Consider the following 72,089-nt stretch of genomic DNA (forward strand, 5'->3'; position numbering starts at 1 on the left):
GGTCCTCCAACTTTGTTCTTTTTCTGACTTGTTTAGGATACTCTAGATCCTTTGTACTTCCATGTGAATATTAGAATAAGCTTATCAATCAATGTCTACAGAGATGGCTACTAGAATTTTATTGACTTTATGAATAAAGAGATTTGACATTTGAACAATGTTGAATTCTTTAAGTTATGAACAAAATATACCTATTTATGCCTTTCAAAATTTCTGTCAGTGACGTTTTACAGTTTTCAGTGTGTAGGTCTTGCACATCTTTTGTCCAATTTATATTCCTAAGTATTTTGCATGTTTTATGCTATTGTAAATGGTTTTGCTTTTTAATTTAAATGTATTTCTGTTCATTTTTCTTTAGAAATAAAATTGGTTTTTATGCTGCTCTTCTATTCCTTAACCTTCCTGAAAGTTCACTTATTAGTTCTAGTAGCTTTTTTGCAGATTTCATTGAATTTTCTACAAAGATAATCATGTCATATACAAATAGAGAGTTTTCCTTTTTAATCTGTATACCTTTCATTTCTTGTGCTTGGGCTAGAATATACCAGTTGAATAGAATGTTGAATTTCTATTTCTATTAAGTGCAGACATTTGTTTTGTTTTTGATCTTAGGGGAAAAGGATTTAGATTTCCTCTGTAACATGTGCTGTTAGGTGTGGTTTTTGCATAGATGCATGCCTTTTATCAGGTTGAGAAAGTTAATCTTAAAATAGATTCCAATTTCATCTAAGTTTTAAAACTTAATGGTATAAAATTTTTTTATAACATTTCCTATTATCTTTGTAGTGTCTGTAGAATCCATAGTGATGTTTCCTTTTTCATTTCTGATATTATAAATTAGTATCTTCTCTTTACTTCTGATCATTCTGGCTAGTGGTTTAAAAGTTTTATTAGTTTTTCAAAAATCCAGCCTTTGACTTATTTTCTGTTTATACTTACATTGGATTGAATTCACTTTTTTTCTGTTTTCCTAAGGTCATTGATTTGAGGTCATTTATTTGAGACTTTTCTCCTTTTCTAGTATTAGTGTTTAGTGCTATAAATTTTTCTATAACTACTGCTTTAGCAGCATCTCAGAAAATTTTAAATATTTTGCTTAAAATTTTATTGAGTTCAAAATTTTTATATTTTTCATTTTGATTTCTTCTTTGACTGATGGATTATTTATAACTGTGTTATTAAATTTCCACATATTTGAGATTTTATAAGAATGCTTTTGTTATTGATTTCTAATTTAATTCCACTGAAGTCAGAGGGCATCCTTTGATGCTCTCAAAGTATGATAGAAAACTTTTTATATTCATTGAGACATTTTATGACCCAGAATATGTCTATCTTAATAAATGTTCCATATGCACTTGAAAAGAATACGTATTCTGCCACTTTGGGGTATAATATTCTATAAATATTAATTAGGTCAAATTGATTGTTAGTGTTGTTCAAGTTTTCTGTATCCTTTTTGTCAGCTCGTTCTAACAGTTACTTAAAAAGCTGCATGAAAATCTCTGACAATAATTGTAGATTTATCTATTTCTTATTGCATTTCTATCAACTTTTGCTTTATGTATTTTGAAACTCTGTTATTAAGTACATAAATAATTCGTTGTTTATTTACTTATTTATTTTTTTTGAGACAGAGTCTCGCTCTGTTGCCCAGGCTGGAGTGCAGTGGCACAATCACTGCAACCTCTGCCTCCTGGGTACAAGCAATTCTCCTGTCTCAGCCTCCCAAGTAGCTGGGATTACAGGTGCCCACCACCATGACCAGCTCATTTTTGTATTTTTAGTAGAGGGGGGATTTCACCATATTGGTCAGGGTGGTCTTGAACTCCTGACCTCAGGTAATACACCTGCCTTGGCCTCCCAAAGTGCTGGGATTACAGGTGTGAGCCACCCTGTCCAGCCAAAGATTAGAATTCTTATATCCCCTTGATGAATTGGCCTCTTTATTATTATGAAATAACCATTATTCCTGGTAACAATCTTTGCTCTTATAGCTGCTTTGCCTACTACTGACACTCCAGAAGTTTTTAAAAAATTGATGTTAGAGTATGTATATATTTTTCCATTCTTTTATGATTAACTTTTTTTTGTTTTTACATTTAAAATTGGTTTTCCATATGCAGAATTTAGTTGGTCTTGATTTTTCATCTAATGTAATGCTCACTGAGTTTTATTTGGGATATTTACATTAAATGTGAGTATTGTTATAATTAGTATTAAGTATATCATTTTGTTGTGTTCTATTTGTCTGATTTTCCCTTTATTCTATTTTTAATGGCTTCTTTCAGATTAACTAATTTTTAGGATTCCATTTTTTAAAATGTTGTGCCTTATTAGCAATAACTGATTTAATTTTAGTAATTTAATAGCATTAGTGGTATTTTAGTGGCAATTTTAGTATTTTAATAATAGTGTTATTTTTGTATTTTAGTGGTGGCCTTGGGATTTATAATATCACTCAGTTGCAACAGTCTTTATTTCTAAGGTAGACTCATTGGTGATACTCTTTTTTTCTCTCTTTTTGTTTATCTATATTATACTGTAATAGTGCTATGCTCCTTCAAGTTGAAAGGTTACCGTAAAACATGCTCCTGTTACCTCTGTAACTGGGAACTGAGTATTAATACACATGGGAAACTAGAGAGAAAGAAAAGGTCTTCTCAGCAGAAGCATGGATGATACAGCTAACATCCCAGTCAGGTCTCCACATCAGACCTTTGAATACTAGTCAGGACACAGATCTATAACTACTAATTTGTCATCTACATACAATATTAAACCAGCATTTCTTAAATCCTGCTTTCATTGATCCTGACTCTTCACCTCTGCCTAGTTCCCTGTTGCTGCAGGTTTTCTTTTGCTCCTTATCTTCCTCTTGTCTTACTCTTGCTCTCTCTGCTTTTACTTCTCCGGCTGCTGTTAACGAGAAGATTCTTTTTATGTACCTATAAAAATCCAACATTGAAAGAGAGAGGATCAGACAGGCACGGGGCTCACGTCTGTAATCCCAGCATTTTGGGAGGCCAAGGAGGGTGAATCACTTGAGTTCAGGAGTTTGGAGACCAACCTGGCCAATGTGGTAAAACCTCGTCTCTACTAAAAATACAAAAATTAGCCAGGTGTGGTGGCAGGCACCTGTAATCCCAGCTACTCAGGAGGCTGAGGCAGGAGAATTGCTTGAACCCAGGAGATGGAGGCTGCAGTGAGCTGAGATCATGCCACTGTACTCCAACCTGGGTGACAGAATGAGACTCCATCTCAAAAAGAAAGAAAGAAAGAAAGAAAGAAAGAAAGAGAAAGAAAAAAGGAAATAGAATCTGATTGGCTTCATTGACCATTATCCTAAATAGAGGGCCTCTTTTAGGCAGGTATTTCAGGCTCAGCCAGCTCATTGGCTGGTGCTATTCCTGTTCCAGTCAGCCACGACCAGTGGATAGAAACACACATTACAGAACAGCCATGGCAGTTCTGAGGAAGTACATTGGCAGCCATGCTGAGGAAGTACATTTCACCGTGTGATAGACACTCAGAGGCTGCTCTGAAAAGGTCAATGTTGTAATTAGTGAAAAAGGAAGAAAGGAAGGGAGGAAGGGAGGGAGAGAAGGAGGGAGAGAGGGAAAGAGGAAAAAGAAATGAAGGAAGAGAGGGTCAATCTATTATATATTTTCAGAGAGTTCTCATGATTAGAAGTTTTTCCTTATATTGAGGTGAATTCCACCACTATGTAACTTCCACCTCAATTTTGTTTTGTCCTTTTGTACTTCATCCTAGTTCTGTTTTCTTCAAATGTTTGAGGAGAGCTATTTACTCCATCTCTTTCAACCATGCCTCATATGATAAAGCTTTTAACTTGTCTTTAACTTGGCCACTGTCTTCTATGAGAGTGAGGAGTGAGGTCCAGTTTGATCATACACTCTTAAACACTCTTAAAACGTGGCTCCCTGAAATAAACACCATAGCCCAGATGTGATCTACCTACCTATAATTACAGATTACCTAAACCTGTTCACCAGCCAAGTCAGACTTCTGGTCTCTGTTGAAATGCTCTCCAGACAGGTCTCTCTCATCTGTTGCTCATACAATGGATGTATTGTAATGTGGATGCAAGAAATTTACATTTGCATCTATTAAATTTATCAACCATGTCTTCATAACAGTTATTAGTGTGCTCCTGTTTACAAGTACTTTCACAGACATTATCTCATTTAATTCTCCAAACATGTTGATTTTGGACCATAGCTGCTACCTGGTCTATATGATCACTCCTAGTTGAAGTCTTTCCTGTATTCACTATTAATACTGGAGTCTTCAGAATAATTAAAGTACTGAAGGAAAGTGAACTAAATGTCCTCTTTGGGCATTAAATAACAAACTCTGTGTAGACCAATGCACTAGACATGGCAGGATGCACAGTGTTGTGGAAGAGGGTCACTGCATGAACTGAAATTATTGTTGAATTGAGAAAACGCAGAATAAGAACTAATGGGAGATGTTTCTGTGCATTGCTTAACAGCATATATGTCAACAGAACAATATTTTCTACAAAATGTGTTTTAAATAATCTCTTCGTTCTCTGCCCTTAGAATGGTTGTCAAATGCAGGGGTGGGACTTTCCTCAGAGGTTTGTAAAGTCATGGATAAAATATAACAAACACATTTGAGTAATCTCTTGCACATCCGCACTTTTATACTAGTGTTTCCGAGTTCTGTTCCCACATATTGATTCTTTCTCACTATGGTAATATGAAAGCTTTGTGGTTCAAGGTGGTGCTCTCTAATCATTGGGCTGCTGCCTGGTCTGCATGACTAGCCTGAGAGTCACTCTGTCGGTAGCCTTGTTCATTCGATTACTATCATCTCCACCACATTCCATTGCCTCTACTCCCTATATAAGGAGAGTATTCTGTCTTGTTTGTTTCCCTGTCATATTTTCCCTGTCTTAGGTCATAAATGAAATGCAGGATGGATTTTTTTCCTATACAATAATCTGTACTGCCCATCTATAGAGTACAGATATCCATCTGTTATTAAAATTCATTGCCAAGTATTCAATTTTGAACAGAACTTTCTCCTGTTGACTGTCTTAGTAGCTAAAAAAAAATTACCACATTTAAATCCAGTAACTGGTGTGATACCTATGATACATCTTCTATTTGTTTAAGCAGCATAACCTAATGTCAAGTAAAAAGAAAAGTATAGCTGTTTTTTGGGAAAAATCATAAATAATTTTTAAAATTTAGTCTATACATTTTTAAATAAGTATATATATTCTTTTGGGGAAGTCGTTTAGAAATCCTTGTAGCTCCTAATAATTTAAGTGAGATTATGTGTGGGTCAAGACAGTCTGAAAAGGGCGTATGTGTGAATATATGTGTATCTATGATTGCATGTCTGTCTCTGGGGAGGAGTGTGTCTGTGTGTGTGGAGTGTGTGTCTATGTATCTGGGTGCCTGTGGATGTGGAAAGGACAGAGTATGCGGAAAAACAATAGTCCTATAAATTCTTCCCCTCCATTTGGTATCAGTTCAACACTGATAAATGTGCATATGAAAATAATATGGAGAATGTCTTGTTAATAGTAACAAAACACCTGGTTCAGGAAGAAAACATGGAGCCAAAAGCCTTTATTCCCAATTTCTCTTTTCCACAGCTGCCAGTGGGTGTGGCTTGCTAATAGTTTTAATACATTTCATGAGTGCATAACAAAGTGTAATTTTTTAAAGTTGAAAAGTAGTTGCTGGTGAGTCTGCTGAAATGGTTTATTTTACAACTATTTCTACATTCAGGAACTTATATAAATATTTAATCCAACCACTACATATTTGCTTGCTTCCTCAACCACATTCCTTTACACATGGGTGGACCCTGGCTCTGCATGCCAGTCAATAAGCATAATTTATCTCATTTGTTCTGCATAACTACTCTTTACAGTAGGTGTCTTGCCTCCATTGACCACCGTGGAAAGGAAACTTGATAGTTAAGGAATTTCCTTTAGGCCATTCAGCTAGGAAGTTGTTGAATCCGATACAGATTCATTAGCCAGCACAGCCCATAATTTCCCACTCCTGTAGTGCTTCTCCAGTCTCTCTTTGATCCTTTCTTTCCTATTCTCTTTACCCTTTGACTCATAAACTTGATGGCCTGACCTATATCTTGCTTCCTGATAACAATTTTAATATGTAGCGTTTAATGGTCAATATTTTCAAAAAAATGGAAGGATTATTAGTAAAACTTGCATTCAAATTCTTCCTCCTCTGAGCCCAGAGGAGAATGAGTGACTCTTCTTTCTATTTCAGAAGAAACTCTCAAATAGTCACTTAGCTAACTTGTCTGTTCCAACTCTATAGAAGAACAACTCCATATCTGTATTGAGTTTGTTAATCCTGTGTTAGACAGGACTCTGCCTGTTGTCTGGATATATTCCACCTTCAGATACTCCATGTTGAGGCCCATGTTTTTGCATTATCTAAATAGCATTAAGAGAAGAATCACTAAGCCCTCTCCAGAGTCCTGTCTGAGGAGAGTTGAGAAATGGTGGTACTATCTGGGTCACTATAGGTGTTCCTAATCTATGCTTTTATTTTGGCTTCTCTAGCAATCTGAAGACGATCTCTAGCTTCATTCATAGCTTGGTGATGGTATTCATGAATAGGAATGCTTGTTGCATTTAAATTTAATTTAAAACCATCATATTGTGATGCTGATAAAACGTTGAACAAGATTAGTATCCTGGATAACATTGGGTTTACTATGCTTTGGTAAATGGATAATAATTGGGTTGCTTGTTGCCATATATATATATGTATTTTTTTTTTAAGACAGTGTCTTGCTCTGTTGCCCAGACTGAAATGCAATGGTGTGATCTCGGCTTACTGCAACCTCTGTCTCCCATGTTCAATAGATTCTCCCACCTCAGCCTCCCAGGTAGCTGGGATTACAAGCATGGGCCACCACGCCTGGCTAATTTTTGTATTTTTAGCAGAGACGGAGTTACACCATGTTGGCCACGCTGGTCTCAAACTCCTGACCTCAGGTGATGTACCGTCCTCGGCCTCCCAAACTGCTGGGATTACAGGCGTGAGCCACTGAACCCAGCTGCTTCTTGCCATTTTTCTCCACCCAGGCAAGAGGTTAGGGTTGATGAATGATCGCTTCAGCTCCTTATCTCCACTTGCAGCTTTTCATGTTACCTAAGACAGCAAATTTACAGCTCGACCTAATCTCTTTGTTTGTTTTGTTTTGTTTTGAGACAGGATCTTGCTCTGTCACCCAGGCTGGAGTACAGTGGCATGATCTTGGCTTACTGAAACCTCTGCCTCCTGGCTCAAGCAATCCTCCCACCTCAGCTTCCCAAGTAGCTAGGGCTACAAGCATGAACTACCATGCCTGGCTAATTTTTTTTTTTTTTTTTTTTTTTTTTGTATTTTTAGTAGAGATGGGGTTTCACCATGTTGCTCAGGCTGGTCTTGAACTCCTGGGATCAAGCGATACTCCCACCTTGGCCTCCGAAAGTGCTGGGATTATAGGCATGAGCCACTGCACGTGGCCTTTACCTACTCTTAAACCTCTTTAGAACTATCTCTGCATCCTTGAGGTTAGCCTATAGCCTAGTCATGGCCTTTTTCATTCTCTAACTCAATAATGTTCTATTTTTATTCAAAAATAGAAATAAGTAGAACAACATTTAAGATTAAAAGAGCATTTTTTCTTGGAGGTTAAAAAAAAACAATTGCAAATTTGTTTCTTCCCCCCTCGCTTTTGCTTTGATAGAGCTTGAATCATTTCTTCTTCATTTGATTTAATAAAAACTTTTAAATGCTTTTACATTAAAACACCTTGTTTAAAAACAAAGAAAAAAATAGAATTGAAGAAACTTATTTTGTTTGTCTATAAATATTTGTAATCCTACTGGAATTTATTGAAATGTATATAAATTAGATGAGCTAGATTAGTTACAAGAAAGTACAAAACAATGAGATTTCTTTTAAAACATAGATATTACTTAGAGAACCACAGAACAAAAGCAAATCCTAGAGTATCCCTCAAGTGAAGCCATTTGAAAGAAACTTTAAGTCATCATATATAATATGTAATACTTGTACGGGGATAAAATGACCAGGCTAATTCCATTGGAAGAGTAAATACTTACATAAGAAAGTTCACTTAATATTTACTACCCCATTAAATTACAAAGCATACAATAACATGCTATTGCACACAGTATGACTATGTCAAGTGTCTATTAAACATAATTAAAACCAGCAACTCTGGCCATAATGAGATTTAGACTACATGAGAAATATTAAAAATATATTTGCCTAAGTCCTTTTAGACTGAGTAATTTATAAAGAAAAGAGATTTAATTGACTTACAGTTCTGCATGGCTGGGGAGGCCTCAGGAAACTTACAATCGTGGCAGAAGGCACCTCTTCACAGGGTGACAGGGGAGAGAATGAGTGCTGAGTAAAGGGGGAAGCCCCTTATAAAACCATTAGATCTCTTGAGAACTCACTCACTATCGTGAGAACAGCATGAGGAGACTGCCCCCATAATCTAATCACCTCCCACGAGTTCCCTCCCATGACACGTGGGGATTATGGGAACTACAAATCAAGATGAGATTTGGGTGAGGGCACAGCCAAACCATATCCCCTAAATGTTAACAAGTTCAACTTTTAACATTAACTTATCAAAGCAGTTAAATTCTTAGAAGACATTATTTTGGTTGAATTCAATTCTATGCCACACCCAAAGCAATCAAAGATAGGTTCCTAATGAACTTAAGGACCTATGGAGGCTAACCCCAAATCCACACTAAGGAAATCTCAAAGCAAATGTGTTTTCAATAAACGTTCCTTTATCTCCACACAAACTTTGGCAAAATCCACTTGTTCATCATCATTAAAAAATAGGGCTAAAAGATTCCACGGATTCCGATATAGAGATGCATTACCTCTTTCAAGGAGTTAACAAAAGAGGATGGAAACAATGAATAAGCTTTGTTTTGAAGTCCAATATCAAAAACTTATAAGTTCGTGGCCTCCTTATATTTTAAGCACTCATGTAATCCTAAAAACATCTCAAAAGTACTCTTGGTATTCTGACACTGTTTTTGTCATTTCATAGCTTATAAGAGTAAATTTAAAACCTAATTATTAGTCCTGAGTTCTAGTTTGATTGCACTGTGGTCTTGAGAGACAGTTTGTTATAATTCTGTTCTTGTACATTTGCTGAGGAGTGCTTTACTTCCAATTATGTGGTCAATTTTGGAATACGTGCGATGTGGTGCTGAGAAGAATGTATATTCTGTTGATTTGGGGTGGAGAGTTCTATAGATGTCTATTAGGTCCGCTTGGTGCAGAGATGAGTTCATTCCTGGATATCTTGTTAACTTTCTGTCTCGTTGATCTGTCTAATGTTGACAGTGGAGTGTTGAAGTCTCCCAATTATATTGTATGGGAGTCTAAGTCTCTTTGTAGGTCTCTAAGGACTGCTTTATGAATCTGGGTGCTCCTGTATTGGGTGCATATATATTTAGGAGAGTTAGCTCTTCCTGTTGAATTGATCCCTTTACCATGATGTAATGGCCTTCTTTGTCTCTTTTGATCTTTGATGGTTTAAAGTCTGTTTTATCAGAGACTAGGATTGCAACCCCTGCTTTTTTTTGTTCTCATTTGCTTGGTAGATCTTCCTCCATCCTTTATTTTGAGCCTATGTATGTCTCTGCATGTGAGATGGGTCTCCTGAATACAGCAGACTGATGGGTCTTGACTCTTGATCCAGTTTGCCAGTCTGTGTCTTTTATTGGAGCATTTAGTCCATTGACATTTAAGGTTAATATTGTTATGTGTGAACTTGATCCTGTCATTATGATGTTACTGGTTATTTTGCTCGTTAGTTGATGCAGTTTCTTCCTAGCCTCGATGGTCTTTACATTTTGGCATGTTTTTGCAATGGCTGGTACCGCTTGTTCCTTTCCATGAAACGCTCAACTACATGGAAACTGAACAACCTGCTCCTGAATGACTACTGGGTACAACTAAGAAATGAAAGCAGAAATAAAGATGTTCTTTGAAACCAATGAGAACAAAGATACAACATACCAGAATCTCTGGGACACATTTAAAGCAGTGTGTAGAGGGAAATTATAGCACTAAATGCCCACAAGAGAAAGCAGGAGAGATCTAAATTGACACTCTAACATCACAATTAAAAGAACTAGAGAGGCAAGAGCAAACACATTCAAAAGCTAGCAAAGGCAAGAAATAACTAAGATCAGAGCAGAACTGAAGGAGATAGAGACACAAAAAACCCTCCAAAAAATCAATGAATCCAGGAGTTGGTTTTTTGAAAAGATCACAAAATTGACAGACCGCTAGCTAGACTATAAAGAAGAAAAGAGAGAGGAATCAAATAGACGCAATAAAAAATGATAAGGGGATATCACCACCGACCCCACAGAATACAAACTACCATCGAGAATACTATAAACACCTCTACGCAAATCAACTAGAAAATCTAGAAGAAATGGATAATTCCTGACACTTACACTCTCCCAAGACTAAACCAGGAAGAAGTTGAATCCCTGAATAGACCAATAGCAGGCTCTGAAATTGAGGCAACAATTAATAGCCTACCCACCAAAAAAAAGTCCAGGACCAGATGGATTCACAGCTGAATTCTACCAGAGGTACAGGTGGAGCTGGTACCATTCCTTCTGAAACTATTTCAATCAATAGAAAGAGGGAATCCTCCCTAACTCTTTATGAGGCCAACATCATCCTGATACCAAAGCCTGGCAGAGACACAACAAAAAGAGAGAATTTTAGACCAATATCCCTGATGAACATCGATGCAAAAATCCTCAATAAAATACTGGCAAACCGGATTCAGCAGCACATCAAAAAGCTTATCCACCATGATCAAGTGGGCTTCATCCCTGGGATGCAAGGCTGGTTCAAATTCGCAAATCAATAAAGTAATCCAGCATATAAACAGAACCAAAGACAAGAACCACATGATTATCTCAATAGATGCAGAAAAGGCTGCCCTTCAAAAGCTCATCAACGCATTTATGCTAAAAAGCTCAAAAATTCGGATTGATGGAACGTACCTCAAAATAATAAGAGCTATTTATGACAAACCCACAGCTAATATCATACTGAATGGGCAAAAACTGGAAAAATTCCCTTTGAAAACTGGCACAAGACAGGGATGCCCTCTCTCACACTCCTATTCAACATAGTGTTGGAAGTTCTGGCTAGGGCAATCAGGCAAGAGAAAGAAATCAAGGGTATCCAGTTAGGAAAAGAAGAAGTCAATTGTCCTGTTTGCAGATGACATGATTGTATATTTAGAAAACCCCATTGTCTCAGCCCAAATCTGCTTAAGCTGATAAGCAACTTCAGCAAAGTCTCAGGATACAAAATTAATGTGCAAAAATCACAAGCATTCTTATACACCAGTAACAGACAAGCAGAGAGCCAAATCAGGAATCAACTTCCATTCACAATTGCTTCAAAGAGAATCAAATACCTAGGAATCCAGCTTACAAGGATGTAAAGGACCTCTTCAAGGAGAACTACAAACCACTGCTCAGTGAAATCAAAGAGGACACAAACAAGTGGAAGAACATACCATGCTCATGGATAGGAAGAATCAATATCGTGAAAATGGCCATACTGCCCGGGATTTATAGATTCAATGCCATCCCCATCAAGCTACCAATGAGTTTCTTCACAGAATTGGAAAAAACGGCTTTAAAGTTCATATGGAACCAAAAAAGAGCCCGCATTGCCAAGACAATCCTAAGTCAAAAGGACAAAGCTGGAGGCGTCACGCTACATGACTTCAAACTCTACTACAAGGCTACAGTAACCAAAACAGCATGGTACTGGTACCAAAACAGAGATATAGACCAATGGAACAGAACAGAGTCCTCAGAAATAATACCACACATCTACAGCCATCTGATCTTGACAAACCTGAGAGAAACAAGAAATGGGGAAAGGATTCCCTATTTAATAAATGGTGCTGGGAAAATTGGCTAGCCATAAGTAGAAAGCTGAAACTGGATCCTTTCCTTACCCCTTATACGAAAATTAATTCAAGATGGATTAGAGACTTAAATGTTAGACCTAATACCATAAAAACCCTAGAAGAAAATCTAGGTAGTACCATTCAGGACATAGGCATGGGCAAGGACTTCATGTCTAAAACCCAAAAGCAACGGCAGCAAAAGCAAAAATTGACACATGGGATCTAATTAAACTAAAGAGCTTTGCACAGCCAAAGAAACTACCATCAGAGTGAACAGGCAACCTACAGAATGGGAGAAATTTTTGCAACCTACTCATCTGACAAAGGGCTAATATCCAGAATCTACAAGAACTCAACAAATATACAAGAAAAAAGCAAAAACCCCATCAAAAAGTGGGGAAAGGATATGAACAGACATTTCTCAAAAGAAGACATCCATACAGCCAACAGACACATGAAAAAATGCTCATCATCACTGGCCATCAGAGAAATGCAAATCAAAACCACAATGAGATACCATCTCACACCAGTTAGAATGGCAATCATTAAGAAGTCAGGAAACAACAGGTGTTGGAGAGGATGTGGAGAAATAGGAACACTTTTACACTGTTGGTGGGATTGTAAACTAGTTCAACCATTATGGAAAACAGTATGGCGATTCCTCAAGGATCTAGAACTAGATGTACCATATGACCCAGCCATCCCACTACTGGGTATATACCCAAAGGATTAAAATTACTCTACTACAAGACACATGCACACGTATGTTTATTGCGGCACTATTCACAATAGCAAAGACTTGGAATCAACCCAAATGTCCATCTGTGACAGACTGGATTAAGAAAATGTGGCACATATACACCATGGAATACTATGCAGCCATCAAAAGATGAGTTTGCGTCCTTTGTAGGGACATGGATGCAGCTGGAAACCATCATTCTTAGCAAACTATCACAAGAAGAGAAAACCAAAACCGCATGTTCTCACTCATAGGTGGGAACTGAACAATGAGATCACTTGGACTCGGGAAGGGGAACATCACACACTGGGGCCTATCATGGGGAGGGGGAGGAGGGAGGGATTGCATTGGGGAGTTATACATGATATAAACGTCATGCACATGTACCCTAGACTTAAAGTATAATAAAAAAAAAAAAAAAAAGGAAAAAAAAAAAAAAAAAAAAAAACCTAATTATTTAGAGACATTTGATACTTTGCCATTTAAAAGACATGTAAGTATAATTTATCCTATAAAATTAAAGAATATTTTAAAAGACTCAGTAAACATGTTTTAACTAAATTTTGGGGAGTAACTTTTCCCCTAAGTGTTTGGAATTGATTCAGCTTTTACATTTACTAATCAAACACAAGTCAAACATGATCTTTTTGGGACAAGATCTCGATCTAAGAAACTCAAAGGAAAATGAATTTAGGGTTTTACATATTTAATAAGCAAACACCCATCTCTGTCTTGCTGGGCAACTGTCTTCCTAATACTCTTTTTAGGAAACACACACAGAGACGCACACACACACACACAAAAGAGTAGGGGTAGAAACAACTAATTACTTACTAAGACATTTCTTATTGAATACTGATTTTCTTCCTGGTCTATACCAGGCTTTGAGGATATAAAAATTATGTTTTTCCTCAAAGCATTCACACTGTAAAATAATTAATCCACTGATTTCTTCACTTATAGACTAGTCTTTATTAAGCACCTCCTAAAGGTAAGGCACTTGGCTCAGAGGTAAGGATGTATTAATGAACCAAACAGACCTGGTTCCTCCCTTCATGGAGTATACAGTCCAGTGGGGAGCATAGACACTCATCAGATTAACAACAAGTTCATGTAGAATCATCACATGGAATCCAAACATATGATGAGAAGTATATGGTTCTATATAAGTGCTGAAATATGGGATAGGATTTGGTCAAGAAAGTGAGAAAGGTACTAATTATGTTGAAATCATAAAGAATGGGTAGCTATGAGTAGGAGTATCTAGGAAAAAAGGAGAAAACGGCACATTCCTAGCAAAATAACCAGTATTGTGGATTGACTCGTGTCCTCCCGAAATATATGTTCAAGTCCTAACCCCTAGTACCATGCGATCATATTTGGAAATAAGATCATTGCAGATGTAATTAGTTAAGATGAAGTCATACTGGAGTAGGATGAGCCCTTATTCCAATATGATTAGTGTCCTTATATGTAGAGGAGAAGACACAGATGGGGAAGATTGCCTTATGAAGACTGAACCAGAGACTGGAGTTATGCTACCACAAGCCAAGGAACACCTGGGCTGCCAGAGATTAGAAGAGATAAGGAAAGATCCTTTCCCAAAGACCCAGAGTATAGCCCTGCCATCACCGTGACTTTGGATTTCTAGCCTTTAATTCTGTGAGACAACAAATTTGTATCATGTTAAACCACCAAGTTTTTGGTTCTTTGTTACAACAGCCCTAGGAAACTAATATAGCCAGCATCAGTAAAAGCCCCGTGGCAATAAAAAACATTTCAAATAGAAGGAACCAGAAGAAATCCAGGATAGCTGATACTGTATGGTAGCAGTAGGGTTGCTGATAAAATACAAGATGGTTAATTATATTTTGATTTCAGAAAACAACAAATACCGTTAGCATGTGTGTCCCATATTACATCTAGAAATCTGCTAAAAATATTTGCTTATTGAAATTTAAATTTAACTGGGCATTCTGTATTTTTATATTCTAAATCTTGCCACCCCAGAAGGAGGATACATGGTGAAAGTTGATGGCAAATAGACATCTTTTCTATGCCTCTTTAGATTGTTGGATTGAAGTGGAATAAATTTGTGGCAAGTGAGAGAATGGTGACAGCAGGCGTAGATAAGCTTGCGGAAATTTAGCTGTGAAAGGTCTAAGGAGCTGGGGATAGGAATGGAAGAATGAAGGGTTGAATGAGGTTGTTTTTGTGTTTTAAGTGGAAGAAGCACATGCATGGTTAACAGCCAGAAGATAGAATCTACTTGAGAATTTGATTATATAAAAGGAAATAAAGAAGGGATATTAAATATTTATAGCTCATAGAAAAGCGATAAATGATGGGATACAAAGGGATTGGTTTTAGATAGAAGAAGAGGCATGTCTTCCACTGTAACAAGAAGGCAGGAGGGCAGTGATGGTTCACTGTGGATTGTTGTATTTAATATTAGGGAAATATTTGATATTTGGGATTCTCATCAGATAATCACATACTCTCTGTTTCCCATATTCTGGGAAATTCTTAGCTATGATTTAATGAATAATCCTGGATGAGGGTACATGATATGCTTTGGCTGTGTTCTCCTCCAAATCTCATCTTGAATTCCCACATGTTGTGGAGGGACCTGGTGGGAGTTATTTGAATCATGGCGGCAGGCCTTCCCTGTGCTATTCTCATGATAGTGAATAAGTCTCATGAGATCTGATAGTATTATAAGGGAGAGTTTCTCTGTACAAGCTCTCTCTGTGTCTCTCACTTTTATTTTTTGACTGCTGCAATCCATGTAAGATGTGGCTTGTTCCTCCTTGCCTTCTGTCATGACTGTGAGGCCTCCCCAGCTATGTGGAACTGTAAGTCCAATAAAACCTTTTTCTTTGTTAATTTCCCAGTTTCAAGTATGTCTTTATCAGCAGCGGGAAAATGGACTAACACAGTACAGCACCCATAAAACACATTTAAGGTATACTTACAGACGTTTTGTTATGGAATTTATAAAAGTGTAAGTTTGAGTCAAAAACATTTTAATGAAATCCTGGAGACAGATTTATCTTCTAAAGACTGAGAACCCTTTAAACTTACAGGCAGGTTCATATGCTAAATACCAGAAGCAACAAAAGTGTTTCAGAGGTTTGAAGGGAGAGGAGGTGTAACTAGTTACTGTGAATTGCATTGAGCAACCCAAAGGGATGTCAGGCAGTGTGAGTGGCCCACTATCTCAACAATTTCACAATAATATAATTGCTACTTTTGTTTAATGAGAAAAATTTACATGAGGGCCATGGAGGAGGAAGTAATTAGTTGAGGGTAGAAGTGAGGAGAGTCCAGGCAGGTGTAAAAGAGGAGAAAAAGCAATGGGGCTGATCTGGCCATGAGGAATGAGTAGGATTTTTTCCGGTACATAGAAGGTGGGAATGGAAATATCTTGCCAAGTGTACTGGAAAATGGAAGGAGGAAGGAAAAAAGGTCTATTATTTAGTTCTCCTTGTGTCTGTAATAAGCTTAAATTCTTAATTTAGGGGAGCAGAGAAGAGATAATAAAAGTTGCATCAATTTGGAGGACGGACAAATCACTGAAGGCTGAGATAGTTAAAAAGGCTTTAGAGAAGGACAAGTTGAACCTGAAAGGAAGAAAGACAAAGCCGTCCTAAGTGGAGCCATGGTGGAAGCGTGGCTGATGAAAAGACATGGTGCCTGGAAGGCCTGGTTTTTGCTCCCAGACTTTCTTTTTAGATGCCTCAATTTTTTTTAATTAGATGTACATGTTTATAAATTTTCTATATTCATCCTACTTACGTAGGTATTTGTGATTCCTAATCTTACTACAGAGGCTACTATATTTATTTTTCAGTTTCAAATTTCCCTAGAGACTTTCTTGGCCTTGGACAGGGAAGTAACCCAGAAATTCTCCTCATCCAGAAAATATGTATGGGATGCCTCTTTTACACTCACAGCATTCTATAGGTGTGATAAGTGCTGTGAGCCATCCATATCAGAAATGGTACTGAGTGCTGTGGAATCCAATGCCAGGTAGTACGGTTAATCATGGCTCCATAGGTGAGAGTTCAGAGAGAGGAGTGAGCATGTGCTGGCGGGATCAAGGATAGCACCCCGAGGGAGCTGGGGCTCTGCAGTGTGCTCAGCCTTTAGAAGATAAATCTGTCTCCAGGATTTCATTAAAATGTTTTCACCCAAACTTACACTTTTATGAATTCCGTAACAACATTTTTATATGTATACTTTAAATGTGTTTTATGGATGCAGTACCATCATCCCAGGATCATTCATTGAATCATAGGTAACGACACTCTAGGGTTTCGAGATTTCCAATTTTGTAAGGGTAATTAGAACACTTGTTTTGTTTGTTTTTGGTATAGTACTACATTGGTATTTTAAAAGACTATCTTTTATTATATTGTTATAATCTTCTTACTTTTTTGTTGTTAAAATGTCCTTGTTTTATGAAGTAACGATGACCAGTCAAGAGGTTTTTGAAATTTGTCTTCTCATTTTTAATGTCCATGCTCACCAGAAATTGCCTTTCACTTCATTTGATGTGTGAACGTTGGAAATCTGGGGAACTCCACTTGTTTTTAAAGAGTTGCATATTGTTCTCCTGAGGACCGAAGTCAAGGCTGCTTCTGGCTGTCATCAGTACACATTATATTAAGGGTCATGTATGGGGACTCTGGGTTGGGGAAGCCTCCTCTTTGCTTGTGATTTGGATGCCTGACTATCCAGATGAATAAAATCCCCTTGAAAGCAACTAAGTCCTTTGCTGGCAGGAGTCAGAAGCCCTCCCCTGGATGAGGGCTGGATGCCAGATGTAATGCCAAAACATGCGTACACCTCCTCCTGCAGAGAAACAAAACAAAAGGGAACAATGACAGCCTCCTTGGACCACTCGGCATCAGTGGCTCTGCCAGAAAACACATTATATCTCATGTTTCCATTCTCAGGAACTCAGTGGTAAGATTTTAATCAGGGTAATTCCATCATCACATGGGCATGGACACCTTCCTGGGCTTGTCACCAGTGAGATGGTAAGAGTCCTGGGCACTCACTCACTGCTGCTCCTTCATAAGCTCTGAAACAGAGGTCTGGCCTTCCTCTGTTCCTGGCCACTTGGTCTTAAACTGGCTCGGAAAAAATGAGCGCTCTGCTTGAATTAGGAAATAAAGCCATTTTAAACAAATGAGAAAATCAGTTCAGGCTAGCCTTGATGAAATTAGGGGGTAAGAAGAAGTCTTTCATTGTAACTAGAATTGACTCTATTTTTGCTTTGGAGAAGAAAAAATAGAATATTCCATCACTAAAGAAATATCCTCATGCTACTCTAACTTAAGGCTGTGATGTAGCTGGATTTTAACACTGAGTTAGTGAGGGTGGGGTGGGGCCTTCACTGTTGGCTGGTGCAATGAGCAAGTGCATACAAATGGGCTGTTTCTTGATTACCATCTCTCGGTGGCTCATGGTCTTGTTTTCACCCTTCTTCTTTTAATGTTGCTTCATTATAGCCTTAACAACTATCATGCCAGTACCTTAACATACTACCTTTAAAACATCATCGAAATGTGCCTCTTTTGGAGATTATGCTGAGTAGGACCACAGGTGTACTTCTGGAATGGACCCATGTCCTCTTCCCAGTTATCGATCAACCATCTGGTTTTATTAAAAACATGGCTGGATTCTGGCTTAATCCATAACCTTTTAAAAATCATCTTTCCTGAATAAATATGAGGTACATTTTTCCTTGCTTTAGTGTTTTATTTCTTTATTTTTGGCCTGAAAATATCCATGGGTTACTAAGAACACTTGCATTACTTAATCATCATCTTCTAATCGATTGCTAATGATCTAATTGTAATAATCATTAACTAACATTTATTTAGCATTTACTACGGACTATTCATGGGGCTGAGCCTGTCCTCATATGTGTTATCCATTGGCCTATGGCTTACATACATACAGTGTGACATAACATTAATAGCAATATGGGTGATGTGGCGTAGAGGCTGTCGAGTTAGACACACCTGGTTCCAATCTTCACCCCCTCACTTGTTATCTTAAGAAGTTTAATCTTTCTCAGGCTAGATTTATTTTTCTCTAAATGAGGGACAACACTACGTGTATTGGATAGTTACAGTGAGAATCTGAGGGCATTTATACAGCTTTTGGCACAAAGTAAGCCTCAAAAACCTGGTTACTGCTATGCGCAGTGGCACTTTCGGAGGCCGAGGTGGGCCGATCACACGGTCAGGAGATCGAGACCATCCTGGCTAACACGGTGAAACCCTGTCTCTACTTAAAAAAACGCAAAAGAAATTAGCCGGGCATGGTGGCGGGCACCTGTAGTCCTGAGGCGGGAGGCTGAGGCGGGAGAATGGCGGAGCTTGCAGTGAGCCAAGATGGCGCCACTGCACTCCTGCCTGGGCGACAGAGTGAGACTCTGTCTCAAACAAACAAACAAACAAAAACAAAAACAAAACCTTGTTACCGGGTTTTCAGTTACCTGGTTACCAATGCCCTGGTTACCATTAAAAGGAAGACCAGGAGAAGTAGTGTAGGAAGAGTCCACCAAGCATGAGGGGACAAAGAAAAATCACAGAATTGGGGCAAGTCAGCTTCTGAGTGAAGAATGAGATTTCCATGAGAGTAGAGATGGAGGAAGTCACATTGAATGAAATCTATTTAAGACTGGGGAGACTATTGTTTGTTGAAGGCCAATTATGAGTCAGGCACTATCAGAAAGTGCTTTATGCACATTATCTTACTTAATTCTCACTGCAAGTCAACAACAGGGGAAATAATAGCTCTATTTTTTCAAGTAAGAAGTTGAGGCTGAGAAACTTTAAGTCAGTTTCCAAAATAACACTGGTAGTAAGAGGTGGAGCCTGGATTGGAACCCATTCTCTCTGGCTCCCGGGGTCATGTGCTTTCTTTCAGCTGAGGCAAGATAGTGCTGTGGTCATTACCTCACATGATGGAGCCCCGCTTTTGAGTGCATGCAGCTTTTTCTAGTTTTAGTCCTAACCTTCTGGAGGTTGTTTTCATTCCCTAGTGTAAGGGGTGGAACTCTGCTTCTCTGGAAGGTGTTTCAGCTGAATGTTATTCCAGCCATTGTCAGTCTGTGGGGGAAGGAGCCTGGAGCAAAGGTACACAGACTCTCCTCTCTGCAGGGGCCTGACAGTTCCAGGCTGGGGCTTGCCCATGCATGACCCACAGCACTCTGGAGTCTACAGGCAAACCTGGAAGACAGCATCTATGCCTGTCACTTGTCCCTTTACTTGTCCTGGGTCCCACAACAGAAGATGGTGACATTCATATTTAAAAAATGAGATCTGAAAAACAAACAAACAAAACATATGTCAATGGAGGAAAAAAAGCAAAACATTTATCTGGCACTGTGCACCGGATTTGGGATTTCACATACATGGTCTCATTGAATCCTCACTATAAGCTTCTAAGGTGCATCTTGTTTTTGTTGCAAAAATGTTAAACAGAGGCTTCCTTCAGGTCACACAGGCAAGAAGTTTCAAAACTGCAAATGACACGTAGGATGACTTAACACCAAAGATTTGACAGACACAAAAATATTAGGAGTTAAGCAAAAAGTGTATATGTTGAGAAACTGCAAATATTCTGAATAAATTAAGATAAATTGTGTTTTTCATTTTCTATCCACAAAATGCTGCTCTTTTATTTTCTTTTTTGGTGTTTCTGCAATAAAACAAAATTATAAAGGACTATAAAATCAAACAATATCAAACAGAATTTCATAATAAAACTTTTGGTCAAGTGAGATCATACTTTGTATATCAGACTTGGTTTCTCACAGTGGCTCAATCAGATATCTGTTGACCAATGGCAAATTATATCTATGAATGAGCCACGACCTATAAAGCCTCCAAAACTCTTTGGAAAAGAAGAAACAGGAAGCACTCCATCTTCTATTGTGAAAGCTGGAATGAATATGCAAGCTCAAGGATGTAAAGACAATCTACGTCTTATGTGTGTGCCTAGCTGCTTTCTATAGCTGTTAACAATATATATAAGGAAATGCTACTAGAATATTGTCATGTTGTCTGTAATTCACTTTGAGATACTTCAGCATTAACATTGTGAGATGTGTGTGTTTCAGGTGGGGGTTGGGGGTGGTTTTTTCATACTATTCCCTGGGGTAATTAATTGCCCTAGATGGAAATACATTTCCATGGCATATTGGTTTCCTAGGGCTGTTGTAACAAATTCACACAGACTATGTGACTTAAAACAACTGAACTTATTTTCTCACAGTTTTGGAGGCTGGAAGTCCAAAATCAAGGTGTTGGCAGGGTTGGTTCCTTGTGGAGGATCTGAGGGAGAATCTGTTCCATGCCCCTCTCCTAGCTTCAGATGATTGCCAACAATCCCTAATGTTCCTTGTCTTGTAGATGCATCACTTCAATCTCTACCTCCATTTTCACAGGGTAGTCTCCTCTGTATGTTTCTATGTCCAAACTTTCCTCTTATAAGACCACTAGTCATTGGATTAGGGCCCACTCTAACTCAGTATGACCCTATCTTGTTTACATCTGCAAAAATCCTATTTCCAAACTGGGTCATGTTCACAAGTTCCTGGTGGATATGAATTTTTGGGGCACACACTTCACCCCAGTTAGCATCTAATTAAAAGGTCGTGTTACAGAGTTAGCGATTGCAAGAAATTTAGCTGCCTGATGAAGTCAAAGTTTGTAAAGTGGCATAGCAAATATTAGAAATATGTTTTCATTCATCAAATTAGTGTCTTTAGATATGTGCACTGACTGGAAATATTAAAAACATGATCCTCCCCCTTTGCCAGATGAGGCATAAAAGTGTGGGGAGCTCTGTGGTCAGTACACTTCAGCATGGTGCCAAAGACCTGATGCTGACAATCTCCCATTGGTCTGCTGACTCGAAGTGCTGGTTTGCCTGGATTTGGCTACACCTTGCCTCTGAAATACTTTTGCATCTGCTTTGAGAGAACTTTTAATGCAGAATGCAGTCCAAGCACCTAAAATATCAGAGAGGGAGCCAGAGAACATGCAGGTACCAGTTGTGTGTTGTGATGCTTTCTCTGCCTGCTTGGTAATCAATGTTTGTAGTTGTAGCAGAATTCAGTTTGAGACTTGATGTCATACTTGAGAGCAAGGCTGTAGAAAGGTGACCAAGAACACTCACATCTCTCTTACAATCGGACATGTCTACCCCAAAGAACTTAATAATTACAAACAGCAAAATTGGCTTATGTCAATTCATAGCACATATCCGTGGACATTTTCTCAAAATGCAAATATTCTATTCTCCTTTGGGAATAGAATATTTTCCTTTTTTGAGGTTTGATTCATATAAAACAGTAAAACTGAGCATTCAGATAATTATCCCATGGTTACAAAACTTATGTCATTGAAGGTTTTTAATAAGAAAGTGGATTCAGCAAACTTTGAACTCTTCACCTGGGACTTTTCCCATGTCCCTCCCCATGCCTGGCAGTATTAAAATGGCTTCCAGGCTGACTCAGTGTCTCTGGAATTCCCTCCCTCTTGCATTCCAACAGAGCCTCCTTTTCTGTCATTTAGTACCTGGTGCCAGGCATCTGCTGATTTGGCTTGTGTTTAATCTGAGTTGCTGCTATTTGACTGGGTTTTGTATTTCAGAGGGACTGTTAATCATAAGTCACCAGCAGAGCAGCATGTGTGGTTGTTGGGACAGAGTTCAACTTGTCGTTACTATTGGAAACATAATTTTAAAAAAATTCTTCACAAGTGCATGTCATCTGAATTGTTGAGAAGCAACTGTTTTAGAAAAGAAAAGCTCTGTCTCATCCCCTTGTGTTGTTCTCCCTTCATGCATTTCAACAAATAAGCAAGGTCTGGGTGTGGTGGCTTACGCCTGTAATCCCAGCACCGTAGGAGGCTGAGGCAAGTGGATCACTTGAGGCCAGGAGTTCCTGATAGCTGGCCAACATGGTGGAACCCCGTCTCTATTGATTAAAAAAAAAAAAAAAAAAAACAAATAGCCAGGCATGGTGGTATGCGCCTATCACCCCAGCTACTCCAGAGGGTGAGGCATGAGAATCGCTTGAACCTGGGAGGTGGAGGTTGCAGTGAGCTAGGATCATGCCACTGCAATCTAGCCTGGGTGCAGAGACTAGAGAGAGATTCTATCTCAAAACAAACAAACAAGCAAGCAAACAAAGTGATAGACCTGCATTGTTTCTTCCTTGGTTTAGGTCCAGACTATGGATTCAGTGAAGGAGTTGTGGTCATGGCAGGCAGGAGGTCACTAAATAAATGAACCAGCAGAGCAGACTAATGGAGGAAATAGAACTTATCCATGTGGCTCTGTTTCTCTCTTCCTACCCTAATCTCTTTATACTCATTAATCCTAATGAAAGGAGGCTGGAGGAGAGAGCTGGAAGAGACGAAAATTGTGGAGAACAGAATCTCTCTGGACAGAATAATAAATACAAAACCAAAATGTGAAATTTGTTATTGAAAGTGATACTTGCTTGTTCATGCTCTGTGAAGTCTGAGTGTGTGTTTGTGCTGAGGTGTGCTACACTCCCCAAGAGTAAATATGCCTAGAGTCAGGGGTCTCGTTTCCTGATCAATACATATAATACATCAATCACCACCATGCTGGTGGAAGTGGGGAGGGTGTAGAGAAACGTGAACACATGTAATGCTGGTGACGGCAAAGGTCATTTTTTTTTTTTTTTTTTTTTTTTTTGAGACGGGGTCTCGCTCTGTCGCCCAGGCTAGAGTGCTGTGGCCGGATCTCAGCTCACTGCAAGCTCCGCCTCCCGGGTTCACGCCATTCTCCTGCCTCAGCCTCCCGAGTAGCTGGGACTACAGGCGCCCGCCACCTCGCCCGGCTAATTTTTTATATTTTTTAGTAGAGACGGGGTTTCACCGTGTTAGCCAGGCAAAGGTCATTTTAAGAGTTGATTCTGTCAGATTAATTTACCTGTCATGTTTAGGTAGCTAATAGTATTTTAAGGGAGTTTTTAAAGTTGCACATAATTCTCATATTTCACAGGACACACCTTTGGAACAATTACTTGATTTTGTATTTATAGCAGCTTCTCTGCGTCCCTCCCATAAAAAATGCCAAAAAGACTGACCATAAATTGGTCAAAACTTTATTCATGGGCGACAGTCCCATTATAAAATAGAAGGCAATAAACATGTCTCTTCTTTTTTTCTCTTCTGATGACCAATCTGTAAACCTTGATAAGTTATTCACTTAGTCATTTAGCAAACATTTCATGAGAACCTGCAGCGTAATAAACATGAATATAAATAAATATGTGGGGAAAATAATAATGAACAGGAATTAAAGGGAGCTACTGTTGATGTTTATTGACTGCCTTCTATAGCCCAACATTCATTTTAAAAAATAGTTTTTATAATTAAAAATATACATGTATATCAAACTCAAATCCTCTTCAAGGCTTATAATATAAAACATCAACTTCTGTCTTCCATAGCCCTTCTCACCTCTCATCACCTAGAGGAAAACACTTTTAATCCTTTTACCCTTTTCTTCTGGTATTTGCCTTCAGGGTTACATAACATGCTATTCTGCTATTTATTCATTTGTTGATTTTAAATATTGCCTATAAACATCCTACAATGGAAGACACTGGTTTAGCAATACCTCCTCTCACCCTAGCACATACTTCCAATTCTCTGTTTCCCAAGATCATGAACATTATAATTTTTATCAGATCACTATTCAGCCTATACATTGCTATGTTTATATGAATATTATGCATAGTTAAGCCATGTAGACATTCTGTTGTGCAGGAAGGGAAGAGATCCCAGGTTTTCACTTCTCCTTACAAAGACTTTCAGTTGGCCTTCATCTTTTTATCACCATCATCAACACCCTACTTTCAAGGCACCTCCTGCCTGAACCCCTGAGCCTTCTGAGATTCGGAAGTGCAAATAAGCCTTCTTCATGATTCATTCACTGCAGAGACTCCATGTTTGCCAAATCAGTTCCTTCAAGTCAGTCCATTGCTTTCCATATATGTATACATAATCTTGTTTTCTCTTTTATCTTTTCCTTTGCTTTCTTTGTCCTATAGGTTTAAAATGTTTTAATTTATTTACTGAAATTTTAATGTGTTGCTGGAGTAAAGCACATATGTTTCAGTCTTCCATGTTTAATCCAAGTCCCAAATACTCTTTTGAAATTCTAGCTAATAATACTATATACTGTTATGAATCTTTTTTTTTATAGAGGAATAAATCAAGACTAGGAGAAGTTAACTTGCCCAAGGTTGTGCAAAGAGTAAGTGGCAATTCCACTTACTAATAAAAGTTTTGTTAGTTTCTTTCCAGCACACTGCCTTTTACTGTAAGGCACAGTTTCCATTTTAAAGAGTTTATAGTTTTTGTGGGGAGGTAAAACTTGTGCACAGACGTAAGAATACAATACATTAAATGTCAAGAAAAAGAAAAATGGCCCAATGTGCAATGGGAATTCAGAGAAAACATAAATGTTTTCCTACCCATTTCTTTGTGTCTGAAATGCCATTTGGCATGAACTACACATCTTTCAATTCTGTAGGAACATTTCTTCATACTGAAATCTTATTTTAAGGGATAGAACCTCTATTCTTCAGCCAGTTGCAATTTGACAGTATTCCACGAAGTAACTGGAGATGAATGGGCAATAATATGAATTTTCAAATGACAATGACCGTTAAAGTGATATTTTAGAAAAAAAAAAGGTGTAAGATTTTTCAATACATATGAGGATATTTGACTTTAAAGACATTCAAGAGAAAATTTTTGCCCGTATTTATTTTTGCCACTGATAATACATAGTCCTTGATCTTGTTACATACGAAGTGTATGCCTGTATCTCTCTGTCAAAGATGGTTTATGAACATATCCACATCTGTCCAGACTTGAGTTTTTTGTGTTTTTTTTAATGACTAGTTAGGACTACTATCACTCATGCCACTTATATTCTGTGAATCCAAAGCACTATCTCAGTTTGCATCCCAGAAGGCAGAATCACATCATGGATTGGGGAACAGTCTCTAGAGCCAATTGGACTGTGCTCCACTCCAGGGTTTCCCTTTACCTTCTTGCCATGTGATGTTGAGATATTTCACTAAACTTCTCCCTTTATGTCTTATATTTCTTATCTGTAAAATGGGGAAGATGGTGGAATCTAGGTCATAGTGTTTTATGAAGGTTAATAGATAAAATCAATGTGATGCAGTTAGAATAGTGTCTGGTACATAGAAAATACTATATGATCATCATTTCTTCTTCTAGGAATGTCAGGCAGAAGCAATCTCTAAGGACCACTTATGCATCAGGTGCTATTTTGTTTGCCCTAGCAGAAGTTTTTTCAATCATATATTCATTATTTTATCTTGAAACCATTTATTGAGTGCCTGCAGATACAATGGATAGCACAATTAGACATGTCACTGCCTTCCTAGAATCCTGAGCATAGTGAAGAGACAGTCATGGCTCAGCTAATTATACAAATAACCGTAAGATTACAACCATGGTAACTGCTAGGAAAGACAGGCTTCATGACTCCTTATTACATTTGAATACACAGAGTTTAGTGTCTAACAGAGCAAAACTGTGTGGTTCTTGAAGAATCCAAGTGCTTTAATGCCACAGAAGGGAAGGGCTGCTCAGTGCAGAAACTAAGAACATCCTGAGAAACTAATTAAAACCTTCCTTTTTGATGACACCCAAAGGATGGGAATCGCTTCCTCTCTCGCCTTTCTTTGACACAACTTGCTCAGGAGGAATGCAAAGGATGGGTGGGATCTTCCCCAACATGAGAGTGAAAGGAAGCCACATACCAAAGAGATGACGGTGGCACAAGAAATGCTGCAGCTGCTAATTCCACCTCCACCCTGTGGGACAACTGCTTAGCGAGATTTCAAAGGCAAAAGCAACGTACAGGAAAAAAGAAAAAAAATGGATTTAACAACTTCCTTGACTGGAGGTCTGGATAAGAGTTGAGCACATTTTAAAGTTGCCTTTATGGCAGAAATATATGTGGCTTTTCAGACATCTGTGCCTGGGATTCACAGAGCCCAAGTGTACATTTGTACATGAAGCACAATGAGCTATTGAAGGCATTTGGCAAGAAACTGGAATATTGATGCCATTTCAATATAATACGTGTTCATCTCCTGTGCATCACTAATGCCAGTTTTACCAGAAAGCTGTAGCTGAGAATTACATCCAGAATTCTTTCTGCCAATCTTCATTACCAGTGCTTGAAAGGGCAGTGTCCTCCTGCTGAACTTTTAAATTGTTAATTTCAGAAAAATGTATTCCCTTTCAGTATTATGTAACACGTGAAGAGAAACTGAGTTTAAATAAGAGCGGAGACAGAGTGTCATATATCAATGGCTGGGAAACAAAATTTAAAGAAGAATGAATTCAAGAGATCTACAGCATAAAGACTATAGTTAATAACAATGTCTTACATACTTGAAAATTAATGAGAATCAATTTTAAGTGTGCTCACCACACAAAAAATGATAGGTAGGTGAGGTAATGCATATATTGATTAGCTTGATATAGCCATTCCACAATGTATATGTATTTCCAAATATCATGTTGTACATATAAATATATATAGTTTTTATTTTTCAATTTAAAAAATTGTTCTCATTTGACCTTTGTACTTCCCTGACTATATTTCTGTATCTCTATATTCATTTACCTGCTTATCTGTCTATCTGTACCTCATTCACTTTCTCTTCCTTTAAGCTTTCACGTTGCATGTCATTGTTTGATGGCTCTGCGGTCAGGATGGACAGCAACAGTTTAGGACTGTTTCCCAAACATCCACTATGAGTTGGGTAGTAATGTCTTTGAACTCATGAAAATTGCCATCTGGAAGTGAAGACAAATATGAGACATACTTAAAAGTGTGATGAATGTCAAGAAAAGAAATACATAGGATACTCTGGAATCAAACAGCAATAGTAAGAGTAATAACCACTAAGGTTAATTCCATGCTCACTATGTACCCAGGCACTCTTCTCAGTGATTTATATGTATTATTAATTTTACTGTACATATCATATCCATAAGGTAACGTACTATCACTTTCCATTTTATAGATGCGAAAATTAAAACCCAGAGGGATTAAATACTTAAGTATTTTTCCAAGGCTGCCCAGATAGAAAGCAGTGGACTGTGATTTGAACCATGTGGTTTGGCTACTGTGCCTCTGTGTACTCTAAGTACACTCTCATACACAAGAGAATTTAGCCTGATCTGCCTGGAGAAAGTGTACTACAGTTTAAAATAATATTAATACATTTTGGGGGTTTGTTTGGGTACTCCTTTAATAAAATAAATGTGAGCAAACATTTGTCTCTTTAAAAATTAAGGTAGATTGAAAATAAACATAAAATGCCTCTAAATGTAACGTAATGGGATCCTGGGGAAAAAATGGCTATGAAGGAAACACTAGTGCAATTCACATAAAGTGAGCATAATGCATCAATATCGGTTTCTCAGTTGTGACAAATGTACAATTTTAAGATGTTAACAACAGCGGAAAGTGGGTAAGGAATATACAGGGGTTCTCTGCATTGTAATATCTTTGTGACTTTTCTGTAAATTTAAAGCTATTCTGAAATTAAAAATTTGCTTAATCAAAAAAGAAACGAAAAGAAAATACCTGCTAGACCGATCAACCTCCATTAAGCACTTATTAGTTGCAAACTAAACAGTTCTCTGGAAAAGGTAACTCCTCTTTGGCATGTTCTCTCTGCTGCTCAGGCAGACAACACGGCAGCATCTTCAGCATCTCACAGGGTATCGGTGCCCATTTGTTTCTAGGCCTCTTACCTGGTCAGGCCCCGCAGATCACACATTTATGCAACACCACCCTCTTTAACCTGTATATCTATGTGCTCAGCATCATTTGCTTGCCCTTTTCCTGGTCAGTAGAAACTGGTAGCTCTTGTCCTGATTCCACCCAATAAAATAATATCTTAACAATTTGCTCCTTTGGATCTTCAAGGTGTGTTCTTAATCCAGTACTGATACCTGGGCTGTCAGATTCGGCCCTGTCCTGCAAGGTTCTCGCTCATTCTGTGGAAGCTGCCAGTCTGAAGCCTGGGAGACCTAGACCGTGAATGGTTCCTGTGGAAATCAAGCACCCACAGAGACTTATCTGCCTCACACAGGTGGCGTCCTATTGTTTTTGATCTTTTAGTATTTTTAAAAAGAATTTAAGAACTGACAAACTCTCCAATATGGCAAATAACTTCCTATGGAAGAGGGAGAAGCCAGGTAGATGAGGAATCAATACAACACACTTCAGTTCGATAATATACAAAAGAGTGAGGCCAACTTTGATTAGGGAGTGAGGTTTTATCTCCACAAAGTTCCAATGACTCTGCCTTCTAATAGAGTCATTCTAATATTTCTCAAATGCATCCCCTTTTGTATCAGTCAGGGTTCAACAAGGAAAAGAAAAATCTTTTCAAATATTTTAAAAGAGAGAATTTATAGAACAGATTGGTTGTACAGGTGATGGAAAAGGTGAGAAGCCAAATAGGAGACAATGAGACAACTCAATGTTAGTAACAGCAGGAAGCTACAATCAACTCTGGGCTGGAGAAACAAAAGGAGGAAGTGGGGTTCCCAGAGCCCATGGGCGGGGTCCTTGGGTAGAAGCCAGAACTGTGGCTTGTGTGCAGGGAGGCAGCTAGAGGCAAGAAGAAAATACAATGGCTGCTGGAGGTGTCACCTGAGGCCTAGACAGAAGATGAAATACATTGATTTTTTTCTTTCTTCTTTCTTCCCAATCTCCTTCCAGTAAATACCACTGGCCAAATCTAATAAAAAACTAGCTGACATGGAAACCCAGTAAAGACAGTCAAGTCTCTGCTTAAACCTTTATATGACCCCCTGCTAACTACAGGCTAATTCCAAGTTTTTAGCATGGTGAAAAAGCTCTTGTCTCTGGTCCCTGCCCTCCTCTCTGGCTCCTTTCTCACAGCTCACTGCATGATTCAGCTTCAGTGCTTGCAAGACTTCAGGGGACACAGAATGGTGTTGGCTATTTAAGTGTTTGTACTTTGTAGGCTTCAGAAGGAGGCACCCAGGCATAAGGGTTTTCATGGGGGGCATGGCAGGGGCACCAAATGTGTCACTCTAAAGAGGCTTCTGGATGCCACCATGAGCAGGTCTGGGGAATGAGAGAGTACTCAGTGAGAGCGTAGAGGACAACTGGGAGGAGAAATGGAAGAGCCTTGAAAGGACATCAACTCATGACGATGTGAGATTAAGGACATGACTAAGTGAGATTTGAATGATTCTTAATGAAATCCATCAGGTTGGTTAACTTTGAGGAAACAGAGATTACATTTGGTTGAGAATATAAGTCAATGTCCAAAGATGCTGCTGAGGCTATTGTTACTAAAGTTAATCCGCCAGTAAACAGATCTCTATCAGAATAAACGAATATGAAGGGCTCATTTCTGATAAGCACTAGAGGCTATTTATTTGTGATCCTGGGGCTTAATTAAAATGAAAGAAATTAACATACATGAGCCTCTTAGGGAATAATCAAGTCCCAGAAGCTATGATGAGGAAGATAGAAAGCGTGCATTTGAGAAGTCAGAGAAAGTTTTGATGAAGTTTCCATAACTTCTATACATACATATGAATTTTCTTGAATTTACCTGGAGTCTTACTGGAATGTGAACCTCCCTTATGGTAAGGTTAAAAGATAACACGACTCTTCAACCTCAGAAGAAAACCAAAAATTTATTGGGCTAACGAAATGTGCCAAACATTGAGCTGGGCAGATTCCATAATGTGTTTCACTTTGTTATCATATTTTTTATTTAACAGACAGGGTCAACAAGGCTCAAAGATGTTAAGTGACTCGCTGAAGGCTGCACAGCAAGAGAAGGGAGTTGGTATTTCATCCTAGGTGTCCTTCTACTCCATGTTGGCTTTCATCTGTCAACAGGCAATCCTCATGATGGAGTACAAATAAGAATCACTTAGTATTGAATTCAGCTTTCTCACTGAGAACATTAAAATAATATTTGAATGTATTTCTAAATAGAATCATTTTAAAATCCTATATAAAAGATTTCTGAAAACTGTGGAATTCATTTTGAAGGTTTATTTTCCTACTGATTTATAAAAACCATTCACCCTACATTTCTCAAACTCCAGGCTGACCCATGGTATCTTTGATCTGCCCAGCCTTTGAATATATTTATTATCTTATTTTCAGTCTTTAGGAAGAGATACTAATTACTATAACTGTGATGTGTTGGCAGAAGTCCCCAGAAAGCAGACTCTGAGATGGGAATAAGCATGCAGAGTATTTTTAAAAAGCGTTCTTGAAAATCAATCCTGTGGAAGAGAGGGCAAGGAAGCAGAATTTGTAGTAGAAAAAAGTTGAGCCATGCTGCAATACCCACAAGGGACTGGCCCACCTTGCTGGGAGCCCTGGAGCTGGGATGGCCCTTCTGAGTTTTTCCGAGTTGGATAAAGAGAGTTCCTCATGTTGATCAGTAACTGGAAGGAAACGTATCTTTGCCTGAGATGTTTTTACTTAGGTGAGAGAATTCCAAAGCAGGACTAAGAGAGAGGACTACTTCCTGATAGCTGGGGACATAAGCCCTTCATTTCTTAAGGGAGCTCTGAATGGCATGTTACACCATTCATCACAATGACAAACATAATTCTTAATAAATCTCTGTACATAAAATAATTGTATCTATCTATTAAATATATAACACATGGTAAGATATATAAATATATCTGATATACAAACATTTACTTTATATAATTATAAAATAATGCTTCTTTTATAACCAAATGACAAATGCAGCAACTGCCTGTATCAGTAGTGCCTACGAATTAAACATGCAGGGTGCCCATCTCCGGTTCAAGAGAGAGCAGAAACACAGAACTTCTTAAGGTTGTCTCGCTTGTGTACCGTTGCTGTGCTGATAATAAAAATGCAAAGGTCTGTCTGTCATGGGATTGTGTTTATTTTACTATGTACAGAGGAGGGTGCTAAGCTTATTGACTTTGTTTTTGTATGTTTTCTGGTTCTAAAGACTAATAATAGACGACAACTGAAAAAATATGAAGTCAACATGTGGTAAAAACTGTTTTTAAAAAAACAAACATTCATTTCTCAGAAATTGCATTGGCCTTCCTCTATTTACTTGGTCCACTTCTTCCCATTTGACCCATTTTCATCAATTTAGCTGTACTTTAGAAGTTTGAGAAGCCAAATATGTAACCACAAACAATAAATGTAGAGAATCCCGACATGTCCAAGGTGAAAAGAAAGAGGCCTAACATATTCTTTCCTTTTGGGTTAACTGCGAGGCTGCTGAGACTCTGCCTGCTGTCTCCTTTGCTGTGCCCATCCTGCTTCTGACTCAGCCATCTAAATCAAGGGTACATAAGATCTCTGTGACTCCTTAAGGTACAGTCCCTAATATCTAGTATCCAAAGGGCATGTGTAACATGATCACAGTGATTGAAAGGATGAGTGACTTAAATTTGTTCAGATGATGGCATGGTAGTGTATGGAGTGTGTGAAAGGAAAATATCTTGTGTCCCCCAAATCACTAAGAAGAACTCAAGCTGGGAACTGATAAGGGCAAACCTGCCTCCCATTGTATTCAAAGTCACTCCTCTGCTCACTGATATAGATTGATGCATATCTGATTTGTCTCTTTTTGAAACGCTAATCAGAAACTCAAAAGAATGTAACCATTTGTGTATCACCTAGTTGTGACCTGGAAGCTCCCTCCCCACTTGGAGTCTTCCTGCCTTTGCTTCAAGTGGTCCTGCCTTCCCAAATTGAACCAATGTACTTCTTACGTATATAGATTGATGCCTTATGTCTCCCTAAATATATAAAACCAAGCTGTGCCCTGACCACCTTGGGCACATGTTGCCAGGACTTCCTGAGGTTGTGTCACAGGCATGCCCTCAACCTTGACAAAATAAACTTTCTAAATTAACTGAAAACTCTCTCAAATTTTCGGGTTTCACAATGCATGCCTAGAATGAACTGAGCTGTGCTTCAAATTAGGAAACACAGGTGCCCAAGGAAATCTGTAGAACATTGGCCCTTCTAAAATGACAATTGCCATCATCGTTACATTTTTCTTCTGTTAGTTCTTTCTTGTGTTCTGTGATTTGAATGTTTGTTCTCTCCAAAACCCATGATGAAATTTAATTGCCATGTTGATTGTATTGGGAGGTAATACCCTTATGAGGTGTTTAGGTGTTTAAGGGTCCATGCTTATGAATGGAGTCATGCCCGTGTTTGCAGGAGTGGTTTGTTATTATTATCACTGAAGTGGGTTTGCCCTATCTTCCTCTCTTTCTCTCCCTTTTTGCCCTTCCACTATGTGCCTTCTGCCATGTTATGTCATAGCCAGAAAGTCCTTGCAAGATGCCAGCACCTTGATATTGGACTTCCAGCCTCCAGAACTGTGAGCCAATACATTTCTGTTCATTACAAATTAACCAATCTGTGGTATTCTATTATAGGAGCAAACAAAGACGCTGTCCTTTTGTACAATGTTAGATCTGCTTTGGCTACTATTTATACAAGAAAGCCTTAGTCATGCCCCAAAAGATGTGGATGGGCCAAATATACTTCTTTACTTTATTTCTTAAAAGTTTATTTTATCCATTCATTCATTTATTAATTCATTCAATCATTTTCACATTTATTTAAAGTTAAGTAATAATTTCGTTTTGTGGCCAGATAGTGCAGGTGCTTGCTCTAAAGCCAACATATATAACTAGTATCATGTGCATTGAATATTGCTTGAAAATTTGAACCTGAATGTTTAGGATAGTAGAATTCCAGTTACTATGATTATCACTGTAATGAGACAGCAGACAACTAATTATCTGCTATTTATTTATTTTACTTAATTTTCTCAAAATACTGCCACATACTTTACTTCAGAAGCTCTTGTTTTTCTTTTCATCCTTTTCAAAGCCATGCTTTGAGAGAGTACCCTAATTCATTTTCTCCCAATAGTTTTTTGTTTGTTTGTTTTCGAGATGGAGTTTTGTTCTTGTTGCCCAAGCTGGAGTGCAGTGCAATGGCACAACCTCGACTGACTGCAACCTCCGCCTCCTGGGTTCAAGCAATTCTCCTGCCTCAGCCTCCTGAGTGGCTGGGATTACAGGTGCCTGCCATCAAGCCCGGCTAATTTTTGTATTTTTGGTAGAGATGGGGTTTCACCATGTTGGCCAGGCTAGTCTCCAACTCCTGACCTCAGATGACCCACCCTCCTCGGCCTCCCAAAGTGCTTGGATCACAGACATGAGCCACCGTGCCAGCTTTTTTTTTTTTTTTTTTTTTTTTTTTTGAGCTAGAGTTTCACTCTTGTCACCCAGATTGGAGTGCAGTGGAGTGATCTCGACTGACTGCAACCTCCGCCTCCTGGGTTCAAACCATTCTCCTGCCTCAGCCTCCTGAGTAGCTGGGATTATAGGTGTGCTTGTTTTGTTTACTTGTTTTGTGGCCATAGGCAAGTCAAACTCAACGAACCATAATTTCTCCACTTGCAAAATGGGATAATAATACTTGCCTCCTACACACCTTGAGTGTTGTGAGAATTAAAAAGATAAAGTTTGCGAAGTACTTAGTAAAAACACAGACCCTTTCATCTAAGGAAGGAGACAGAGTGTTATTATTTTTGTTGTTATTGATAGCCGTGTTCCCACACAGCTTTATTTTTATAGTGTGCTTAACTGCATAGGGATGAATCACAGAAATAAAAGGTGGCAAACATTTAACGGGTCATCCAGTTCAAACTCATTGTAGAATTCTTCTCCTGCAACATGCTGTTATATCTTAGTCCTATTTTAAAGTCTTAAAGCATCAAACAAGAAATGGTTCATTTCTTTCTGCTTGACAGTGGAACTGTTATAAAGAACAATTCCAATGGCGACTTTTGATCTCAGCATTTTCCTAATGGCCCAATTGGAACAACCGTTTGAATCTCTGCCAGGAGGTTATTTTTGCCCAATGTGAGTGTAATTATTTTTGGGACCCTTTTACTACTTTCCTGGGGGAAATGGAGTCACAATCCATTAGCTCTTTTTTTGCTGATGCTCTTTAAAATGTTCAGTTTAAATGTTCCATTTAGGAATTTCCTAATCATTGGTCCATGGAGTAGACCAAATCTTATTCAGAGATATCTGATTTCAAACACAGTTAAACTGCTTTAAATTCAACCCCAGGAGACTAATTTAAAAGCATGTACTAATCTCAGCCTTGTGGAGTGCATATATTTTGTATTTGGCAGTTATATAATCTATCACTGAAGATCGAGAGATTCTAACGTGTCATAGTACATACATATTTATGGAATAAATGAATTATTTATATTATCATACATGTCTCTAACTCATTGTTGCTTAATTCAGTGGGACAATAATACTTCCTTTGTCTTTTTGGATTAGTATTTATCTGTCTATCCATAAATAAATTGTTTTGAAGCATCATACTTCTGATGCAAATACCAGTTAGAAGGTCTAAATACCGGCTAGAATGATATTTAGACTTTCAAAATTCTGAAGCATTTACTATGTATTAGTAAATGACAATAGGTTGGTAAGCCAAACAAACTTGTTTCTGTCGCAGTGCTTACTGTGTACTTCAGTCAATGAGAATTGGTTTTGAAGGTACGATGATTCCATTTTTTTCTCCAGAGAGTTTATTTTGTCATTCTTTTGTTAAAGTAAAGCAAAAATTAAATCAATATCTCAAGTGATTTTTTTCCCTTCTACTAATGGTGGTTTAATTAATAACTCCATCAAATTAATATCTTAATTAAAATTACATTTTTAAGTGCTTATGATGACTATTTTTAATGTAAATGTGATGTCCAATTAGAACAAAGTTCATTGGCTTAAGTGAAAAGATTTTGTTTTTCATTCACCTGTAAATTCCCCAAATCTAAGGATTATGAGCAATGGTTAGACTTAATACAAAATAGAAGGACGTGGCTTCTAAGAGAGAACTACATTCTAATCTCAATTAGTCAAAACACTAAAATAAATCTTTTAAAAAAAATCATTAAAATAATAAGGTTCTCCTTTGTGAGGTGTGTGAGGAATCTAGAAATATAATTTCATTCAAAACTGCTCAAGTTATTATCTATTGAAATTGGATCACAGAGCTTTTGATATTTAAAATATTTTTATGTGGCATATTTTCAGATAGTGAAATTATTGGTGGTCAACTTTTTGCATGCTTTGCTCTTAAATTTGTTTTGCCTTCATCTTAGTAACTGGGTAGTGAGATAGGTGGTGGTAATTAGCTATCTGAGTCAGTGGGGAGGAGCCTGTAATACCGAATACAGTATTACAGTGTCTTTGGTGTGTGGTATGGTTAGCACACATAAGATACTTAAGACAAGCCGGGTGCCAGATCTGGGAAAAGGAAGTAAAATCACTTTAATAGACTCTGTAGAATACAAGATAGCAAATCTCAGACTTCACACTTTGCCATTCTTTTACTTAACTGTTTTGTTTTCTCAAACTTTATACCAATTAGTTTAGGCACTTAATTTGTAAATTCCTGGCCTAGAAAAATGAAACAAAATAATATCATGGTAAGTCTGTGGATTACTTTATCTGCTTTAATCTTTGTTTCAGTAATTGTAGAACGAAAGTCTGGACAAAAATATAAAGGGATGATGACACTACCGTTTTGGAAAGAAATGTATTTTAGTGTCCTTAGACCTATAACTCTATTCTGTCAATTTAATGGTTTTAATTAAGTGCATAGTGAGTATTTCCTGACAGTCATCTTATTTCCATAAGAGATACTACTGTTAGGTCAAGCCTTGGGGGTTTCTAAGGGAGACTATAGAACCTGGAGTTGAAAATCATTAATTTTGTTATCTCTGTAACCATCAATGTATTACAATGAACTTTTGTGCAATGGAAAATTATTGTCTCCTTACGGATATCAACAGTTTAAAATGGGAGGAATTTTGTTGGAGCACTTGAGGATTTCACACTATGCATCTCTTTCCTTCTCTCTAGCTGCCTTCTTCCAGGTTTTGTAGCCTCTCATTCCCGAGAGAACAGCAGAAAGCTGAGATGTGAAGAGGTTATGAGGTCCTCTGGTTTTTGAGCCTCATTTGTAGTTGTGGCAGTAGATCGATAAGAAGAAGCATGAATTGAAGTGAGCAGCAATGGCAAAGATTCATACTGTTAAGTGAAAATTACTAAACAGTAGAATGATACCGACCTGCAGAAAATGTAATTCATTACATGGATTTTGTGCCTCTTATGTAAGAATAACTGGTTGGATTCAAATTCATGTTAAGGCACGTATTTCCCATCTTTACTACTTGACACCTCTGCTTAAATTTTGGTTTTGACAAAAATAGCCAATAGCTTTACATGACTCTTTCCAAAGACAGCCGAATGGCATTTCCTTGTCCATCACTAGGACTTTGCATCAATTGCAATGGCTAAGTGCAATTGACTTGCACCAAGGAAGGTTTCCATGTTGTATTTTTGTTGAAGTAAATTCAACAGGTGGATAGACGAACAGCAGCTCTTGTCTTTTGCGGACAGGTCTCATTCTCCTGACTTGACTAATATTTATCTGGGCTTATTTAATCTCTTCCTCCTTTCTCAGAGTTTTGTTTTTATTTTTTTTTTTCAACCTACATGCTTTCACCTACAATTCAACTTCCTCAGAATTGTTGTTGCCCCACCTTGTGCAATTTTCATTTCCATAGTTATTATTTTTCCTAATGAGTGCCTCTCTTTGTTCTATGACATGGCGTTCAACACTGCTTTCCTGCTCTCCCCAGAGTGCTCACTGCTTATTAGTGTGCTTCCCACCTGCACAGCTATGCAACATGTTTCTTCAGCTAATCTCTTGGCTCATCTTCCCTTTTATATTTCCCTAACATGCTGTGTAGTTCAGCCTTATTTGATTTATCACCAATGTATCAACTCCCTTATAACTTTGCCTTTCTGTTTGCTTCTGCGGATGTGAAGGTCTTTCAGGAGAAGCTGATTTTTTTTTATTAATAACAGAAACACTATCAGAAAACTTTTATAAAAGACCCTTTCAGCATCTCACAAACATCACCATCTTCATCTTTCATGTTGTCCTTTTATTAAAAACATAGGTAGAGGATAATCATTCAATTTTCAGATAAAAAAAATTGAAGTGAAAGCCAATTGCTTACATCTAGTGAGTAGATAGAAATTCTGAGAACCGGTTCAAATCTTATTTTGAAATGAAGGATAATACTGTAACCAGCCAAAATAATAATGAGGTGTGATAAAAAGAGAGCAAAATTTTATTATCCACATCAACAAAAGAAAGAACAGGAAGCAATTCAACTCTTCAATTTGTGGAGGGAATGCTGGAGTTTTTAAAGAGAAAGTTTGGAGTGCAGAAGAGACAGTGGGGCTAGGAGGTGTCAGGTAGCGTGACCAGCTCCAATGACTTGTCTTGAAGTATTGTTTCAGCTGGTGAAGGGGACGGCACCGTCATAGCTGGAGGTGTCTAGCCCATATCAGAACCCAGACTCTGGAGTCTCTAAGGAAATATATGACCAGATGAGTGGGTATGGTGTGTGCTTAACATGCAACTTGGTAAATTAACGTGCACAGACATGGGAGCATAGAATGGTAAAAGAAAGTGATTGGAGGTTTACATCACATTCTGAGACTGTATTTTAAGAAAAAAGAAAACATATATGCAGTTTGTCTCAAAATTATATCTTGAGATTGGGGAGAAAGGAGGAAAGAAAACAAAGTTTTTAAATGGGGATTTGAAGCCTAGCTGCTCAGTTACAATATGTTTACACTTCTCTCTTTTGGAAGAACTATTCCTATAACACAATTGTATAATTTTTATTCCTTTCAACAATACTTATACAATAGGTAGTATACACAAGGCATTCTAATTAAGTCTAAAATACATAATCCATAGAAGTCATGGCCCTTGTCCCTGAGAAGATGGCGAGATGAACTTGAATGGGTTAGTCTAGGTAAGGTAGGCCATGTCACAGGATACATGATCAACACACAAAAATTAATCACAGTTCCAGAAAGTAACATTTAACACATGGAAATCAAAATTAAAAACAAAATACTGTTTATAATAACTTAAAGTATAGCGCTTTGATATATATTTAACAAAACATATAGATGATCTGTATATCAAAAATTATAAAATGCAGATAAAAAATTAAAAACCACAACAAATGTAGAGATCTACCATTTTCATAGTGTTAGCGGTGGAAGAGATCTTAGTTACCCCGTGTTACTGGCAGCATATCTGTATGCGTCTGCAGCAACTTTAGTCCTTGCCTTCTCAGAAGAAAGAATTGGACTGAGGGGCATAAAGCAGAAGAAAAGGGAGACTGAGGTAACTTTCAGAGCAGGAGTGGAAGTTTATTTAAAAAGACTTTAGAACAGGAAAGAAAGGAAGGTGGGCTTAGAAGAGACTCAAGCAGGCACGTGAAGGTCAAAGAGAGAAAACAAAGGGGTGTTTAATGTTGATCCTCAGGCTTTATAGGTTCACCTCTTTCCTATGATTCTTCCCATAGGGTGGGCTTCCCACATTCGCAGTGCCTTCCTAACCCTTGGGAACTGAGCCCATGCAGTGTGTTTAGGAAGCTGTACACGTGCCCATCCGAGGCTTTCCACTCTCTTCCGGTGGAGTGTACCGGGAAGGTCATAGTTCACATTTTGCTTCTTAGTGCGCATGCCCAGGAAGTTTCTTCTCCCTGGAATCTGCATTCAATAACACTTTCAATGTAAGTAGCTCTGGATCATCAGGAAGTTGTCTCTCCCTGCAACTGCCAAATTATCATTTTTAGAGAGACAGTGTGATAATTGTCAAACCATCACCTGACATTCCTAGTGGGTCGGGGGAGAGCTTTGTAACACTACATTGGAGTCATCCTAATTCACCGCAAACTGAACTAGAGGTCACACCTTGTATAAAAACTTTCTCAATCTGACTGGGCTGATGTGTAATATTTCATGGGGGAGGCAGCAGTGGATTGGAATCATACTGGAATGGGGCTGGGCAGAAATGGAATCACTGCCTCCAGAGGAAACACCCTAAACTGTTTTGTATCGTTCCCCTGCTCACAATTTCAGGCTCCCATTTCATTACTAATATAGCTTACTAATATAGCTAATGGGATCTAAAGATCCCATTTTGCAAGTCAGGAATTCTCCTTTTCTAAGAGCCACCTGAGTATAGATATCTCTGTGTATTATATCACACAAAGTGAATGTAATTTTGGTCCTCAAATAAATGAGTTTAAAGATTATAATAACAAATTAGTAGAAATTCTGCGTGTCTGAACATAGTGATGAAAATAAATGACAATAAGAGAATTTAGAAAAACATTTTCCAGGTTTTGAAGCTGTATATGTGCTTAACTGAGACACATATTATAAAAATTCTTCCCAATCTAGTTTCCCAATCTTGTAATTATACTTCTGAGACACTCACATCGGCCCATTTCCTGTAAATCAGTATTAGAGAAGGATACTTCAGGCAGACCACCTTGAAGTAATGATTGTCTTTCTCAGGAGATGGTCACATGTGTAGCCCTCTGGGAGGAAATGAATGAATTGCCCATTGTGCCTTGAAGCACAGACAAGAAATTTTAAAGGTGAAAATTTCCAAAGTGTTAATGCTCAGAGTAATCACCGGAGTGTGGCAGCTAGCCCTCGAAAGGCCCACCCTTCCTAGAATCAGTAAACTCTTTCCCCATAGAAAAATTACATAAACATTTGAAGATTTCCTTTTGTCCTAAGAATTCTATTTGTCTGCCAAGATGATAATTATTTGGGCTGGAAATTTGGCCAGTTGCAATCTCTATTAAGGCATTGGTGGCTGTATTCTTTCCTGCTCTTTTTCATTTGTGATCCTGTGATTTGCTGGGCCTCTGGGGCCTCTTGAGTCAAGAGCTGCCTCTGAGAGCTGTCAGCAAGGAGGAGGGGACATGCCTATGTCTTTTCTCTCTAAATAGCAAGCCTCACTCTGGAGCTGCCCCATGGTAGTGTCCTCATCTCTTCTCTATGCCAAGCAAAAGGCTTTTGGCAAGTCTGGATTGGGCAGAAACCCAGAGATGCTGTACGGCATTGCTCTCACGAGGACAACCAATAGATCTGCACAATGTCCATGACCAGTCACAAGGCCACTTTTTTCATGTTCTTCTTACATGCCAATCCCCATCCTCCACATCTTGACAAAATTACTAGAGAGGAATACAAAGCTTGGGCAACTTTACTCCCTCCTCATTTCCATTAAATAACTTCACTCTTGGCCCCCTAACACCCTACTACCATACTGCTTTAGGAAACAAAAAGTGTATTCTTCCTCCAAAAGGTAAATGACCTGGAATTTGCTATTTCTCTCTCCAGATATTCTCTTTTATTGCAGTTTGGGTTATATTGAGAAACTCTGTGTTGGAGTTTAAGGTACAGAATTTTTTTTAATGGAATATCCTTGGGACCAATGTCTCTGGAGGGTGGAAAAAGAAACAGGATTAGGAGGAGAAGGTATTGAGTTGAGACACAGACTCAACATCCTTGGTCAATTCCACAGGGATCTCTGGAACAAGAATGGCCCCTCAGAACTGTTCTCAGTTGGTCCAAGATGGCCAGTCCTTTACGTTCCTGCATCATTTGGTGATCACATGTGAGTATTCCTAGCAAATACATAATCTTGGGCTAGAGGACACTTATGCCACTGAGGCAATCCCTGAAAGGGCTGACAGATGATGGCAGCCTTCTGACAGCATTCTATGGTAAAGTAGCTGGGACGATAACTCTTTTATTAAAGAGAAATCTGTGTGGTGTACTACTGTGTCTACCATAGGCTACCCTTTGCTCCATTCAGATTCTCTTATTAATAAACATTTAGGAAGCAGTTATTTGGAATTCTGCTGGACTCCTCATGAGATAAACTGAGAATAGGCAGATATTAGGACAAACTATAGCCCCAATACTGCAGCTGATCTCAGAGTCACAACTTAAACTCATTGTTCCCCTCTACTATTGCGTCTAGATTTTCTTTCTCTCTCTCTCTCTTTCTGTCTCTCTCTTTCTTCCAACAAGAATGAGCTTGGGATCTTTTCTTCTATTTTCTTTTTTGTTGAGATGAAATCCTGCTGTGTTTCCCAGGCTAGTCGTGAACTTCCGGCTCAAGTGACCTTCCCACCTCAGCCCCCAGAGTAGTTGACATTACAGGCATGCACACTGTGCCTGGCCTGCTTTTCTTTATTTTCACCTTGCATCTCTTTTGGTTTCAGTGCTTACCTGGGCACTACCCATACTCTCAGCCTTGAGTAGTCTTAGTTTCTGGTCACCATGCCATTCTCAAAACCAGGATTGCTGAACTTGTCCATTTGCCATCATAATTGGCAAAGAGAATATCAAAAGCTACCCAAGTGGGTTACCTGGGTTGCTAGACTTATTCTTCCTTGTTCCATTGTGTAATAGCAGCCCTACTTCTACTGATAGTTTGGTTAATTACCTTGCCAAAGTGAAGACTTCTCCTCTTGCCATCTGGTTCCTTGGCACAAGAAGCCTAAATGCCTAGGCTACATTCAAAGCTTCTAAGACAATGGGATTGTTACTGTATCTTTTGGCAGAAGTGTTCTCCTTTTGAGAACCAGGACCTCAAAATCCATAGGATCCAGAGTGGCAGAGAAATGAATTATTCAATCAAGTCACTGGGAGAGAAGGGAGGTGAGACCACTTTTTCTCCTATGCCTTAGTTCTTAGAACCATGTATTTTTCCTGTTGGGAAAATAGCACGATCTGAAGGTCTTTGAATCAAAGTGTATACTAGTCCTAGAAGCTGACACCCTATCATTGTAAAGCATTGGCCATTGGCCCTGAGCTGAGATTTTAGTTGTGTCTTCAGAAGACTGTTTCAATGCTCTTTCAGGCTACTAACTTTCATATAAGGAGATAAAAAATATGCCCAGAGGATCTCATGATTCGGGGCCAACTCCATCTCTGTTCTGCTATAGTTCTTCTGATGCAATGTTATGTGAGATCCCATACCAATGGATCCAGCACTTTATAAACATTTTTTTTTTTTTTCAGATGGAGTCTCACTCTGTTGCACAGGCTGGAGTGCAGTGGCGTGATCTTGACTTACTGTAACCTTCACCTCCCTGGTTCAAGTGATTTCCTTGCCTCAACTTCCTGAGTAGCTGGGATTCCAGGCACACACCACCATGCCCAGCTAATTTTTTTTGTATTTTTAGTAAAGACAGGGCTTTCACCATGTTAGCCAGACTGGTCTCAAACTCCTCACCTCAGGCAATCTGCCGGTTTCAGCCTCCCAAAGTGCTGGGATTACAGGCATGAGCCACCGTGCCCAGCCATATAAACACTTGGATAGTGGTAATGACTAAGTGCCTGCTTGCAAGAAGGCAAATCAAGTGGCAAGTTGGTTTCCTCAAGGAGTAGTGCCATAATTGAGAGTTAATATTGGTCTCTGTTGCTGGCAGGTTGAATATTTAGCAGAAGTAATAGCTAAATTACTTCTTGTTAAGTTAGGAACCCATGCTCTTGGAGACCTCTATTTTTATCAACTTAGCTACTCTGTTCGTGTGCCCATTGTATCAGTTTTGGGGTAGATAATGACAGAGGCAGGCTGATGTTATCTGGCTGAATCATTTTGGTTTCATGGTTGTTTAGTAACTCTACTGTGTTGATTGCTATCTGGTGGGTGTAATCTTGTGATACAAAGATTTTATCATTTGAGCCCCCTCTCATAGGTTTATCCACATGTCTCTACCCCTGATCTTTTCGTCGCTGATCTTTCCATTTTCTCTCTCCAGGCCCCAATTTACCTACCAAGCCACTTGCCACTGCTGATTAGTCCATACGTGTAGTCTTACCTACATATGTGTAGTCTAATCCACTTCTCTTTCCACACAAAGTAGATGGTCAAGGTGCAGAGAAGTGAGCTGTCACTATTTCCTGGGGCCTTTGCCAAGATTCTAAATCCTGTATACTGAGAGAGTGCTCTCCAAATGACAAACTCTCCCTTATCCAACCTTACGGTATAACCTCCTTGATCAAGCACCCTCAACATGCAATCACATGTATACTTTTCCAATTCCTGCTGGTACATTCCGGTTCTTGTAGCTCCTTTGGGTTATAGTACCTTTCTTCCCTAATTAGGCCCAGCATGTCCCTGGTTTGCTTTTGCTGCAGCTTAACCATAGCTATCATAGCCAAAAAGAAGTAGGGGCATATCCTGAGGGAGACAGCATTGTCTTGCAGGGGGCAGGCCTCTGAATTTTCTTCCTATAAGAGAGGAGGGAGGTTAACTCTTGACTGGGGAAGGAGAGCCCTTCTGCAATCTCAGAGGATTTCAGGAAATCTAAGGATTCAGGACTTGTTTGGACATCCATATAGATACCTATCCAATGCATCAGGGGCCTATTATTTTTTCCAAGCCAGGGTCCTAATCTTTGCATAGAATATATGTCTTGATAAGGAGTTTAACCTTCTTCAGAGCTTGGCAACTCCGATTATTAAATCCTATTCCTGGTCCTATGGTTTCTAGGCCCTCCTGCTGCAGAAAATTAGATCCTTTATGTATGTTATCCAGAAAGCTCTTTATTTTCACACCTGCTTTCAATTACCTGTAAATTTCTCTCAGTTTTTTCTGTCTTTCTTTCAGAAAAGGGAGCTTAGAAAATAGCCACATGGGCTGGGTGCAGTGACTCATGCCTGTAATCCCAGCACTTTGGGAGGCTGAGGCTGGCAGATCACGAAGTCAGGAATTGGAGATCAGCCTGGCCAACATAGTGAAACCCTGTCTCTACTAAAAATACAAAAAATTAGCCAGGCTTGGTGGCAGGTGCCTGTAATCCCAGCTACTCAGGAGGCTGAGGCAGGAGAATCCTGTGAACCCAGGAGACAGAGGTTGCAGTGAGCCAAGATTGTGCCACTGCACTCCAGGCTGAGTGACAGTACGAGACTCTGTCTTAAGAAGAAAAAGATAAAATAGCCACATGATAGTATTGTTCTTATAGTTTCTATTGCTGGCTTATTTTTCAAATATCTGATATATAGCACTATCTAGAGCATCCCATTCACCTTTATATCATCCCAATTCACCAATGAATTTTTGAACAATAGGAACCCCACCTAGTATCAGGATTGCCTGTGCCCTACCACCAGTGAGGTGGTTCTCATTGCCAGCAAAGCCACAAGTGATCCGGCTCCAAACTCCATCTTCTTTCCTACAATTCTTGGAGTACTCCTGGTACCAACTGTCACAGGTTACAGTTTCCCAGGAAGCAGACTTTGAGATGGGGATTAGAACATGCTACATATTTATTAAAGAGCACCCTATGGATAGACACATATGGAAAGGAATATAGGAAAACAGGATTAGGCAAAAGGAGAAGTTGAGCTGAAATTCAGACTTGACAGCAGCCTCAGTCAACACTGCAGGGACACTTGGTGCTAAAATGGCCCTTCAGAGGTATCCCGAGCAAGATCAAGATCATTAGGTCTTTATTCTTCTGCACTGATCAGTTATTGGATGTGTGTGTCCCTGGGAAAGAGCATGACCTTGGACAAGAGGGTTCTGCAGCTGAGGCAATCCTTGAAGGGGCTGATAGCTAACAGCTGCCTGCTGACATCTCTCCAAACAGCTGGGTCAACAAGCCCTTCACTGAGGAAGGATCTGGACACTAGAACTAATCCTTTTGGGGAAGAAGCAATTTGAGGAAGCTTGAAAGTACTTTCAGAAAGACTGTGCCTTCTTTCTGTATGACCTTGTGCCTTTGCATATTCTTCTGTTTCTACACCAAATGATTTTTCCCCACTCTTCATTCCTTTCTTTGCTAACTAGAGCATGTCCTTCAAGCATTGCCTTCCCAAAGAAACCACTGCAGAATAGATTCCTTTTCAACCCCACTCCCAAGTCTCCTTGCCACACAAACTCCCTGACTGGGTGAAATGTTCCTATGAGGCTTTTAAGATGCCTATATATTCATGCTTATCACCCTGAGGTTTTTTTTATTTTTATTTTTATTTTCTGAGATGCAGTCTCACTCTGTCATTCAAGCTGGAGTGCATTGGCGCGATCTCCGCTCACTGCAACTTCCGCCTCCAGGGTTCAAGCAATTCTAGTGCCTCAGCCTCGGAGTAGCTGGGATTGCAGGCATGAGCCACCACACCTGACTAATTTTTGTATTTTTAGTAGAGACGGGATTTTACCATGTTGGCCGGGCTGATCTTGAATTCCTGACCTCAGGTGATCTGCCCGCCTTGGCCTCCCTAATTGCTGGGATTACAGGTATGAGCCACCATGTCTGGCCCACCTTGAGTTTTAATTATGTAGTCATCTGCTATGATTTTCACTGGGCTGTGAATCTCTTGGGGGTTTTATCTTTTCTTTTACTGGTATATATCTAAGGAGCAGAATCAGTATGGTGCCTTTCATGTATCATGTATGTTAAATGGATGAATCCATCAAAAAATTATTATTCATGTCATAGTAGAAGGACATAGAACTAGAGTTAAGAAATACAATTCGAGTCCTTACTTGGTCACAAACAGACTATAGATAAGTCACTCAGTCTCGTCATATCAGTTTCACCTTGCATCAGATATAAATAAGTTCTCTCCTTACTTTATATCATTTTTATAAAGACAAAGAAAATGAGATGTGTGAATGTTGGGTAATAAAAGTGTTATACAATGCCAGAAATTATTATTGTTTATCTATCACTTATTCTTCATCAGTGATCACTGTTTGCCTACCTTGCTGCCTATAAATGTTTCATTTACTGTTGTAAGTCTCTGGGTTAATCACAGATGCAAACTTTTACTGTTGCTAAGGTGTGTCTGCTCTGTACTCTTCAATTCTGGACAACTAATCCATATGTGTATTTGAAAACTGGAAAATAAATGAGCCACTGAAAACTATCACCTCTAAAAGAAAACCCTGGATTAGTGAAAGGCCTAATCAGTGGGTAAAAAGGAGATTACAATATTGTCTCTGACTTTAAGAAAGTTATAGTCTGCTAGAGGGAGACAAATATATGATAATATAAATGAAATATTATAGATATTTTCTAGATATGAGATGGGATTTATTGCAGGTACAAAGGAAGGAGTGATTAGATAGAGACTGAGGAGATGAAACTTGCCCTGTCTGAAACACAGAAGTACATTTGATTCAGGCAGGCAAGGAACTGAAGGGCATGCAGGATACGCAGAGGCACAAAGGGATAATAAGATGGAGGATTCCAAAGAGTTCTGTGTGACCAGAATGTACGGCAGAGGGGATGAGGGAAAATAAGGCAGTCACATGTGTCTGCCACCTTGGCATCAGGAAGGTTTCAATGGACATACTGTATATGTGGTCCTCTTCTGCTGCGGTTCTGAGATTCTCTGACTTATCTCAATTACTAATTTATTATTTGGTGTGGGAGATCCATTCCATTATGATGGTGGTCTTATGCAATAAGTTTTACTTCATCATTGTAAATATATTTAATTCTGAAAATGCAAGGCTTTGGGGATAGGATATAATAATATCTATCAGAAGTTTAAAGGATTCAGATAGCCATTGTTTCACGGTACCAATGATAAATTTAATATCAGTTTAAAGAATGCTTTGAAAGGAAAGTTAGGTGGTCTTTAATTGTTTGTTATTGAGGCCAAGGTAGAGGTGGGGGAGATTTCCTTTGCTTTTCCTTTAGTATAGAACCTTTTGTGTTTTGTATTTTTTAATTTTTTTCATGAGCACAGAACACAGCAAGACACATCAAGGCACTTTAGGGTTGGTAAGGACTAACAATTATCTTTCCAGCTCCCTTCAGGGCAACCCCCACCCCCCACGCCCAACAAAAACCATAATTGCTTCTATAGGTCCATGATACCTTAAAGATCTTGAAAGGACTGGAGTGGTAGGGAATTACAATACTGTTTAGTCATTTACCAGTGATGGCATCATATACATTTCTACATATGTCTGGAATATCAGAGATATTCTGGGTACTTTGAAAAGTCACGACAGAACTCAGTGGTTTGGAAAGATTGGAACGAATATGCATTTCTCCTGCTGAAGGCAGCATATAGATCCATAAGCACCATTTTTGCTCCACCACTGGCTTTGTAGATCATACATTTCCCAAAGGTAGATAATAATAAGAAAATATGAGAAAATATAATTCTCTAGTTCTTCTAGTAAAGTAGAGTAGCAAAATCATTTTAAAATGATAGTCCAATGGTTGTGACATAACCAGATAAGTCAGGTTGGAAGGGTTCCTAAAATAATTCAGCTGAATCCTTTAATGATGAGGAAACTGAAGTCCAGAAAGGTCAAGTGGTTTGCCCAAGGCCACAAAGCTCTCTGATCATCTAAAGTGGTCCCCAATGAAGTAAAGTTTGTAGGTTTTCAGACTTATTGTTTCATAGAATAGAGTTCCTTCTCATCAAAACGGGTTTTATAGAACATGGCATCCTCCTCAAATGCCGTAAGGAAGCTACTCCCTTCTGAGAGCTATTGCTTGTCCTTCATTATTCAAAAGATCAATTATCTTGGGCTCCTCCCATTCATTGTTGGTTTACTTCCCTGTCCATTAATTAGTTCTGAGAGGAGAGAAAAGTAAAGGAGGTAAAACTCATAGCCATTCTTTTACTTACAGGTAGGTGCTAGGGGAAAGAGGGAGGTTTGGTGGAAAAAATGAAATTAAAGATTTTTAAGATGATTACCTGTGAATTTCATTTGTTCCAAGGTATTAATGACATAAAAAAATCGAGAACTTCACAAAAACACATTGACAGTCTTATCTTGCAATATCTCCAACGTTTCACAATCCAAAACTCATATTTTAAACATTATTCAGTCACCTACATCACTAGTCTTTAATCTATGGATTTCTCATGATTTGTATTTCTGTTAGAAGCATGATGGGTTTTACTTATGAGTGTGTGAGTGAGGAAATGAAGGTAAGTTCCCAGGCTTTTCTCAGCTGAGACTATCACCATATGTGTGAACAAATGCCTTGCAGCCGATACTGGGTGTAAACCACTTGAAATATTGGAGAAAGGCCAACATTTCATCATCTTGGCCCATCTCTTTGCACAGTGTAATGCTCTCATGTGCCGTTCCAGAGCAGTGAAACGCCGAAGGCTTGTCTAAAATGCCAATGATAATACACCTATTTTTATCTAGCAGAGTCACTGTGGTTCACATAGTTACTTTCCCAACTGAAAAATGCTGGTGAACCAGCACAACAAGGCCAAGATAAGTAGCTTCTTAGAGTTACTGGCAAACAGCAAAGACAATTAAACTTCAGTATTGAGTCACTTGTCAACTGGGCAAGCTGACTTCAACTCCTACCACTGAGTTTTCAAGCTGCGTAGGATTTTGCCATATTGAGCTTAGTTTACATTAAGCCATTTGTGCTGCAAAATTCTTTAAAAGCCAAATTATTTGATAAGAGGCTGTATGCTTGTATTTTGGAGCACGTGTGATACTTACTGTCCTAGTTTCTAAGCTGAAATTGTTGATGCCAAGAGGGGAGATTATTACATGTGTTGATGCGCTGTAAGCAGACCAAATGTGACTCCTTTTTGCAAAAGAACCTATGTGAATACCAAGTCAGCCTCCCACACACATGAGTCTTCTTTGTCACTTCAGTGGGAGTTTTATGTGGGAATTAAGAAGAGAAAAATGTCAGAGTGTGTCTGATCATGATTTAATATCTGAGCCAAGATATCTTCAGAGAGTGAAAGCTCCTACCCACATAACATTAAATTATAAACATATGCAGCAGTGGGCCTTTGAATACGCCTTTGCAATGCTTTGGATGGAATGAGCCATAAGCTATGTTATTTGATAAATTGAATTGACATTCACAGGAAACTCTCATATTAGGATATTTAGTTGAATGTAAATGACAGAATGGTCAGCATTTTGGTTCAACCCTTTGGGGGAGGACCATAAAAGTCCCAATGTCTGCTGAGAGAAGAAAGCCTAAAAACAACTTACATGCCTTCGTGGCCTAAAACAGGGTGTGGTAGGAAGTGGGGGAGGCAAGAGAGGCAGAGTGTGTGTGGGAACCAAAGGCTTCCTCTAACAAACTAATTAATTATACCTTTATGTATGATTAAGATATACTCATTAAAAATTAGAGGCCATATAATTTTGATTACTGTTAAAACAAATGCATACACCAAACAAGCACAACCATGTTTTATTAAAATAAATAAAGGAGCTCATGGAATCAGTCCACGGCATTTAAATGCAGTTCCATCCTGTGTTTCCCATGGGGTAATTACATGACTCAGTCCACTGGACACCCAGCTCAGCCAAAGCAGATTTACAGGCAGTAAGGAGAGATCATCCTGGGATTTCTTTTGCTTGACTTCAGAGTTCCTGAATTAGTGTAGAGTTGGGTGTGAGCTACAGGCTGCACCATTAAGCAGCTTCCTCAACCACAGAAGCACTTATAAAGAAAGAGGCAGGCATCGTATAGTTCTGGTCCTATTCATGTTTGAAAGCTCAAGAAATGGGAGAAACACTAAGATATTTATATAGATTTTTCCTGGAGACCTAGGTTGGCCATATGGAATCTAAAAGGATTAGAGTTGAGTGTGTCCCTGTGTAAGGGCGTGCTGCTGTTCAATCACAGTGTTATCTGGCCGTTGTTCCTTGATGCAAACAGATTCTATCTATGGCTCCTCACACTACACAATATGGTAGGTTTTCATTACCTTCAAGGAAAGAAGTCTCTACTCAAAACTTTTAAATACTTTAGCTGCAGGCCCCAGAAGCAGTCCACACGGCAGTTTGCAGGTAGAGTGGATCATGAATAGGGCTTTGTATGAGGACCGTTAGAATTATGTTGGAACACCTGTAGCCCATTTATAGACTAAACATCAGTAACTCTTTAAGGCAAGTAAATAAAACAGAGCATCATGTTTCAGGTAGGATTTTATTATATCTTATCAGTGGCATCATTATTCCCCTTGAGCTGAACCTCCTGCTGAGTTAGAATGAGCATTTTTAGACTTCTTTTTTTTTTTTTGAGGCGGAGTCTCGCTCTGTCGCCCGGACTGGAGTGCAGTGGCCAGATCTCAGCTCACTGCAAGCTCTGCCTCCCGGGTTCCCGCCATTCTCCTGCCTCAGCCTCCCGAGTAGCTGGGACTACAGGCGCCCGCCACCACGCCCGGCTAGTTTTTGTATTTTTAGTAGAGACGGGGTTTCACCGTGTTAGCCAGGATGGTCTCGATCTCCTGACCTCGTGATCCACCCGTCTCGGCCTCCCAAAGTGCTGGGATTACAGGCTTGAGCCACCGCGCCCGGCCGCATTTTTACACTTCTTATAATCATAAATATAAAATGAGTTCTGCCTTTATAATAAATGCTTCTCTCATCTACTGGATTCTCCAACTCAACTTCAACACGGTAAGTTGTGTTTTCTAATTGATCTCTCCACAGGTATTGGCTCCTCTTCTGCAGATCCAGGTACTTAGCACCGCTGCCCCCCACACCACTCCAACTGGTACAGATACTGTTGTAGAAAATCCAAAGAAATGCCGATTACAAGATTCTGAGTGTTTAGCAATTAATACAATGTATCCTTTTGGCTTGGAAAATTTACTCACAGAGAAATTTTTAAAAAGCCTACCATGTAATACCCTTTCAAGATTCCTAAATAGTATTGGGAAAATCCAAGTCATACAAGTCGCTTTCTTCTCAACCCCAGGTAAATCAAGCTACTAGATTATTAACTCTGGGTTATATCATCACTACATTTTTATCTCATATTAACACTATGTATACTATTAAGTTATATATAGGTATAAATTATATATAATATATGTAAGTTTTTTAAAAAGTTGTGTGTGTATCATAGGAATATGTATATATATATTTATGGGGTACGTGAGATAGTTTAATAGAGGCACACAATGTGTAATAATCACATCAGGGTAAATGGGATATCTATCCCCTCAAGCACTTATTCTTTGTGTTATAAACAATCCCATTATACTCTTTTAGTTATTAAATAATTATTGAGTAAAATCACTTGTTGTGCTATCAAATACTGGGTCTTATTCATTCTTTCCAACTACTTTTTGTACCTATTAACCTTCACTACATCTGCCCCAGACCCCTACTAACCTTCCCAGCCTCTGGTAACCATTCTTCTTCTCTGTATCTCCATGAGTTCAACTGTTTTAACTTTTAGCCCCCGCAAGTAAATGAGAACATGAGAAGCTTGTCTTTCTGTGTCTTGCTTATTTCACTTAGCAAAATGACCTCCAGTCCCATCTGTGTTGTTGCAAATGACAGGATCTCATTCCTTTTTATGGCTGAATAGTACTCCATTGTGTATAAGTACCACATTTTCTTTATCCATTTGTATGTTAATGGACCCTTAGGTTGCTTCCAGATCTTGGCTATTGTGAGGAGTGCTGCGACAAACATAGGAGTGCAGGTATCTCTTCAATATACTGATTTCCTTTCCTTTAGGTATATACCCGGTAGTTGGATTGCTGGATCATATGGTAACTCTACTTTTAGTTTTTTTGAGGAAACTCCAGACTGTTTTCCATAGTGGTTGTACTAATTTACATTCTCACATGCAGTGTACAATGGTTCCCATTTCTTCACATCCTTGCCAGCATTTGTTACTGCCTATATGTTGGATAAAAGCCATTGTAACTGGGGCTTATCACTACACTTTTCGATGATGTGTCTGGGTTTTAGAGGACTAACCATTGCAGGCTAGCCTGGGTGTTGGTTATTTTGAAACTGAGTTTCTTTCCAAAGAACTCTTTACTAGTTGTTGTATGTTACGTTGTTTGGCCCAGAGAGTTGATACAGGTCTTGGAACTGGAGATCATGTAATAAATAATGCAAAGTAGAAACTTACCCCACTGATTAATCACAGTCCTGTGAACCTGAATGGAGTGAGTCGTGGTCTGTCAACTAAGTAGAATTGGTCTTCTACTCTTCTCGAGATGAAAGACAACCACCATTCTGAATCTTCAGGTTATACAAAAAAAAAAAAAAAAAAAGAAAGAAATAGAAAAAGAAAAAAATGATTAAAAAGTTTAGAACTGATTCCTGATTTAAAACATTGTGACTCAACACAATCTTATTTATAAATTCATTCAATAATAAACACCTGTTAAATCATAAAGAATTAAACAGAAAGAATTCTAGGAGTTATTATTTGTAACAACTTGCAAGTGTATAAACACATCCGTAGTGTAACAATTTGTTAGACCTTATGAAATCCCTCATCAATTTACCTTTTCTCAAACAGGTGTTTGGTCTTAACAGGGAGGTTTTCTATATGTAGTTTTTTGCAGTGAGTTTTTAGTAGGTTATCACCTTCTACTGCTCCATCTTTGCTTTTTATCTTTTGTCTTTGTATTTTACTTATTTTCTGAGTCTCTATATGAAATAATTATTTAAAATTTACAGTATGTCTTTTTCTTTAAAGAGAGAAGAGAAAGAGAATTCCTTGAACCTGAAAACAGACCATCAATGGTGAATACTTGCCCAATATTCAAAAATATCATCAAAGTGTGTTATCTCATGATGGATCCTAACCATATAAAATATTTCCACTAATGCCTCAGTCAAATTAACATAAAAACTGGGAATGGCGTTTTTGGCAGCTTTTGACAGTTGACTAGTCTCAAATATTGCAAGACACCTGAAGTTTAATATCAGTGAGATCTTTCTCACATTCTATATCTTGGAAGTTTGGGTGAGAATTGTATGAAGGATGCTTATGAAGTCAAAAAAGTAGACATATGTGGAAAGAGTTTTAAGGTCTAATTTATCCCAGATGAATACATACTAATACTTCCTGAGACTTAGGTGAGAATCAAAATTTTTTTAAAATCCTGATATGGAACAATGATCTACTGAACATGTTCTCAGGAGGCCTCCACACGAGGCTAAACTTTTCCCCAGTGATATGAAGTGTTCCTTAGAAAACTTCTTTTAAATCTTCATAATCACTGATGGAAATAGAAATTGTAGCAACAAAAACACTGGAATAAGAAACATGCTTTCCCAGGCACTGTTAATCTAGAGGAGACCTGCTCAACCTCACTGAAAGCCTCTAAGTGTTAATGGAACGTTTACTTAGATAGTGAAGAGGATTCTTTTGTATTAGGTGGGTGCAAAAGTAATTGCGATTTTTGCAATTAAAAGTAATGGCAAAATGCTAGTAAAAGTAATGGCAAAAATCACAATTACTTTTGCAGCAATATAATAAAATGCCTTTATCCTCAGACTGTACTCATTTGTTTGAAGAGAGGTAGCGTCACTTAGTTATTAGATACAATACATCTGATTTCCAGTCCCAATCCTACCTCTAGCAAACTTTTTGACCTTGTCTGGAAAATGACAGCCTAAACCTTGTTGCTAGCAATGGACTCTGTGATCTTGGGCAAATCACTTAGTCACTATGTCTCTATTAATCTCTCTCTAAAGTGGACTCCTCTTTGCTCTCTTCCTTATGGGGATGTTATGAGCATCAGGGAGATAATATTGGTAAATTACTTTGAGTTCCTAAGAAGAAAAGCACACTTCAAATAGAAGCACCATTATATTGTTGTGCAATCACGTTATATCTCCTTTTCCTTCAATTATCCCTTCTGCTGTTATGTTTACTTCAACAGTAAGGTGTGTCTATTTTAACTGGGCAAACCAATACTTACCTGTTATGCTTTTCCCTATTCCTGTTACTTATCCTATTTTGCATATTTTCCCAAGTTAATTTTTTGGGAGAATAATCTATAAATGAGTTAATCATCCTGATCATGAGAATACACTTTTCGGAAAGACAACTGCACTATGATATATAGATTCGGTGACAACAGAACAACACCCAGCAGCTTCTAGTATTTTCAAATTACTATGTCCAATAAAAATAATAATTAATGATGTACATTTAAAGTGTACCTTTCATCTGATCATCTCAAAGTATTTTAGAAACTCTAATTAAACTCTGGAACACCCCTTTACTAAACATATTATTATTTCCATGCTGCCAATGAAGAAACTGAGGTTCAACAAGGTTATGGGACTAGCACAGGGACACAAAATGAGTCAGTGTCAGGAATGGGACTTCATGTTTTCAAGGCCTGGCCAAAAGTTTTCCATCTTGAGCTAATTAGTGCTCTATAATTTCAAGGATAGAAGATATCAGGTTACCAAGTAACAACCACTGACTCCCAAAATTCAGATGTAGCATTGCAGTGCTTAGGTGATCTGATGCTCCCCTTTTTCCAACCTATTTCTGTTCTTAATTCTTGGAAGGTTTTCTGGTTTCTCAAGCTCATCCACCAGTGGATGAGTAGAGCTAGGCATATATAGGCTATAAAGCTCCCATCAGTTGTTATAATAACTCTAGTCTAGCACAAGCACAGAGTGAGAACAAATGCTGAAAGTCAGCACCAAGCTGATGCTAATGAATTACCTGTAGATTTTCATATCCTGCTCTGCCCCATGCTATATTGTAGTAGGAAACTTTACTACACTAATAGCATCTTATCGCTAGAAAAATAGCAGTCTGTAATGCTGATTTAATTTGCTTTGAATAAGAAGAATTAGAAATTGACTCCCTGCCACTAATAACCTAAATCCTATGAACTGGCTCCAAGGATTGAGATATAGTCCACAGTCTTAGGTAAGCCACACCTCTTTTTCAGTTTAAGTGGGTCAGCCTCACTTCACACCTGCGTCTTCGGGTTAATTTGAGGAATTTCGAAGATTCTAGCTCAAATGACTTTGTCTACAATATTTTTCTCCTTATGGATAAGTTTACAAAATTTTTCTTGTCTAATCTATGGAATCATTTCATAAAATCCTTTTTAGGGAGTGAAAAGTATTAACCTAAGGATAGGAACTTATCTTTGTGTCAGAACTGTGGCATAAATACAAAATCCTAGTGATTGTCCAGGTGTGGAAGGCAAAATGGCTCGATAGTGAAGAGCTCTAGTTTGGAGTCAGATTTAATCTGGTTAAGTTTCTTATTAGCTGCAAGAAGATCACTTAAGATCTTTGAGTTTGTTTTATTATTTGGTAAATGGAAATAATATTCCTATAGCCTGCACTTGTTGTGCAGGTGAATTGAGTTGGTTGTAGGAAAATTTTGAACATGACACCTGGCATGTGGTAGGTATTCAGTAAATGGTAGCTCTTAGTATTAATATTAATTTTAATTATTCTCTGAATTTGCCAAGGAAAAGAGCCTAATAAGTATGGAAGCTTGAAAAGGGTAAAAAGACAGAATACGTCCAAAATAAAATGGTTACTAAGCTGAATCCTTTGCTATTTGTGACTAGGGAAACAAAGTAAAAAAGGATCAAGTGTGTGACCAGATGGCTCTTGGTAACTGAAGCAGGAATGGACAGCATATTAATTATAGGAAAAAGCAGGATATACAGACTGGCACAGAGTATTAACACGTTCTTTCTCTAACAAAAAATGTGATCGTCACATTCATGTATTACAATGGAAAATGTTCTTTCAAGTCCGACTTTTCTTGTGATGTTTTCCAGGGAATTGCATTTGACTAATGCCCTAAAGCATTTAACACCATTTTCAAAGAAGTTTTCAAAATGTTTGTGAAAATAATAAGACTAAACTTAAAGTTAATGTAAAATAAAATAAACCATTCCAGATGTGGCTGAGAGGAAAATATAAGTAACTTTTTGCTTAAAAAAAAGACTGATTCGGCCAGGCGCAGTGGCTCACTCCTGTAATCCCAGCACTTTGGGAGGCCGAGGCGGGCGAATCACGAGGTCAGGAGATTCAGACCATCCTGGCTAACACGGTGAAACCCCATCTCTACTGAAAATACAAAAAATTAGCCGGGTGTGGTGGCGGGCGCCTGTAGTCCCAGCTACTCGGGAGGCTGAGGCAGGAGAATGGCATGAATCTGGGAGGTGCAGCTTGCAGTGAGCCGAGATCGGGCCACTGCAGTCCAGCCTGGGCAACAGAGCGAGACTCTGTCTCAAAAAAAAAAAAAAAAAGTCTGATTCATAAAACATCCATTTGCCATTTAGATGTAAGAAGTATTTGGGAGGGAGAGGGAAGATAGTTTCCTTTTGGTCAAAGGAGAGCAGATGCTTAGGAGACGTGAAGTTATTTTCTCTTTTCCTAACTTTGCATGAAGATCCATATAGCCTGAATGAAATCCACAAGACAGGAAATCTCATTGAAATTCATAATCTGGGACTCTAGGATAATTCATAAAAATAAAATTTATGATAGTCCAAAGACCCAGAGTACTAACTTATCAATATATAGTCTGTAGCTCAGATAAAAATCTTTATTTATTTTCAGATGATTATTCATCTTGATTTATTAGTCTGTTTTTTCAGTGTTTGCCTGCTTACTGCAGTTTAGTACTACTACTGCTACCTTTAGATGGGTCATTGGAGAATTTTAACTTTTTTCATTAATTTTATAGGTGATTTATCCCAGGGTTACCTCTTAATTAATTTTCCTATCTCTAATTTATTTCTGATTCAATCTATTCTCCATATTTGCTGACAAACTGATCAAAAACAAAAACTCCCAAATATGACTGTGTCACTGCTAAGATTAAAATCTTCAGTATCTCCTTATATCTTCAAAAAAAAAAAAAAAAGACAAAATCCCAAAGGTTTAAACTGATTAGAATGACATTCCTCTCACTTCAAAATAAGGACCGAACATGGTTTTCAAATTTTATGATGGATTACTCCCTCACTTAAAAACATTTTCTTCTTCATGCCATTCAAACAGTCAACATTAATATCAATGTGGCAAAAACAAACCAATCTGGAGGTTATGAAAGAGAAAAATCTTTGTGGCACCCCAGCTTCTAGAATATAACAAGAAAAGAGCCACTAAGGACAAAAATGAAACCCATATTCTATACAGGTTGATGATAATAGGCAAAAAGATGAGGAAGATTAAAAATTTACATGAACTTATTATTATTATTTTATTTTTTAGAGATGAGGTCTTGCTCTGTCAGCTAGGCTGGAATGCAGCAGTGCATTCAAGTGAGGGTTCAAGCAACCCTCTCACTTCAGCCTCCCAAGTAGTTGAGACTACAGATGCACACCACCATGCCTGGCTAATTGATTTTTATTCATATTTTTTGTAGAGACAGGGTCTCACTATGTTGCCCAGGCTGGTCTTGAACTCCTGGATTCAAGCAATCTTCCTGTCATGGCCTTCCAAAGTGCTAGGATTACAGATGTGGGTTACCATGCCCCTTTATTGTTATTACTATGATACCCATTGATTTTTGTTCTATTAGCTGATCTCAGTAGGATACAAACTTGAAAGCAACTTTATGTTTTCTCACCACTCGTAAAACCATTTTTTCCCACCCCAGGGTAAAATAGCTTTTCCAGTCACTCATTTTTTCTTTTTCTTTTTTTTTTTTTGAGACAGTCTTGATCTGTCGCCCAGACTGGAGTGCAGTGGCGAGATCTTGGCTCTCTGCAACCTCTGCCTCCCGGGTTCACGCAATTCTCCCGCTTCAGCCTCCGCAGTAGCTGGGACTACAGGGGCTCACCACCATGCCCAACTAATTTGTTGCATTTTTAGTAGAGACAGGGTTTCATCGTGTTAGCCAGGATGGTCTTGATCTCCTGACCTCGTGATCCACCCTCCTCGGCCTCCCAAAGTGCTGGGATTACAGGCCTGAGCCACCGCACCCGGCCCCCAGTCACTCTTAAGTAATGAAAAGACTCCCATTACTTTCAAGAATTAAAGAATTGAGACCAGTTTGAAAGCAATTCTTTGCCATGGAGCTGTCCTCTCTTCTAATATTATAAAAATGATCTGGCGGGGCACGGTGGCTCACGCCTGTAATCCCAGCACTTTGGGAGGCCAAGGTGGACGGATCACGAGGTCGGGAAATCGAGACCATCCTAGCTAACAAGGTGAAACCCCGTCTCTACTAAAAATACAAAAACAAAATTAGCTGGGCGTGGTTGTGGGCACCTGTAGTCCCAGCTACTGGGGAGGCTGAGGCAGGACAATGGCGTGAACCCGGAGGCGGAGCTTGCAGTGAGCTGAGATCGCGACCCGCACTCCAGCCTGGGCGACAGAGCGAGACTTCGTCTCAAACAACAACAACAACAACAACAACAACAACACCAAAACAAACAAACAAAAAAACGGTCTATCTGCTCAATGTAGACTTTGTGAATACATCGTATCTGCTGTTTTTGTTCTTGTTTTTTTTTTTAATCTTGGTTTTTGCATCTGTGCCAAAATGGAGGCATGGAGGCATCAGAAAGAGCAATGAGCTCATAGGGAGAAGGTAACCGAGGCAAGTGCAGTTGTCATCTATCTTTCTGCCCCATGGATGACAAACTCATTATTGTTGGCTCCTCCTCTTGGGGAATGCGACTTTGGGATTTTTGGAGTTCCTCTGCTGAGATATCAGACTGCAGTAAACTTATAAAGGAGGACTCGTTCTCACTTGCTGGTCACTTACAACTGTCTACCTCATTCCTGAGGCTTCTTAAGGGGCACTTCGCTATGGAACACCGTGTAACCCATATGTTCCTCTTTGGAATGGTCCTATTTGAATGAGCTGTAGTAGGTTTTTATTTTTATTTTTATTTATTTATTTATTTTTATTTTCCCCACAGGATCCACATTTAGAACCAGGGAAATAAACTCCTTTACCACTTCCTTAGTGGAGAAATATTTCACTTTCTACACAGCTCCTTTCTTTGTTCTACCAGCTCCATCCAGACTTTCACCTTTCAACTTTTTGCAACATCTGTCAAACACCAGTCCCTTTCACCCCCAGATTTCTGAAGATGCATGTCAAGCTCTCTCATTAATCTCTTTTAAACCTGTTATTTGAGGTTTGAAGTCAGACTAAGGCTCCTCCCTACCTTTATTTGAGAAGTAAAATACTCAACAACTTTTTCCACAGACATTTTCTCATTTGATTTTTTTTCAACCTCAGTCTTTTATGTGGGTGGAGTGGTGATCACCTAATTCTCGTAGACCTAGCTGGGGGCGTCTTCTCTTCTAATCTTACAAAAATGGTCTAGCAGTTCAGTCTAGACTTTGTGAATACATGATATCTACTGTTTTTTTCTTGGTTTTTGCATCTGTGCCAAAATTCCAGAGCAACAGAAAGAGTTTTCTTTTTCTTTTCTTTTCTTTTTTTTTTTTTTCTTTTGAGATAGGGTCTTACTGTGTTGCCCAGGCTGGAGTACAATGGTGTGATCTTGGCTCACTGCAACCTCAACCTCCAGAGCTCAGGTAATCCTCCCACCACCGCTTCTCAAGTATCTAGGATTACAGGCACATCCCATCATGCCTGGTTCATTTTTTTTTTTTTTTTTTTGTATTTTTTCTAGAGATGGGGTTTCACCATGTTGCCTAGGCTGGTCTCAAATTTCTGGGCTCAAGTAATCCTCCTGCCTCAGCCTCCCAAAGTGCTAGGATTACAGGCATGAACCACCACATCCAGCTAAGAAAGAGTTCTTTTTGAAATCCCGTGACACTGGTGCATGCTGCAGCACCTCTGAAGGCCTATGTCTCTGCTCCCTCTCATAGGCCCTGACTTCCATGCCTGTCACAAGCTAGGTATGCTATGTATTTTCAGGCCTGTGTTAGCTGTTTAAGCCATTCTTTCTGTCTAGAACGCCCTTCCCATCCTCGAAAAAGCTTCTTTCTAAGACTTAGCTCAAATATTATCTTTTTTGTACATGCTTTCTAAACTCCCTTGGGTAGAAGAAATACTTATCCCAGCTGTGCTTACCCAATGTTTAAGAATTACATAATGAAAATCTCAGGTTTCAGAGTAAGATAGACCTTTTAGGTTTCAATTTGAGTTCAGCATGTTAGTAGCTCCATGTGACCTCAAAAAAGTTCCTTAATTTCTCATGCTATTCATTTTTAAAAAATGAAGGAAAACTAACCTCTTATTATTTGAGGTTGTATACATATTAAATGAAGTAATTTCTATAAAGTACACAGTACAATATCTTAATATAGTCACTACTCAGTATGATAGGTAAGTACTTAATATGATAGTTGCCTATTACTACTACTAACAGTGCTTGTACTACCACTAATTTTAGTTCTTGTGTTCTATTGCTATCACCTAAGAAGTAATTAAACACAAATGCAACAAAAGGAAGTCTATTTCTACTCATCTTTGACTTTTTATTCATTGCCACTTGCCAGCCACTAGCCTACATTCTTTATATATGCTATGCAATTTCATTCTCTCAACTTCCCTATAAGGTAAGTATAATTATCTCTTTTTGACAGATGAGGAAATTAAAGTTCAGAGAAATGAAGTAACTTGTCCGAGTTCCCACAGCTAGCAAGGTGCAGAACCGGAAATGAAAATCTAGGTCTGCCTCCTGTCAAAGCTCATGCTGGTAACAACCACACTGCACAGGACAGTCCATAGGCTCTTACTGCATATTTGCTCGATGTCCAGCTTTCACAAAATAGCATCGCCTACTCTAGTATTTCTGTGCCTGTTAATTCCAGCACAACTGTAACTCCAATGTGCTTTTATTCAACACAAATTCCCTGATGTAAATATCATTCAAAATTCCCATGAGTTTCCTTTAAGTGTGGAGTAGGATAATCTTTGCCAGCCTTTCTGGTTTTAGGCTGAGAATTCCCTGAAAAAGCATCTTTATTTTCCTCTTCCTGAAAGTTTTTATATTAACCACCTGGTCATCCATCAAATCAACGATTCCTCACAGTACCTGAAATTTCAAATGAACAGCTTGGGCCCAGCCAAGCTATTGCTGTGAAATTGTGTCATGCTTAATATGTATGGTGCATCCTCCCAGGAAGCCTGAAGTGCAAAGTGCTATTAATTTTCAGTCAGTGTCCCAGTTTTGTCACTGGTATTTTCTCCTTCTCTGTGAAAGGTACTAAATTTCAAGTGCAAAGGCTGAGCGGGAATGTGTGAGGCAGATGACACCAGATGATCCATTTCCCCATTCCTGGAATCGTACAATCCTGCTACCTGTTTGCCTCCCACTGAGGCTCCAAACTCATCAGCATTCTTCTAAGTGATGTAGCAAACAGGAGACTCTGCTTTTAATCAGAAGCTCCTGTTTCTGTTTCCGTTTCTTTTCTTTTCTTTTCTTTTTCTTTCATTCTTTCTTTTTATTTTTTGAGACAGAGTCTCGCTTAGTCACCCAGGCTGGAGTACAGTGGCACAATTTCGGCTCACTGCAACCTCTGCTTCCTGGGTTCAAGCAATTCTTCCACCTCTGTCTCCTGAGTCACTGGGACTACTGATCTACTGGTGCCTGGCACCACACCCTGCTAATTATTCTATTTTTGTAGAGACACGGTTTCACCACGTTGCCCAGGTTGGTCTCAAACTCCCGGGCTCAAGCGATCTACCCACCTCGGCTTCCCAGCTGCTGTTTCTTCACAGACCTGCAAGTTGCACTTTGATGCAAATCTTTTCTTTAGCCAGAACGCCGCTTACTACCAGCTTGAAGTGGCCCTCAAGTCCCAAAGGTTGCAATTCATTTAATTTCAGGTAGAGAATAAACAAAACAAAACAAGAACATCTCTCTCCATCAAGTGGATCAATTTAGAGACTCAGGGAAATAATAAGTGGTTCAGCCTGACTTCCCACCAGAATTTTTGTTAATATGTCTTGGCCAGTTTCAAAATAAACAAGGTGCAGGGACTGGCTTATTGGTTGATAACTCAGAGATGTACCAACTTAAAAGCCACAGAAGCTGTATGTTTCCTGAAAATAGTATTTGTATGCAATACCTCCATGACTAAAAACCCTAGTGATAGTTTATTTTTCTTTCCATTCGGGGTGGGATAGGTCTGGGTGTAGGGTATAGGTTGTTGCATGTTGTCCCCCATTCATCCTTTAGGAAAGACACAGGTGAGACAGTGCCTTTACCTTACAGCTTCTTCAGTTCTCCAGGAAATCCTCTTCATTTTCTACTTCATGTACTTCTGCACAGGCAGATGCTTCTTTAGCTTGTTACATAGTAATTATCCATTTACTGCTCTATGTCCTCACCCTACCTGTGTCTCCTTAAGGGCAGGGACTGTGTCCTACACTTAGCCTTCTCAACACCCGATAGGTGTTCATTATCATATTTTTGTTTGTTTGTTTTTTGAGATGGAGTCTCGCTTTGTCGCCCAGGCTGGAGTGCAGTGGCACAATCTCAGCTCACTGCAACCTCCACCTCCCTGGTTTAAGCAATTCCCCTGCCTCAGCCTCCCGAGTAGCTTGGATTATAGGTGCACACCACCATGCCCAGCTAATTTTTTTTTTTTTTTTTTTTTGAGGCGGAGTCTCGCTCTGTCGCCCGGACTGGAGTGCAGTGGCCAGATCTCAGCTCACTGCAATCTCCGCCTCCCGGGTTTACGCCATTCTCCTGCCTCAGCCTCCCAAGTAGCTGGGACTACAGGCGCCCGCCACCTCGCCCGGCTAGTTTTTGTATTTTTAGTAGAGACGGGGTTTCACCGTGTTAGCCAGGATGGTCTCGATCTCCTGACCTAGCGATCCGCCCGTCTCGGCCTCCCAAAGTGCTGGGATTACAGGTTTTTTTGTATTTTTAGTAGAGATGGGGTTTCACCATGTTGGTCAGACTGGTCTCGAACCCCTGACCTCAGGCAATCGGCCCACCTCGGCCTGTGAAAGTGCTGGGATTACAGCGTGAAACACCATGCCCATCCTAGTATCATATTAATATATCCCTTCATAAAGTAATTTGAACTTTACAGTGGTATCATTATCAATATTATGTTGCAACAGTTTATAGTGTCATACAGTTTAGTGTATTTCAGTTACTAAAATGTTTGGGCTAAAAAATAAATAAAATGTCAACATAAAAATAAAGTGTGATCTGCAGTTTATTCATTTGTTATTACTGATATTGAATAGTAAAGATAATCGTACATGCAAATGTTATCTTTGTTTTGCCTCTCCCGTTTTACCCTATGAATTTGGAATAGCAAAACTAATCAATACACTTATTCCTCAAAATTTTGGTAGTGAATAATGAGTGAAATTATATTAAATTCTTTGACTTCTTAATCTGGCATTGAGTTTTTTACATTCTGCAAGCCATCACGCATGCTCATCATGGAAAGGAGTGAGAGGTCTCAGTAAGTGGGGTCCTCAAGTGGGAAGGCAGGGTAATTAACTGTTATGAAGGCAGAGGCCACATCACCTTTGTTCAAGAGGCGATGTGGCAATAGCAATAGCTCTTTACCTAGAAAAACATTCCTTGCATGATTTAGCTCCAAATATTCTTTCAGGAATTCTATAACCTTTCTTCTGAGGATTAGTTTAGTTTATTGTCAGAGCTATTCAGGTAGCCTTTTCAAATCCACAGCTTAGACTTCCCTGCCACATGTACACACATATACACACATGCACACACACAAATGCAGACACATATATGCAAATGTTTATATGCACACACATGCGCATACATACATACTCAAACACATAAACCACTTTCACTAATACATGCCTATATATACACACACGTACATATGCACATACATATATAATTACTCAAAAGCACGAAATATGCAAATATGAACATACACAGCACACACACACATGTATCTACATTATTATGGACTGTATGTTTATATCCCCTCAAAACATGTATATTGAAGCCTAATCCCTAGTATGATGGTATTTGGAGGTGGGGTCTTTGGGAGGTGACGAGGTCATGAGGGTGGAGCTCTCATGAATGGGACTAGCGTCCTTATAAAAGCAGCCCCAGGGAGCTCTCTTGCTCTCTTTCTGCCATGTGAGGATACAGTGTGAGGTCAGCAGTATGCAGTCCAGAAGAGGGCCCTCTCCAGACATCTTACTTGAGCTTTCCAGCTGCCAGAACTATGAGAAATACATTTCTGTTGTTATAAACCACTCAATCTAAGTTATGCTAGTAATTATAGCAGCCCACGCAGATTAAGACACATATGAACACACACACACATTTACATAAGTACATGCACACATGCATACACACCCACACAAATCACTGTAGGAGCTTTGCCTCAGTGCCTAGATTTTCTCCCATTCTTCTCCTAAGATTCCTAGGAAAGTCTAGCATATGAAGAAGTAAACAGGATAGTGTTACTTACTCTCTACCTTAGGAAATCTAAGAAAGATTTGCAGGCATTTCCATTCCCATTTGGGGTGAGTTACCTGAAATCTCCAGACTAGCAGCTGTCAGGAATGCTGTTCCTCCCTAGCATTGTGTGGTCAGGACTAATGTACCTCCTGGTAGCTTTGCTAGGCTAGCATGAAGATAAGCTAAGACCCAAGCTCATTCATCTGCAGCACCAGAATGAAGCCACTGGGGACCGGGTCCCTGATGTAGCCTCAGTGAGCACCCTAAAAGCCCAAACTCATTTACGTGTCACCAGCAGAATGTGTGCTTTTACATGCCACTGGTCTCCTTGCCCAAATATGTGGAAAACAGCTTAGATTGGAGTTTTAGTGACTTGAGCTTAATATAAATACAGATTTTCTTCATAGCGAAGGCTGTTAAGCATTAAAATTGCTTCCCAAGGGAGACTGTCAAATTTTACATAAAAGTATTTGAAAATAGGGCATTTCTATTTACCTGGGATAGTGTCTGAGTGGATAAATGACCCAAATAGCCACTTGGTGACTTTCTAAGCACTAATATTGTCTGAAGCTTCCTAGAAAATCCTTCTCTCTAGCACGTGGCAAAGTATTTTATGATTTCAATCACCAAACCTATAGAAATAAAAACCTTGATTTAAAGTGATTTTTCTCATGGTCTTTGATTAGATACTTTGATCATTCTAGATACATCTTTGATCTATCATGGCACAGTGCTAAGGCCACTGATGGATTTCAAAGTTATTTTCAGAGAGAGGCACAGACAATGAGTTTACAACTCAGAGTCAGCTGAAACCTAACTTCTAATGACAGCTACAGTATGGATGTTTTTGGCAGGTCTCTCCCTCTTTACTTATTCTTACTGTCTTTGTTTCTCAGCAGGGAAACCTGATATCTTAAAGGCATTATTTGCAAAATTCATTAAATCTTATTTTTGTAGAGCTTCAAAGGTTGATATATGTTGTATGCTTTCAAAAGACGAGTATAATTTTCTATTTTTGAGACTTGTCTGGAAGAAGAGTCATCCCGGAGAACAGAAAAGTGTTTAGAGCTTTCCTCACACTCAGCAGTCTGAGATGCAGCCATTCTATGTCCTTCTTGGGAGAGGTGCCCTCAGGACTGAGGCCACGTTACCAGACTTTTCTCCTCTTCTAAGAGGAAGCTGAGCTATCACATGCATACCCTCCTATATCTTGGGGCTGGAAATTGCCATTCCTAAGAAACAGGTGTGGATTGGTTCAGAAGCAATGTGGCTCGTTTTACTGTTTATGGGCAAACATGGAGTCTACGAGATGGATCCAGTCAAATGTACAGTGGTTTAAAGGGTAATTCCCTTAGAAAGCCTGAATCTGCAAGAAAGAAACAAATTATCCCACAGAAGTTTCTGCAAAGAACACACCTCTCAAGCTCCTGCCTCATTTGAACTGTGTCAGAAACTTCAGCCCCTGGGAAGGTTGCTCCTTGCCTGCTACAACCACCAGAGGCATAGAGATAGAAGACATCCTTTGTGCCTGCTTTTCTTGACTTTGGAGAGGAAAGATGACCAATTCTTCTGTGCTCTACCCACCCATTCAACTGGCATTTCTGAACACTATTAGGTGCTAGGCGCTGCTTGAAGCATGTGCCTAATGAAATAGATACAAATGTCTGGCCTTATGGAGCTTACATTCAAGTAAGGGAGAGAGACAATGATCAAGATAAAAAAAAAATTATGTTAGGTAGTGATAAGAGCTAAGGAGAAAACAATAAACAAGGTAGGAGGTTATTAAATACAGAGTTGGAGAATGAAGCAGGGGGTGTGTGTGTGAGTGTGTGTGTGTGTGTGTGTGTGTGTATGAAATTTTAGATAGGATCTCCAAGCCAGAGACCTATTGGAAGTGAGGGGTTAACCAAGTGAATATTTAGATAAAAATATGTGATCTATAAACAAACTTCTAAAAGTAGTGAGGAGGCCAGTGTGACTGGAGAAGATTGAATGTGGAGAAAGTGGAAGGAGATGAGAGCAGAGGGCCAACTGGGAGCGGGCTTTTGTAAGGCCCTATAGTAGCTAGACTAGGCTATGTTCGGAGAGAGCTGTGAAGCATCTGGAAGATTCTGAGCACAAAATGGCCTGCAGTTATCTATGGAAATGTCTTTCCTAGAGGGACAGGTCTGCCTTCGAAGAGCACCAAGGTATACATTTGTAATTATTTTCATGTTTTAACAGGTGTTTATTAATTTTGAAATTAGAATCACTGGTGACTGAGATTCAGTGGAACCAACAGCTGGTGGTCCCTTAAATAATGGCACAGATTTCCACTGCTTTCTGAGCTACAGCTAGGGTTAATCTTGTCTTGAAGTAAGTCTTGGATAGTTGCTTTCTCTTACACATTCCACTCTGCATTGCACTTTGCTCTCTTTTTGGTTCTCCTATTTCTTCCTTATTCCATATGACCTTTTCCCAAACTTCCATCCCAAACTATACTTCCTTGTTAGAAAGTATTTTATCAGATTTAAACTACCCCTTCTCCCTCCTTAAAAAGAGCCCAGTGATTTTATCTGTTGTTTGAGTCACATGAATTAAAATCCTGTCCTTGCTTCTTAAAATCCCTTAACATTTCCCCTCCTCTTCTGTAAAATGGGTGTAGCATCTGCCTCAGAGAGTTGTTAGGAGAAACAAATGAGATTTGGCCATTAAAAGAGTAAGGAAATTTCATGAAACTTAAAAAGAAATTACTTTCTTTTTTGAATTTTATTTTTCCCTTTACTAAGTATTTTAAGTATAACCCATTTTTTGTTTCTTTGTTTGTTTCTAGCTTTATGGTCTGCCAATACAAGAACATCATCAATCTAATATAAACAGTTTGGTCAAATTTCTTTGGGACCTATCTCTTGGGACCTATTACTTGGGACCTATTCATTGCTACTGTAATTAATAGTATTCTTTTGGAAAATATGTCACTGTACTACATTCATGTGTTAATTATGAATGCAATTCACAAATATGTGGTAAAAGTTACACTGCACCAGACGCTCCAGACACAGGGCTAAAGAGGACTGATATTGCCACACATAAAGAAGTATTTATTACAACAGGAATAGAGTCATGTAACAAGCAAGTGCAAGCACAAATACAGAACCACACACTATTACAGAGGTGCCTTGCCTAAGGTGGGGGCCTCAAGAGAATCTGAACATTCTGATGTTGAGAAACAATGCTTAGAGGTATTTGTTGTTGCTGTTGCTATACAAATCCTCCCCTTTAATGAACATTTTTTCTTTACTTATTTTATGGGTTTGTTTGATTCCCTAATTTAGGCTTTAAAATGTGTTGAGTTTGTAGTCATAATTATGGTACACTTTTCAAAATTGTCAATGCGGGTGACCAAAACCAATCCCTACCCTTTCACAGGCCTGCCACAATCCTATTGATAGCGGCAACTGTCAGCAAGGTTTTGGATCTTGTGATTGCAACGGAAACTGGCAAGATCAATCCACGTATTTACTAAATTACCTGAGCTTCCTCTACTGTAATTTTTTGTTTTATTATACCTTAAGTTCTAGGGTACATGTGCACAATGTGCAGGTTTTTTACATGTGTATACATGTGCTATGTTGGTGTGCTGCACCCATTAACTCATCATTTACATTAGGTATATCTCTAATGCTATCCCTCCACACTCCTTTCACCCCACAACAGGCCCCAGTGTGTGATGCTCCCCACCCTGTGTCCAAGTGTCCTCATTGATCAATTCCCACCTATAAGTGAGAACATGTGGTGTTTGGTTTTCTGTCCTTGCGATAGTGTGCTCAGAATGATGGTTTCCAGCTTCATTCATGTCCCTACAAAGGACATGAACTCATCCTTTTTTATGACTGCATAGTATTCCATGCTGTATATGTGCCACATTTTCTTAATCCAGTCTGTCATTGATGGACATTTGGGTTGGTTCCAAGTCTTTGCTATTGTGAATAGTGCCAAAATAAACATATGTGCGCATGTGTCTTTATAGCAGCATGATTTATAATCCTTTGGGTATATATCCAGTAATGGGATGGCTGGGTCAAATGGTATTTCTAGTTCTAGATCCTTGAGGAATCGCCACACAGTCTTCCACGATGGTTGAACTAGTGTACAGTCCCACCAACAGTGTAAAAGTGTTCCTATTTCTCCACATCCTCTCCAGCACCTGTTGTTTCCTAACTTTTTAATGATTGCCATTCTAACTGGCGTGAGATGGTATCTCATTGTGGTTTTGATTTGCATTTCTCTGATGGCCAGTGATGATGAGCATTTTTTCATGTGTCTGTTGTCTGCATAAATGTCTTCTTTTGAGAAATGTCTGTTCATATCCTTTGCCCACTTTTTGATGGGGTTTTTTTTTCTTGCAAATTTGTTTGAGTTCTTTGTAGATTCTGGATATTAGCCCTTTGTCAGATGAGTAGATTGCAAAAATTTTCTTCATTCTGTAGGTTGCCTGTTCACTCTGATGGTAATTTCTTTTGCTGTGCAGAAGCTCCTTAGTTTAATTAGATCCCATTTGTCAATTTTGGCTTTTGTTGCCGTAGTTTTTGTTGTTTTAGACATAAAGTCCTTGCCCATGCCTGTGTCCTGAATGGTATTGCCTAGGTTTTCTTCTAGGGTTTTTTATGGTTTTAGGTCTAACATTTAAGTCTTTAATCCATCTTGAATTAATTTTTGTATAAGGTGTAAGGAAGGGATCCAGTTTCAGCTTTCTACATATGGCTAGCGAGTTTTCCCAGCACCATTTATTAAATATGGAATCCTTTCCCCATTTGTTGTTTTTGTCAGTTTTGTCAAAGATCAGATGGTGGTAGATGTGTAGTATTATTTCCAAGGGCTCTGTTCTGTTCTGTTGGTCTATATCTCTGTTTTGGTACCAGTACCATACTGTTTTGGTTACTGTAGCCTTGTAGTATAGTTTGAAGTCAGGTAGCATGATGTCTCCAGCTTTGTTCTTTTGGCTTAGGATTGCCTTAGCAATGCAGGTTCTTTTTTGGTTCCATATGAATTTTAAAGTAGTTTTTTCCAATTCTGTGAAGAAAGTCATTAGTAGCTTGATGGGGATGGCATTGAATCTATAAATTACCTTGGGCAGTATGGCCATTTTCACAATATTGATTATTCCTATCCATGAGCATAGTATGTTCTTCCATTTGTTTGTGTTCTTTTATTTTGTTGAGCAGTGGTTTGTAGTTCTCCTTGAAGAGGTCCTTCACATCCCATGTAAGTTGGATTCCTAGGTATTTTATTCTCTTTGAAGCAATTGTGAATGAGAGTTCACTCATGATTTGGCTCTCTGTTTCTCTGTTATTGGTGTATAAGAATGCTTGTGATTTTTGCACATTGATTTTGTATCCTGAAACTTTGTTGAAGTTGTTTATCAGCTTAAGGAGATTTTGGGCTGATATGATGGGGTTTTCTAAATATACAATCATATCATCTGCAAACAGGCACAATTTGACTTCTTCTTTTCCTAATTGAATACCCTTTATTTCTCTCTCTTGCCTGATTGCCCTGGCCAGAACTTCCAACACTATGTTGAATAGGAGTGGTGAGAGAGGGCATCCCTGTCTTGTGCCAGTTTTCAAAGGGAATGCTTCCAGTTTTTGCCCATTCAGTATGATATTGGCTGTGGGTTTGTCACAAATAGCTCTTATTGTTTTGAGATACGTCCCATCAATACCGAATTTATTAAGAGGTTTTAGCATGAAGGGCTATTGAATTTTGTCAAAGGCCTTTTCTGCATCTATTGAGATAATCGTGTGTTTTTTGTGTTTGGTTCTATTTATATGCTGGATTACATTTATTGATTTGTGCATGTTTAACCAGCCTTGCATCCCAGGGATGAAGCCCACTTGATCATGGTGGATAAGCTTTTTTGATGTGCTGCTGGATTCAGTTTGCCAGTATTTTATTGAGCATTTTTGCATCAATATTCATCAGGGATATTGGTCTAAAATTCTCCCTTTTTGTTGTGTCTCTGCCAGGCTTTGGTATCAGGATGATACTGGCCTCATAAAATGAGTTAGGGAGGATTCCCTCTTTTTCTATTGATTGGAATAGTTTCAGAAGGAATGGTACCAGCTCTTCCTTGTACCTCTGGTAGAATTTGGCTGTGAATCCGTCTGGTCCTGGACTTTTTTTTGGTTGGTAGGCTATTAATTATTGCCTCAATTTCAGAGCCTGTTATTGGTCTATTCAGGGATTCAACTTCTTCCTGGTTTAGTCTTGGGAGGGTGTATGTGTCCAGGAATTTATCCATTTCTTCTAGATTTTCTAGTTTATTTGCGTAGAAGTGTTTATAATATTCTCTGATGGTAGTTTGTATTTCAGTGGGATTGGTGGTGATATCCCCTTTATCATTTTTTATTGCATATATCTGATTCTTCTCTGTTTTCTTCTTTATTAGTCTTGCTAGTGGTGTATCAATTTTGTTGATCTTTTCAAACAACCAGCTCCTGGATTCATTGATTTTTTGAAGGGTTTTTTTGGTGTCTCTATCTCCTTCAGTTCTGCTCTGATCTTAGTTATTTCTTGCCTTCTGCTGGTTTTGAATGTGTTTGCTCTTGCTTCTCTAGTTCTTTTAATTGTGATGTTAGGGTGTCAATTTTAGATCTTTCCTGCTTTCTCTTGTGGGTAGGGTCTCGCTCTGTTGCCAGATTGGAGTGCAGTGGCATGATCTCGGCTCACTGCAAGCTCCACCTCCTGCGTTCAAGCGATTCCCCTGCCTCAACCTCTGGATTAGCTGGGATTACAGTTGCACGTCACCACGCCCGGCTAATTATTATTATTGTTATAATATTTTAGTAAAGTTGGGGTTTCACCATATGACCAGGATGGTCTCGATCTCCTGACCTCGTGATCTGCCCTCCTCTGCCTCCCAAAGTGCTGGGATTAGAAGCTTGAGCCACCGTGCCCTCTACTGTAATTTTACTTGTCCTCTGTGGGGTAAATATTTTCAACATACTTTTTGGTACTGCAGTAAATCACATTCTATCCTCAAGGATGAAAAACAGGAAGACTCTTAAATTATTCATTAGAATAGAGTTTTTTCCCAA

This window comes from Trachypithecus francoisi, unplaced genomic scaffold (genome assembly GCF_009764315.1).
Source record: "Trachypithecus francoisi isolate TF-2019V2 unplaced genomic scaffold, Tfra_2.0 Lachesis_group2, whole genome shotgun sequence".
NCBI lineage: Eukaryota > Metazoa > Chordata > Mammalia > Primates > Cercopithecidae > Trachypithecus > Trachypithecus francoisi.